Here is a 72089-nt window from a genome sequence, read left to right as displayed (position 1 = left end):
CTGAGCTCACTTACTACGTTGGAAGCCGAAAGGCCTGTGTGGTTTATTATGGGTTTGTGGTGTTTATTAATCCACAACGGTATTGTTTTTGATAGACAACCTAAGATTAAGGCTAATAAAAGTCTCTGGGAATGTGGACTCAATAATTTTGTTGGCTTGGGAACAAAGAAGAAAGTCAGTAAATAGTACCTGGATCCTCCAGTAATTACTCCATCTTATAAATTACTGTTTTCTCTTATTCCAGCTCATAGTCTGTCATTCTAGAAAGTATGATATATTAATTTTTAGCTAAGAAATATCCACAGGGAGTAATCAGAGTCGGCACTGTAGAGGTGTTTTTCCAATGAAAAAGATTACCATTGGAATTATTTATAAATGACATCAGAACACTGAATATTAACAAAGTGATTTTCATCTGCTTATTAAATATCCAGAGATACATATGCACCGAATCAGGTTGTTCTAGCTGACATTTGAAAGGTTATGTGTTATTCAAGAAAGAAACTTCCACCTTCAAGGTGCCATCATGGAAATTCCTTCCTATTCTTTTTCTTTTTTCCTTTTAAATTTTAATTATTATTAAATAGTTAAGTCCTACACAGTAAAAATATGAAATTGATCATGGCTGATCCCACCACTCAGCTTAAGAAGTGAAGTGAAGTTGTTCAGTCGTACCCGACTCTTTGAGACCCCATGGACTATAGCCCACTAGGCTCCTCTGTCCTTTGGAATTCTCCAGGCAAGAAGACTGGAGTTGGTTGCCATTTCCTTCTCCAGGGGATCTTCCCAACCCAGGGATCAAACCTGGGCCTCCCACATTGCAGGCAGACTCTTTACCCTCTGATCCACCAGGGCTACAGCTTAAGAAACACAATGTAATCAACACAGGGGAACCCTCTATGAGCCACCACTGTGTGCTCTTCCTTCCCACCACTTCACACTTTCCGTGAACCCCTGAATTTGGTGTTTGTCCTTCCCATTTGTCTCTTTATGCTTTGTATATATAGAGAGATATATAGTGTTTTCTATATATGTATATATACATACATAGTGTGTTTGCATGTTTTAAAAACTTTGTTTAAATGGCCTTTTTTCTGTAACTTGAATCTTTTTTCCTTCAATGTTATGATTTGTGAGATTCAGCCATTGCATTACTTTCCTAGGGCTACTGTAATAAGTTGCCGTAACCTTGATATCTTAAAACAAAAGAAATTTATTCTCTCACAGTTCTGGGAGCTAGAAGCTGTAAGCAAGGTATCCTCAGGGCTTTTCCTCCCTCGGGACACGAAGGAAGAATCTGTTCATTCCCTGCCTCTTCCAGCTTCTCGCAGCTTCAGACACTTCTTGGTTCGTGGCTGCATCACTGCAGTCTCTGTTTCCACCTTCACATTGCCTTCTGTCCTATGTCTGTGTCGTTGGATTTAGGACGAATCCTCATAATCCAGTCACCCTGCAAAGACTCCAGATATTATGTGGTGGAGGCAGGTTTCCAACCCACACATTTTGACTCACTTCTCTGATAGTTGGATTACACGTCTCTAAGCTCAGGTGACTGGGACTTCTGGTTATTTAAATAAAAGGCATTTTGTGTGGCATTGGTTCTAAAGCTCAGCCCGAATAGGTGAAAACTAGTCATACAAGGTTACAGGTGGAAGAAATGGCACTCTGGCTGGGGAGGCAAGAAATCTGAGTTCTGGAGTCAGTCCTCTGCATGTGTGCATGCTAGGTCGCTTCAGTCCCATTCGACTCTTTGCGACCCTATGGACAGCAGCCCACCAGGCTCCTCTGTCCATGGGATTCTCCAGGCAAGAATACTGCGGTGGGTTGCCATGCCCTCCTCCAGGGGATTTTCCTGACCCAGGGATTGAACCATGTCTCTTACATCTCCAGATGTAAGGCAGATTCTTTACCAAGTGCCACCTGGGAAGCCCCAGTCAGTCCTCCCTTGACCCCCAAATTCCAAGGGACAAGAAGCCATTTTCTTCCTGTTCCTCTTCCAAACCATTTACCTGATTTAACTGGCAGGGAGGTTGAGAAGAAATAACTACTGGCTCACTCCCTAAGTTTGGACTTGAAGTGCAGACTGGGATTTTAAAAAATACTTACTTTTTCCTTTTTTGTTACTAAAGTAAGTAATCTTATGGAAATTTGAAAATGTAAGGAAAAATTACTTTTAAGCCCACTACTCTAATCTAGTTCTCATATGCACAGTTTTACAGTTGTAATCATTTCAATCTAATTTTATAACTTATAATAATATATCATTTTCTTTGTTGCTATATAATATTCATAAATAATTTTTTAAGATGAGTATTTTCATCTCCATTTTACAGTTGCTGAAACCAAAGTTCAGGAAACTGACTTACTAAAGATCCCACAGTTAGTAAGCGATAAAGCTGAGGACCATGAAGAAATTGCAATTTATAGTGCCTAAAACCCAGTAATTGGTACAAAGTTATATTCACATATGCGGATATTTCTAGTAACCATCCAGTAAAATTATACAACAATTTCCACTTGTCTGTGGTCATATAACAAAGTACCTCAAAACTTAGTGCCTTAAAACAACGGTTGTTTTTATTTTCCTCGTGGATTTGTAATTTGGGTAGGGCTTGCAAGGACAGTTTGTCTTCGCTTCCCGTGGCATATCTGGGGGTGGCTAGACTGGTGGTGGGACGACCTGCCGACTTGCTTAGTCACAGTTGCCCGCTGCTGCTGGCTGGGAGCTGGGACCGCAGCTGGGCTGTGACCAGAACCCCTCCACACAGCCCTTCCCTGTGGCTGCCTGGCCGCCTCCCACAGTGGGAGCTGGATTCCAAAGGCAAACATGAAAAGGAACAAGGCATAACTGCCTCCCCTTTTGTGGTCTTGGAAAGTTACACAGGATCACTTCTGCCATGTTGGGTTAATATTTGTTAGAAGCAAGTCATAGAGGCCAGCCATTTTCAAGAGAAGGGGAATTAGGTTCTATCTTTGGTTGGGAAGGATATCAAGGAATTTGTAAACATGTTTTAAGACCTCACAATCTGCCCATTGGACAGAATTATTTACATTTCCCCCTATATGTAAGATATACTCCCTCTCCTCTTTCTAGATCCTTCAAACATTGTCCCTATGGTAGCATCAGGTTTTAGGTCCACGATCAGGTCCCAGGATGGTTGAGACTCTTTGGTTCTGTCCCCCGAGTGTAACTCCACCCAGTCTGAAGATCTGTGAACCAAGAGAAAAACTGTCTGCCCACCACACCCAATACACAGAGGTGGGTCAAGCTACAGACACTGATGTTCAAAATGGGATGCACACAGCGGTCCCTGGTCCACAGCCATCCTGAAATCACATGGGCCTGTGCTGCCAGTTTTCTCAGGCTTACTTCCTAGAGGTCCTTTACTATAGCTGAACTCAATTCCATCCTCTGAGTCATTAATTTAGTCCAGTAAAAGTAGTCCATCTTTGCAGTTAAGTTCTCTTAGACAGCGTCTTCATTTCTTTTAAAGTCTATTTATTTTATTTTGGTGTTCCTTTCTGCGAGCGGAGGCTGCTCTTCGATGCGGTGCACAGACTTCTCATTGCTGTGGCCTCTCTTGTTGAGCTGCGCCGGCTCTGGAGAGCTGGCCCAGCAGTTGTGCACAGGCTTAGTTTTCTGGTGACATCTAGGATCTTCCCAGACCAGGGATCCAACCTGTGTCCCCTGCCTCGGCAGGCGGAGTTTTCACCAGGACTACCAGGGAAGTCTCCTCATAGACTGCTTCTTGCCCTTTGAGGATTCGAAGGCCTGAATGTCTCTTTTGGCCTAAGCTGATTATAATTTTTTTTTAAATGTAGGCTTCTTATCAATCAATTTATAACTGACTCCATTTAGCAAAGGCCATACCCACAAATCTCATTTCACCTGTCTCTACCTTAGTGCATCCCAAACTGCTGTCTGAGAACATCCTTATGGTCTGCAGGTCTTTTGCACACTTGAAAGTATGTATGAAGCAACACCTTAAAGCTACCTGAGGTCTTTACCTGACTGCCTTTTTGGAGCAATCTCTCAGAGCTATCTGAGGTGCTGCCTCCTAGGCTGCAGTCCTCATTTTGCCCCAAATAAAACTTAACTCGCAAATCTCCGAAAAAAAAAGAGAAAACTGCTTGAAGTCTTAGCAAAGAGTTCCATAGTCACACCCCTGGCTTAACTCTGGGATGTGTTTCATGACTATGTTCTGGATTTGATCATCACAGGAAGCCACTTCTTTTGCTAAAAGGAGAGGTGATGAGGAAGAAACTGTTAACCTAGCAATTCTTGTTTGCTAGATATTTAACAGTTCTTTCTTTAGTTTCTCTCTCCTCTTGCATTTTATTGTAGTCAGTAAGAACAACCAGGAAGCACCTTCAATTCTCTTCCTGAAAATCTCCTTAAAAATTCAGGTAATTGGGTGTATTTTCTATCTTCCATGTTACCATAAGTGTCACCAAATTTTCAGTCACTATACAACATTTCCTCCCAGTAACATTTCCTCACTTTCTTGTCAGCCCCAACCAATAACATCTTCAAGAACCATGAGGTTCCCTTGAATGGTTTCTTGAAGACCCTCCTAAATCCCTGCCCAGTCTTGAAGACGTTGCCATATATTTTTACTTTTTTGTCATGATACCAAAACCTGTTCTAGTTATCTGTTGCTACAAAACAAACCACCCAATACTTTCATGGCTTAAAACAGCAATGACATTTATTTACTCATTAATCTACAATTTCGGAAGAAGATAGTTTCTTTCTGCTGTACTCAGCGTCAGCTGGGCCACCTCAAGAACTAGTGGCTAGGATCACCTGAAAACTCACTCACTGACATGTCTGGTGGCTAACGCTGGCTGTCTGCTGGGAGCTCATTGCTAACCAATGTTGAAATACCTACACTTGACAGCGTGTGACCTGCACATGAACTTTTCCTGCAACAGCTTGGCTTTGTCACTAAATGGTGAAGCTATCCAAGAACAAGCATTCCAAGAGAGGGAGGCAGAGGAAAACTCGTCTCCAAAGTCACTTAGTATTATTTCTGCCACATTCCATTCTTTAGACATGAGTCACTGAGTCTGGCCCATGTATAAGTGGAGGGGAATTGGACTTCACCTCTCCCTGGAAAAGTAGTGTTGCTCAGTCATGTCTGACTGTTTGCAACCCATGGACTGTAGCCCGTCAGGCTCCTCTGTCCACAGGATTTTCTAGGTAAGAATATTGGAGTGGTTAACTAGCCCCTTCTCCAAGAAATCTTCCCAACCCAGGGATCAAACCTGAGTCTTCTGCATTGCAGGCAGATTCTTCACTGTCTGAGCTAGCAGAGAAGCCAACCTACTGCTGTGTTGAAGAATTTGAGGACTTGTTTTAAAACCATCTATAAAATGGCATTCTTAGCACCATTTTGCAGATGCAAAAGAGACTTCAGAGACTGAAGTGATAAAGTTGAGAACTATAGCGTGTATTCGTCAGTTAATCACAAAATATGTCATGTATAATCTGTAAAGTGCTATAATGCTACGTTTCACCTAGGAAAGCAGAGCTGAAGATGTGTGAAAGAGAGGGAGGCCATGGCAGAAGCTTTCTAGTAGGACTTTGCACACATAAAATACTCCAATAATGTTAGAATATACACAGAGCACTAGTTCATGCATGTAATATCTGCGAAAATTCCCAAATGGTACATTTCTGGATTCATATGATTTCAGTTGTTAATTGAGTGAACATTAAGATGATTTCAATTGAACTTTTCTAGCTTCTTAACACAAGGACAATAACCCACCAGCCACATGGGTTATGAATCAAGGAACTTGATTATTTCTTGTGTGTAATGAAACAAGAATTTATTCTGCTTAGTGTTCTTTTTTTTTTTTTTGATTGAGAACACTTTCTTTTTTTTTTTTTTTAATTTTTTATTTTTCAGTGGGTTTTGTCATACATTGATGTGAATCAGCCATAGAGTTACACGAATTCCCCATCCCAGTCTCCCATCGCACCTCCCTGTCCACCCGATTCCTCTGGATCTTCCCAGCCCAACAGGCCCGAGCACTTGACTCATGCCTCCCACCTGGGCTGGTGGTCTGTTTCACCACAGATAATATACATGCTGTTCTTTCGAAACATCCCACCCTCACCTTCTCCCACAGAGTTCAAAAGTCTGTTCTGTACTTCTGTGTCTCTTTTTCTGTTTTGCATATAGGGTTATCGTTACCATCTTTCTAAATTCCGTATATATGTGTTAGTATGCTGTAATGTTCTTTATCTTTCTGACTCACCTCACTCTGTATAATGGGCTCCAAATACCTTCTTTTTTAATATAATTTTTCTTTATTTAGATAGTTATTTTTGGCTGTGCTGGGCCTTCATTGCTGCATGGACTTTTCTCTAGTTGTGGCAAGTGGAGGCTACTCTTTATTTGCGATGCTTGGGCTTCTCATTGTGGTGATTTCCCTTGTTGTGGGGCATGGACTTTGCGGTGCTGGGGTTTCAGTAGTTGCGGCTTCCAGGTTTCAGAGCACAGGCTCAATAGTTGTGAACAGTCTTAGCTGCTCCAAGGCATGTGGGATCTCCCTGGACCGGGGATCAAACCCATGTCTCCTGCACTGGTAGGCGAATTCTTTACCCCTGGTGGGCTTCTTTTAATGATGTGCTAAAATTGTTCTTTTAGAGAATCAAACTGTCATAATGGCCAAAAACATCTTCAGTCCTGACTTCAGAGCACCTGACTAAGTTCTACACTTCTATCAGCCTCTCTCTAGTTTGACATGCAATGCACTGGCTCCATATTTGGCTAAGTAACTGAACACAGGAGAGCCCTTTAATATAACATGATATTGGGCTTTTTTGGATTCTCGTAAAGAGGAGATATGCTCACCAACTTTTGCCCAAAGGTATTCTTGGTCTCAAAGTTAAATTTTGATGAGTGATCAGTTTTCCTTGTCAAATACCTCCTGTTTCTTTTTCTTAAATGGCATTTACCTTTGTCTGTGTGTTTGCATTTGAGCATAAACGCATGTCCTTATGTGAGAGTGTTCCAGCTAGTTTCTCAGTTGTTTATTGTTGATAGGCCTTTGAATTTTCTTGGCAAGCCTGTTGTTTTGCAATGAGGAAAAACAATCAAATGATGACATATTAAAAACAAAATAAAATGTTGTGTCCAGCAATGTAACTAAATATCTTCTGAGAAGTGTAAAAATAACTTTCCCTGACACTATTATGTCCTTTAATGATCATGTTTGGTCTGTGTAGTTTTTCCAGAACCAACACCAGTGCTTATTGATTTTGGCTCATAGTCTCTAAGTCGGTCAAAATCTACAATCTTAACCATTAGATACAGTATTAAATCTCCAAGGACAAAGATGTTTAGCTTAATCTCTCCCTCTCCCGCAGCAATAGCAAGCACAATCAACATTGCTTGGTTCAGATTGTGGTCGCCTTGAAAGAATAATGTATTGTATTTCGAGGAAAGTAAGGCATTTAGACAATCTTGCTTAGGAATTTATCACCAGGATCTGCTATTTTCCCCATTGCTTTGGCTCAGGGTTTCTCCCTTTTGCTCCCTTCCTCCAAGCTGTTCTGAGCCACATGGATTTGATTCTGGTCCATCTCCAACTCTTTCCTCCAATTATTCCTTACCCTAGTTTTATCTTGTCTGTCACCTTTACAAGGACCACTCACTTTGTCTCATTTCTAGAGTTCTCAATACCTAGATTACAAAGTTTAACTCCACCCTTAAGCCTTGAGAATTCTAGGTGATTCTGCCACAGAAAGATGGAAATGGCGGTGTAAATTGAGTACAGTTTGTAAAATAACAGAGACTCACAGCATTCTAGCTTGAGCCTCGGGCAGTGCCTGTGTACAGAGGAGGTCTTCAATGAGCAATCGGTGAGTGAATAAGAAGGACCTGTTTTGGGAGAGAATGGAGAGATCAAGTGACTTGTTTGAGGCTACACTCGTGGACAATGTTAGAGTTCTTACTGGAATCCAGATCATCCTGTTTTATCCAGTTCTCACGCTTCTACACTACCCAGCTTCCAGTAATTTGCATTACCTTGGCAAACTTATGAATGTTTATGCCCTGGGGATCTGGGGATCAACAGTGCTACAAAGCAAGAGAACCCACAGGCCAGTCTGATGTTTGACCAAGTTGGGCTCTTAGCGGATGCTTTGGTTCCTCTTTCCTGGGGTTAAGAAAGCATTTATTTTAATTTTAAAAATATTGTCTCTGATTTCTTGTTAAATAGATTAAACCAAGATTTGGATAATGTCAACCAGAAAGATGGATTTCTGATAATACATAATTTTAAGTACTTGTAAATGTTAATCTTAGTACAAAAGCAATGCATGTTAATTATAGAAAATACAGGTAAAATAAAAATAGGTAAATTTTAAATGCTCATGTGTGCCTGCATTCAGTCATGTTCGACTTTTTGCTACCCTTTGGACTGTAGCCGACCAAGCTCCTCTGTTCATGGGATTCTCCAGGTAAGAATACTGGAGTGGATTGCCATGCCCTCCTCCAGGGAATCTTCCTGACCCAGAGATCAAACCCGAGCCTCTTATGTCTCCTGCTTTGGCAGGCTGGTTCTTTACCATTAGAACCAACTGGGAAGCCCACCCATTATCCTACTCTGCCCCAAAGAGAACCATCATCAACTAATTAACTATTTGGTATAATATGCTTTTGGTTATGTACTAAAATATATGCATTTATACACACACACACACACACACACACACACATATATATGCACATTCACATTTACAATTGTTTTATATATTGTTTATTTTACTTCACAATATTTTTCCATATTAAGTACTCACCTACAACTTAATTTTTGAGGACACAATTTTTTATAGCATAACATTGTATTTGTCCAGCCTATTGGACATTGTTTCCAAAGACAAGAAAACTTTAAAGATGATTTGCATATAGACAGGGCAAGAATGAGTCTCAGTTCCCACTTGCCTGCAAGCCACTGCTCTGGAAATAAGAGCGCGCAGGGCGGCATGCACTGGATTGCCTAAGGAAGAGTCTAGCAGGTCGTCCGAGGAAACCAGCTCTTGACCATCCCTTCCTCTGGGCCCCTCTTTTCTTCCTCCCTGAAGGAAGATCAAAGATTTTCACAACCTGCAGATCCTATGGGTTTCCTTCTTGAAATCAGTCAAGTGTTTGTACTTGGGAAGGTCAGGGACCCAGAAGTTGAATGGGGAATGAGAAGAACAACTTCATACACTTAATATAATTATGGAGGGTGGAAATAGAATTTTTAAAGTCTTTTTAATGAAGCAAAGGAATATGTAGGCAGTTCTCCATGCTGATTTAAAATGACAAAGTGCAGGTTAGGAAGGACATGTGTGTGTGTGTGTGTGTGTGTGTGTGTGTGTGTGTGTGTGTATGTGTGTAAACACACACACAGAGACAGAAAATGGGAGCAGAAGGCTAGGTTAAAAAAGGAATGACTTTCTACCCCATGGGAACTGAACCATAATCACTACTCCACACTCATGCACACATTTGAGTTACATTTGTACTTTTGCTCCCCTGGGATAAAGTTACACTTGAAAGTTGTTACTACCAGGACTTCCCTGGCAGTCAGTGGTTAAGACTTTACATTCCCAGTGCAAGGGGCGTGGACTCAGTCCCTGGTTGGGGAACTAAGATCCCACATGCTGCATGGTGCAGCCAAGACAAACAGACAAACAGTTGGCCAGTGCAGGTGCATGAAAGAAAATGAAACCAAAAAAAAAAAAAAAAAAAAAAAGTTGTTACTCCCTTTACCTCAGCTCTCTTTTACTTTCCTTCTTCCATTTGAATGTTCTAGGTAAGTTCACCGGGCCCGGAATCTTCCAATCTGTCTGTTCAAAGGTCCCTTAGCTAGAGATTTGAGGGGAAATCTGAGCTCTGATAGAAGAGGGTTGGGCTGAGAAGGGCAGGGCTGCTTCCAGCTCTCTGCCTGCACCCTGGCTGGGCCCTGGTAGAGGATGGAAAACCATTCAGTGGGCCCTGGACACCAACTTGCCTGTGTTGCCAGGGCTAAGCTTAGGGCTGGCCCCCTGGAGTCAATCCAGTCCAGTTTCAAAGTCCTTCCAGTCCCTGAGCCACAGAACAGGGGACATCACCTTAGAATCTTAACATTAGGGAAATCTCAGACCTAATCCAGCACAATGTTCATCCAATGCTTATGTTTCTTTTTTTCACTTTCATTCTACATGAAGGATATTGGCGACAAGTCTCAGTTTAGCCTCAATGTGATAGGTTCATACAAATAGCTATATGCATATATTAGACACTGATTTGGACTAGGCTTCAGGCTAAATTTCAAACTTGTCGTTGTGTTTAGTCACTCAGTCTTGTCTGACTCTGCGACCCCATGGACTGTAGCCCCCAGCTCCTCTGTCCATGGGGATTAACCAGGTAAGAATACTGGAGTGGGTTGCCATGCCCTTCTTCAGGGGATCTTCCCAACTCAGGGATTGAAACCAGGTCCCCCACGTAGAGGGCAGGTTCCTTACCATCTGAGTCACCAGGGAAGCCCAAGAATACTGGATTGGGTAGCCTATCCCTTCTCCAGGAGTTCTTCCCAACCCAGGAATCAAATCAGGGTCTCCTGCATTGCAGCTTGGTTCTTTACCAGCTGAGCTACCAGGGAAGCCCAAATTTCAATCTTAATATTTACCAAATGGAGGAAATTGTTGTTCAAGAGTCTGATCCTGAAGCTGAGGACCATATATCTTTCTAGTTGAAATAGGAAAACCTATGACCCCACTCAGACTGGAAAACTCCCAGCTATGTACCAGCTCCCAGCTATGAACGAATCACTATCTACTTGAAAGTCGACCAAAAAACCTCTCCCATTTCCAAAAATCCACCCCAATGACACACTCACCGATCAAATCCATCATAAAATGTCCTTCTTTTACTCTATATACCTCACTCCCTTTTCACACATCCTTGAGTCCTGACTAGGAGGAAACGATGGTAGCTGACTCCCCTCCTATTGTAAGATCTGAATAAACAGACTTGGAAGGAAAGCTATGACAAACCTAGACAGCATATTAAAAAGCAAAGACATTAATTTGCTGACAAAGGTCTGTATACTCAAATTTAGGGTTTTTTCAGTGGTCATGTACAGATGTGAGAGTTGGACCATAAAGAAAGCTGAGTGCCGAAGAATTGATGTTTTTGACCTGTGGTGCTGGAGAAGACTCTTGAGAGTACCTTGGACTGCCAGGAGATCAAACAAAAGGAAATCAGTCCTGAATATTCATTGTAAGGACCAATGCTGAAGCTCCAATGCTTTGGCCACCTGATGCGAAGAACTGACTCCTTAGAAAAGACCCTGATGCTGGGAAAGATTGAAAGTAAAAGGAGAAGAGGGTGGCAGAGATGAAATTTTTGGATGGCATCACCGGCTCTATGGGCATGAATTTTAGCAAACTCCAGGAGCCGGTGAAGCCTGCTGTAGTCCATGGGGTCGCAGAGTCGAACACGATTTAATTACTGAACAGCAATAACAAGGTAATTTTATAGATGTTCTTTGTCTTTCTGACAAAACACAAGTATACTCTTATCAAGATTTGCAATATAAATTAGCATGCTAGGCTCCCTCCAACATGAATAGACGTGGGCAGATTGTGGGATCCAAGACCTTTCATTTATCCAGCACTCTCTCCACCCAAATTTGCCTTCCTTCAAGTGGGTGATCTTATGCGTCATGCTTCTGTGCTAAGTGAAGGGAGCCCTTTTTCAGCATGCTCTCTCTCCTCTTCTTTCCTAGCTGCCTAAAGTCTAACGTTCTGTAGTTAAAGATTTATTCCCTGGGCTCCAGGATTGCCCTTTATGACGTTGATAATCATGGAAGAAAGTCCGCATCTCACTAAGAAGAAATATGGACCCGAGGAGGTACGCAGAGAGAGTCATCTTAGGTCTTGTCTGGGAGGGCTACCAAAAAGGGTGTAAACGCTGTAGGTGTCACCAGATTTCAAGGTGCTGGGTAAGAACAGAGGAAGTGCCTGGCTGACTGGAGATGTGTGTGTGTGTGTGTGTATGTGTGTTTTTGCTCAACAGCCTCTGGAGTAGCAGGCCTCCTAGCTCAGTGTAGCCCTGCCTCTCCTTTACTTCCACCATCTGATTCATCTCTCCACTTTTTACATTTGCAAAGACAAGACACCTTTGTGCTCCCCAAGGTCCAGGGGCACATGTCAAGTTCTCTAAGTGGTCCGAGAATCTTCTTTCAGATTGAAGTGCCCTCCTCTGTTCCCATCTTGCCACAAGTTAGCGAGAATGGCTTTTGATGGGAGAAAAATAGAAACGGGAGGTCACTAAGAAATGAGAAAGGCAAGACACGGAGAAAAAAGGCCAGTAAAACAGGAAGGGAGGTTTAATTCAGCCCAACTCCCACTGTCCAGGCACAGAGGGGAGCAACTCTTGGCAGTCCTGCTCCCACGCCGGCTTCTCTTCCCCACCACCAGCTGTCTCTCTCACTATCTGCTGTCTTTGTGATTAAACTTTCATAAACATTCAACATCTATCTACCTATTTAGCCCTACCATAAGCCTGGGGGGCGGGGTGCAAATTCCAACTCCCCAGCACTTAAAGAAATCAGGAAAAGTGAAAGTCGCTCAGTCCTGTCTAACTCTTTGTGACCCCATGGTCTTAGCTTGCCAGGCTCCTTTGTCCATGGGATTATCCAGGCAAGAATACTGGAGTGGGTTGCCATTTCCTCCTCCAGGGGATCTTCCTGACCCAGGGGTTGAACTGGGGTCTCCTGCATTGCAGGGGGATTCTTTAGAGAACTAAAAAGTGACAGATACGATTTGATAAGCTGGGTTTGTGGCAGGAGCAGGAGAAATGCTCCACCCAGACCAAAGGGTGGTAGGAGCAGGGGTGTAGGAGAGGAGCTGGAGCCAGAGTGGGGTTTCCCTGGGTGATGCCTGACTCGGGTTTTAGAGGAGATGCTGAATTTAGTGAGGCACAGAAGGTGGGGTGATGTTTGGTCTCTTTTACCAGATCTTGACCATCTTATAAGCTATTTCAGGGAGGTGGTTGGTCCTAAGCCTAGAAACGAACCACTACTTAAAGCAGTTAATCTGCTATATCAGTGTAGTATTGTAAACCAGAATAATAGAGTTGCAGAAGCTATTATGCCATACAGTAGGACTTTAGGTACTATGTGTATTTTATAAATTAGTAACCAGTATTATCTTCACAAGATTTTCCCATCTGTTTTCCCCTCTTCTTCTTCACAATCTTTTTATTCTAAAAAGAGATAAGATTTCTGTACTAATGGGGAAAATTAACTTATGCCAAAGATATCACCTGGGAAAAGATCAATTTAAAATTGAAAAATAAAAAGTTGGGTTGCTCACTTGGAACAAAGTACTGAATTGGTCAGTAGCAGACTCCTTTCAGAATCCAAGTAAAAAATGCCTTTGCTTTCACATGGTGCATACCCCCTCGAGTAACCTACCCTTGCATGTATAATTTGTTTTGTCTGTATTCCCGTCTCAAAGTGTCAAGCTGTAAGAATAAGCTCTCATATTCAGAAAATTTCTCTTATCCAGTGACACAAACCTAGATGCTCAGACATTTTTAAGTGGAGATCACAATCACTTAATATTCCCTTACAGTTCTTACCTTGTAACAAAGGTCAAACTCTCACCTTAATTGCAGGCTATTTAAAACAGGTGTGTTTTCTACAGCATTTAGTTAAGTGAGAATTAAATCTAAGTGGATAATAAGCAAGGTCTGGTTTTGGCAAGAAGTTGTAAGGACACCTTGAATAAGGTCGTCCTCTGATCAGCTTTTCCCAAAGCGAAGTAGTCATTCTGCAGCTATTCCATTAAAACAAACAAAAAAGATCTTTCTGGTCAAAGTCAGTTAGTAAAATACTACATATTACATACTCTGCCTTGTAGATTCACATCATATTCACATCATAGCATGTTATAATGATATGCTAATTCATATCATTAGCAATGAAAGGGCTTCCCTGGTAGCTCAGCTGGTAAAGAATCTGTCTGCAATGCAGGAGACCCTGGTTAGATCCCTGGATCGAGAAGATCCCATGGAGAAGGAATAGGCCACCCATTCCAGTATTCTTGCCTGGAGAATCCCCATGGACAGAGGAGCCTGGCGGGCTACAGTCCATGAGGTCGCAAAGAGTCAGACACAACGGAGTGACTATGCACCCACACAGCACAGCAATGAAAAGTGTTGCAAAGTTCTGGTTTCCAGTAATGGAGGAGTAACTTCTATCAGACAAGCCCTTCCACAGATAACAACTAAAAATTCTGGGGGAAAAAAATTTTTTTTAACTACCTGAAGACACTAGAAAGCAATGAAAAGCAGGCATAAATTGGAGTACAGCCTACATTTGGAAGAAGGGATTGGCACTAGGTAAGTTTCCATTTTTAGTTTTCTGCTGAAGAGAGGCTCTGATCTCTGTAAAGTAAGGAGGCTGAAATTCAATAGAAAACTCTAGGCTTTATCTGCTTGAAGAACCAAAGGACAAAGTTCAGAGTGACCACGGCAGCTTGAAAGAATGGAGAGAATCCTGGGCAGAAGAGAGGCTGTAAGGAAGAGCTTTAAATTCCGCACATAAACTCTAATCACATCTTTGGCTGCCCTTGAATTATATATGCATAAGCAGATGCTAAAAGAACTGAGCAGAAACTTCAGCGGCTGCTTGCTTATCAGTCTGACCAAGTTTACTGCCTACTAAAACAAAAGGTCAATACTCCTTCAAGTAGCAGTCCCCAACCTTTCTGGCACCAGAGACCAGTTTCATGCAAGACAAATTTTCCATGAAGTGAAGAGTGGGAGGGCGTGGCTGCAGGATGACTCAAGCACGTTACATTTGTTGTGCACTTTATTTCTGTTATTATTACATCAGCTCCACCTCAGATCATTAGGCATTAGATCCCAAGTTTGGGGACCCCTGCTTTAGAGGAATATAACCCAGAGTCTCTTCAACCATTAACAGTGTCTAGGATACAGTAAAAATTGGTAGACATACTAAGAAATACAAATGCAATCCACATTCAAGAGAAAAGGCAATCAATGGGAACTCATCTCAGAATGATCAAGACATCGGTATCAGTAGGCAAAAATTATAGAGCAGCTATGCTCAGGGATAGAAATGGAAACATGCTTGAAATGAATGGACACAGAAATCCATGCCCATACAGATCAAACCAAATTCCCAAAAACAAAAAACAAAGGAAAAGTCTTGAAAACAACAAGAAAGAAAGCTACCTTACCTATAAGGGAAAAACTATTTAAATGACCACAGATTTCTCATCAGAAAACATAGAGGCCAGAAAGGAATGGGATAACATTCTCCAAGTGCTGAAAGAAAAAACTGTGAACCCAGAATTCAATATTCACTGAGAATATCCTTCAAGAATGAAGAGAAAATAAGGTCATTCTAAGATAAAAACTAAGAATGTGTTGTGAGAAGACCTGCCCTAAAGGAATGGAGATAGAGTGTTTGCTAAAAAAGAAAGAAATCTCGGAACATTGGAAAGAAAGGAATAACAAAGGAGAGAGTAAATATTAATATATATGGAAAATGCAATAGATTTCTTCCTGATCTTGAGTCTTCTAAACTTTGTTTGATGGTTGAATCAAAAGTTATATACTGTCTGATGTGATTCTCAATAGGTAGAGGAAATACTTAAGACAACCATAATAAAATTTGGTGGGTGGGGGAAGAGAATATAAATGGTGTGGGGAAGAGGAAGTAAATGTGAAAATAAGAGTTTTGTGAGAGAATTTTGTGGTGATGCAGTACTTCTGGATCTTGATTGTGGTGGTGGTATCATGAATATATACATGATAAAGAGGCACAGAACTATAAACTCGCATTGCACCGTTGCCAGATTTATATTATACTATACTTATGCAAGGGCTTTCCCGCTGGCTCAGTGGTAAAGAATCTGCCTGCAATGCAGGAGTCGCAGGAGACCCGGGTATGATCCCTGGGTTGCGGAGATCCCCTGGAGGAGGGCATGGCAACCCACTCAGGTATTCTTGCCTGGAGAATCCCATGGGCAGAGGAACCTGGTGGACTGCAGTCCAGAGGGCTGCAAAGAGTTGGGCATGACTGAAGCGACTTAGCACGCATGCACGCACACATATTTATGCATGATATAATCATTGGGGCATATTGGGTCAAAAGTCCATGATAACTCTGTACCATCTTTGCAACTTCCTATGAGCCTATATCATTTCAAAACTATAAGTTTTTTTTTAAGTAGAAGAAGAGGGAATATAAAATACAGAAACATTCGCTGACTTGAATTCTTACTTACTAAAAATATATATAATTTAAAAAAATGAACAGAGCCTCAGTGACCTGGGAGCAATATCAAAAGCTCAAACACATTGTAAATGGAGTTCCAGAAAAAGAAGAGAGAATGGGGCAGAAAAATATTCGGAGACACAATGGCTAAAAATGCCCCAAGTTTGGTAGAGACATAAATTTATAGATTCAAGAGGCTCAGTAAGCCTAAAGTACAACTTTTTAAAAAAGCATACACTTGAGTATATCATAATTAAACTGCCAAAACCAAAGGTAAAGAGAAAATCTTGAAAATGGCCAGAAACTAAAAAACACATTACATACAAGCAAATAATAATACAACTGACTACTGCTTACTACTATCTTTTTTATTTGGCTCTATTATACAACGTGCAGGATCTGAGTTCCCAGGGCTGAAACCCACCTCCAGCAGCAAGAGGGCCGAGTCCTAACCACTGGACCACCAGGGAACTCCCCTACCTACTGTCTAAACATCATGAGTTACTGAGGCCAAAACACAGTAGAATAACATCTTTAGGGTGTCAAAATGAAAAAATCTGTCAACCCAGAATTCTACACCCAGGGAATATATCTTTCAAAAATGAAAATTATATAGACTAATTTTAGAAAAATGAAAACAAGAATTTATCATCAGCAGACCCGCACTAAAGAATTACTAGAGGAAGTTCTTCAGGATGAGGTAAATGATGCCGGATGGAAACTTAAGACTTCAGGAGAGGATGACAAACACTGGAAAACTACTTCTGCATTTCTTTCTTTCTTCCATAAGATTTTTAATTTGAAATATGGTCTAAGCAACATGAATGTAGTACATCTTCATTTCTTTAAAATACTTATGATTATATAAAACAAAACTGTTAACATTATATTGTGGACTTATAATAATATGTATAATTAATTGTGACAGAGGAAATTCAGGTTGTGTGTGGTCAGTAAAATGGAGCTGCCTGGAAGGGCCAGGGCATGGTGGGCACTGTGACATGTCTAGACCACTTGCAAATTAAACTGAATGAGCTAATATATATAAAATTACATGACAATGTGCTTGAGTCATATATTTTAAAAAATGTCAAAAGTACTTGCCAATTAAGATCAATCTGAAATGAAATATGGTATGCCTGAAATTGATAATGTAAATCGGTGACAAAATATATAACTTATACAAATTCAATTCACACAATATCATGGTTCTATTGCATAATAGGACATTCACAATTACAGTGTTATTACACCTACGCAACATAATATACCATTAACATTTCTCAGGAGACAAGAAGTAGGTGAAAAAACTAAATGAGCAGTTAAATTAAGATTCAATGAATATTGACACTGCTCAGATGCTAATTATCTTTTTTGGTGTGGAAAAAAAAATCCAACTTTTCACCCATAATGAATTATGTGTTTTCTCAAAGATTGTGCGTGTGTGCTCAGTTGGTCAGTCATGTCCGAACTCTGCGACCCCATGGATTATAGCCCACCTGGCTCCTTTGTTCATGGGATCCTCTGGGCAAGAATACTGGAGTAGATTGCCATTTCCTCCTCCAGGGAATCTTCCCAACCCAGGGATCAAACCTGTGTCTCTTGTGTCTCCTGTATCAGGAGGCAGGGTCTTTACCACTAGCACCACCTGGGAAGGCTCGAGAAAAAGTTACTATAAACACAGAGTTCTGTAATAACTGGCAGTTTTATTATTTCTTAAAATATTTATTTATTTGGCTGAGCCAGGGGTCTTAGTAGGGATAAGCAGAATCTGTAGCTGTGAAATGTGAGATCTAGTTCCCTGATTAAGGATTGAACCCAGGCTCCCCCACACTGGGAGCGTGGAGTCTTAGCCACTGGACCAACAAAGGAAGTCTCTTAACCCAGTTCTTTTTCTAACTTACACTGCATCTGCTTTGATTGCCTACCGATGGCACCCCACTCCAGCACTCTTGCCTGGGAAATCCCATGGTCGGAGGAGCCTGGTAGGCTGCAGTCCATGGGGTCGAGAAGAGTTGGACACGACTGAATGACTTCACTTTCGATATTACAGAGTATGGTGCCAGCTCAGATCCTACATGGAGGAAAACACCATGACAGTTTTGAAACAGTCTCTGATCCTTCTGGCACTATATACCGTGTACTCAGAGTACACGGTATAGAGAAATCTGACAGCATTTTCAATAATAAACAAACTGTCGACTAAAAAATTAGTTTACAACCTGAAAGCAGAGAGTGTTTTATTCGGTGGGAAAATCTTAGAACTTCAAGTCCGGGAGGCAGGATCTCAGGTAGACCTGAGGGACTGCTCCGAGGAGGAGGGAGTCAGGCTACATACAAGTTTGTAACAAAGGGGACAGGCGGTTTGAACATCAAAGATTATTGTTAAGTAAGGAAAACCAGATAGCAAGGTAAGCAATTTAGCATTCTTCAATGTATGTGAAGAAGCAAGAGTCTGGGATTTTTGAAGTCATTCCTTTCATATGCATCTCAGCTATCTGGGTCAGCATCTGTTATCTGTTTTTTGACTTCTCCCTGCCCCCTCTCCCGACTCCCACCTAGCTCCTCGGCAATCACCATAGGGGGCATGGAGGCATGTATGGGATTGTTTTCCCCCTTGGGAGACTTCATTCACATTTGGAGGCCCGAAATCGCTGATGGCTGTTACATCCTTGTTTACTGATATTCCATTTCACAAAACTTAAAAAAAAAATTCTTCCCTATTGAAAAACTAACAAAAAGACCTGGGAAAGACTTTCTGAACAATGTCTACAACTTCTTATCTAGATAAATCATAATATTCTAGATAAATCATAATATACACAAATAGCTTCCAAAATAACTTTTATTACTATATAAAAAGAAAAAAATAGATGCATATTTTTTCTACAAAATTATAAAATATCCAGGCTATTTAACATTTTTGCATAAATGTATTGAGATTAAAAAGGTAGATTTAAACAGAGAAATCTTTTCCACTTAAAGTTTTCAGGTACTTTGTGGGAGATAAAGAAATTTTCATTCTTCTATACTTTCCTATGTGTAGCTCGAAGACAGCAAGCAGTTACAGTTTTCTGTCTGAGTTATCTAAAAAAGGACATACAAAGATAAAAATTCCATCATGCTTCAATAAAATTAGCAAAAAGCTTTACTTCAGGCTTTCAGATTTGGCAGTTTCGGTCAATCAGTTTTGCACTGGAATTTCCAACTCAGCAGGGAAAGAGCCTAATTAAAAGCAAGACATCCTCTTTATTTTGTCCTTCAGAAAACAAAAATCACTTGTCAGTATTCCTTATAAAGTGCAATTACCTCCTTTGTCATTTGATCATAAGGTCTGAGCTGCTGTTTCTAACCTACACAGCTTAAATGAAACCAGGAGAGGAAAGGGAGGGAGGGACCTTGAGGGTGGATTCAGTTTGACATAATGAGCACAGGAAGCTGTACACTTTTGATAACATAAATTCAAAAAGCATAATCGTCTGAGTTTCTCAATAAACCCTTCGAGACAAAAGCCTTTAGTGTTGATTTAGATGCGTGTTAAAATAAAGCTTTTTTTCCTGAAATTAGATTATGGGGTAAGGCAAGCCAGACCATCTCTGTAGATGATATAAGCTATAATTATTTGGTAAGATTTCAATCACTGTTTTGGAATTGATACCTAAGGCTTTCTTCTCCCATATTCTTTTTGTGGACTTTTTAATGAGATATTTTGGGGGGAGATGCTTTAGGTAGGAAATACCAGCTTTTGAAAGATAAAGGTATAATTATCATTAGAATAAAAGGTCCATTAAAATAATCTCAAATAGAAAGGTTTTCTACATATATTTTACTATGCATTGTTTTCACAAAGGTTGAAAAAGAAAGAAAAGAAGTTCCTATAATATCTGTAAGATGAACCTCACATTAGCCCACAAGAGGGATAAAATAAAGGGCTGAGATGAGGAGTGCTCCAATACTTCTCAAGGGAGCAACACAGTCTAGTGCCATAATTAGCTTTTCATTTTCTCTTTCCTGGCCTGTATGAAATGGAATGGCAGCTTCAATCCTTGGGGTGGTCATTAAGCCCTTGCCCCCCACCAAATACCTGGAATTTTGTGCACCTCTATGTAATGAAACATCCAATTACCAAAATATGTTTCTGTGTGACAATTCAATACCTCCTTCCACTTAGGACCCAAATTGCAGCAGGCTCTACTTCTATTGAATTTATGTGCATATCGCATACGCATATGCCAGGCACTGGGCTGGGCACTGGTGATCCCTATGACTATTGCCAAAATTTTGGAAACAGAATGAAGAAGACAACAGTGTTTTGGCGAGCAACTCAAATGATGATCATCAAACTTCAGGGATGTGATGGAGACTAGCTCGTACTCATTCTATGGGCATAATTAAAAGTTACCCTAAAAGGAAATTTGCTAAACACCAAAAACATTGTTTATTTGGTAGAAACAGTTTAAAATTGCAGGGAAACCAAAAAGCAACCCTCAGATAAAATGCATTGCTTCAGCATAGGCACCACTCTAGGTTTTAAGTCAGCTCAGAGCCTAGATAGAGATCTCATGCATGAAAACTGTCATCTCTTGAGTCTCAATTCACTACTGAGAACCCAAAACACGAGATACCCCCGGCTAGAATTCCACCCAAATCAGGAAGGACTCTAGCTTTTGCCCCTGGGGAAGGGCAGACCATGAAGTTAATCTCTCCGTGAAGTTCATCTCTCCTACCTCCAAACCCAAAGCTATTTAGCAGCTAAGATTCTCAAGAACCAAAATTATAATTGATGAACTTTGAAAGCTATAGATGTTCTTGCCTAAACCTCTCTTTATTACCAAGACACAATTTTAACATCAAAGGGGCATCAAGGTAAGCCACGGCGTGTTGGCAGTGGCAGGGTGCCTATGGTGAATCTCCAGGTAAGGGTAGGCCCTTTTCCTTGGACTTCCCTGGTGGCTTAGAGGTTAAAGTGTCTGCCTCCAAGGCGGGAGACCCAGGTTCAATCCCTGGGTTGGGAAGATCCCCTGGAGAAGGAAATGGTAACCCACTCCAGTATTCTTGCCTGGAGAATCCCATGGACAGAGGAGCCTGCTAGGCTACAGTCCACTGGGTCCCAAAGAGTTGGACACGACTGAGCGACTTCACTTTCACTTCACTCTTCCTTGTTTATTTGAGAAATCTGCCTTGTAAACAGAGCCAGAAGGTAAATTTTGAAAACTCTACTGCATCCCACCAAATGAGGTTTACCCAAGGGGGGTCAAAACAGGTGTAAATTAGCATGGGCTTCCCTAGTGGCTCAGACAGTAAGAATCCACCTGCAATGCAGAAGATCTGGGTTTACTCCCTGGGTTGGGAAGAACCCCTGGAGAAAGAAACGGCAACCCACTCCAGGATTCTTATCTGGAGAACCCCATGCGCAGAGAAGCCAGGCAGGCTACAGTCTATAGGGTCGCAAAGACACGACTGAGCGACTTAGGATGCACGCATGAAGACAACAACATAGTGAATCATGGACTGACCTGAGGTGCCAAAATGCCAGTTTTGGAGTCTCAGTTTCACTACTCATTAGCTCTGTGACCTTCAGGCAGGTTACTAACCTCTCTCAGATCTCTCATCTGTAAAATGGAGATTTTAATGGTGCCTACTGCAAAAGTGATATCTGAGGATTGAATGAGCTAAGATTTATAAAGTGCTTAGGATAGTACTGGCACTTAGTGAGTTCCATGTTTAAAATGCCAGAAACTGGGGGAAAGTGTTTTTTGAGGATCATAGAGCAGTTTATACTGCCTATGTATTCAGGTATATTCTCATCATAATTAGGTTTGGAATCTGGATCATAAAGTACACCAAATCCAAGGAAGCCTTGGGATTAAGTCAATTTGGAAAACCTTCTAAGTCCTACCAGAGGAGACCTTCAGCTACCTACAGTCCTGTCACTGCTCCAAAGTGCCCTAAAATAAACCCTGGTCTCCAGGGCCAATCTAAGGACAAACCAGCTGGGGAGGGAGCAAAGGGCAGATACAGGGGAAAGGGAGCCAGTTCCTTTCCTACATTTTTTTCTGGGCTCTAGTCATGATACCGGTGTAGCATTAACTCTATGCCAGATATTCATGATCTGATTCTAAAACTTTATAACTGGATTCCCAGAATAAACAGAAAATGACTACATGATTAGAGGCCAGGGAAGCTGCCAGTTTATCAGATTTACCCACTGTAGACACATTTTGATCATTTGTTCTATGCAAGGCACTGTGCTAAATGCTTTGGTCCTCAACGAGAAAGAGGTAATATAAGCACAATTTATATCTACTGTTATTAATATTTACATTGATCATCTCCCTTTCAATTTGGGTAAGTTCATAAGCCTCAATATAAACACTTTGAAGACATCCTATTTTCTGATTAGAATAAATATTGACTCTGTGAACCTCAATCATCTCATGGGTAAAGAGGAGAAGCTAAACTGGAAAGCTAGTTTTTTAAACTGGAGTTATATAGCTACATTGCTACCCCATTTTACATGGTGGATCTCTGTCCAGCCTCATCAAGGGTGATGTTTCTTTTCCTTGCTGCTGCTTCATTGTTTAACTCCGAATCTGATTTGTCCACGTTGCCAAAGTTCATGGCCACGGAACTTTCCACTCCCTCTGGAGCACCTCCATTTGGCTGAAAAAGGACAGAATTTGGTTCTTTAGGACGTTTCCACTGCGGTCTGGTGACTATCCAAAAGATGAGAGCCCCAAACACCAGAATCAGAAGGCCAAGGGTGTTTGTGAAAACACCTTCTGGTGGCAATGAACTGTATGCAGGACTTTTCCTATAGAAAAAGAGAGAGTATGTCCAGTTACAAACAGGGTGATACAGCAACATGCCAAACAGTCTTGAATTTATTTGCTCAAAAGGCACACTGGTACAGTGTGTAAATTCAACATAAATTCCCTTAAAGCTTGATATTAAGAAATTCATATAATTCATTCAGTGGATTAGTATGAAACTTAAAAATTTCATAAAGTATGAAAATAATATAGCATCTAAAACACCTGTACCACTTAAAATTTAAAAAAAGGATGATACAAAAATGTAGGTATATCATAATTACAGTTAATATAAAAACATGTATATCAAAACAATTGAAAGAGCATGCAGAACTTCAAAGGTAGTTTTGTAAGAGTGGTACAATTTGTTGGACTGTTTGGTTTTTCTTTCAAGCATTTTTAATGCTGTATTACATGTAAAACACATTTTAAAAAATAAATATTTAAATTTTTTACTTTCATCATTTAAAAAATGTTGTCCCATTTATATTTATCCAATGAACAAGTATTTAATATTTTGTAGCTGAAGAATTGCAGTTAGGAAAACTATGAAACTTACAATGCAAAAATCAGCTTCTCAGTCAATCCCATAAGTACAGTTGCAATCACTGTTCCAAAGATGAAAAGTCCGGAATAAACGTGTATGGGCATGAGAAGTGCTCGGAGAGAAAGTGGAGCCCAAGGAAGCAGAAAGACAAAAAAACCTAGGAGAAGCTGAACATCAAAAAATTCAGAGGTTATCAATTAATTCAGAGGTTATCAATTAATTAAGTTTTAACTGTTTTAAAATTATTATTAGAGAAGCAATATGTGCACAATGACAAAACATTTCATTTAGAACCAAGGGCATAAAATGAAAAGTTTCCCCATTCTAGTTCTACTCAAAAGTAACACCTACTATCAGTTTCTCAAGCAGTTTTTCACAAAATTTCTATGACTAAACAAGCATATGTGTGTGTGTGTTTAAAGAGAAAGTGAGTCAGACGTAGAAAACAAACTTATGGTTCAGTTCAGTTCAGTTCAGTCGCTCAGTTGTGTCCGACTCTTTGTGACCCCATGAATCGCAGCACTCCAGGCCTCCCTGTCCATCACCAACTCCCAGAGTTTACTCAAACTCATGTCCATCGAGTCAGTGACGCCATCCAACCATCTCATCCCCTGTCGTCCCCTTCTCCTCCTGCCCCCAATCCCTCCCAGCATCAGGGTCTTTTCCAATGAGTCAACTCTTCTCATGAGGTGGCCAAAGTATTGGAGTTTCAGCTTTAACATCAGTCCTTCCAATGAACATGCAGGACTGATCTCCTTTAGGATGGACTGGCTGGATCTCCTTGCAGCCCAAGGGACTCTCAAGAGTCTTCTCCAACACCACAGTTCAAAGCATCAATTTTTTGGCACTCAGCTTTCTTCACAGTCCAACTCTCACATCCATATATGACCACTGGAAAAACCATAGCCTTGACCAGATGAACCTTTGTTGGCAAAGTAATGTCTCTGCTTTTTAATATGTTATCTAGGTTGGTCATAACTTTCCTCCCAAGGAGTAAGCGCCTTTTAATTTCAAGGCTGCAATCACCATCTGCAGTGATGGTACCCAAAAAAATTAATCTGGAGCCCAAAAAAATAAAGTCCGACACCGCTTCCACTGTTTCCCCATCTATTTCCCATGAAGTGATGGGACCAGATACCATGATCTTAGTTTTCTGAATGTTGAGCTTTAAGCCAACTTTTTCACTCTCCTCCTTCACTTTCTAGGAGTTTTTTTAGTTCCTCTTCACTTTCTGCCATAAGGGTGGTGTCATCTGCAGATTTGAGGTTATTGATATTTCTCCCAGCAATCTTGATTCCAGCTTGTGCTTCTTTCAGCCCAGCGTTTCTCATGATGTACTCTGCATATAAGTTAAATAAGCAGGGTGACAATATATAGCCTTGACATACTCTTTTTCCTATTTGGAACCAGTCTGTTGTTCCATGTCCAGTTCTAACTGTTGCTTCCTGACCTGAATACAGGTTTCTCAAGAGGTGGGTCAGGTGGTCTGGTATTCCCATCTCTTTCAGATTTTTCCACAGTTTATTGTGATCCACACAGTCAAAGGCTTTGTCATAGTCAATAAAGCAGAAATAGATGTTCTTCTGGAACTTTCTTGCTTTTTCAATGATCCAGTGGATGTTGGCAATTTGATCTCTGGTTCCTCTGCCTTTTCTAAAACCAGCTTGAACATCTGGAAGTTCATGGTTCATGTATTGCTGAAGCCTGGCTTGGAGAATTTTGAGCATTACTTTACTAGCGAGTGAGATGAGTGCAACTGTGTGGTAGTTTGAGCATTCTTAGGGATTGCCTTTCTTTGGGACCGGAATGAAAACTGACCTTTTCCAGTCCTGTGGCCACTGCTGAGTTTTCCAAATTTGCTGGCATATTGAGTGCAGCACTTTCACAGCATTATCTTTCAGGATTTGAAATAGGTCAACTGGAATTCCATCACCTCCACTAGCTTTGTTCACAGTGATGCTTTCTAAGGCCCACCTGACTTCACATTCCAGGATGTCTGGCTCTAGGTGAGTGTGAGTCACACCATCATGATTATCTGGGTCATGAAGATATTTTTTGTACAGTTCTTCTGTGTATTTTGCCACCTCTTCTTAATATCTACTCCTGTTAGGTCCATACCATTTCTGTCCTTTATTGAACCCATCTTTGCATGAAATGTTCCCTTGGTATCTCTAATTTTCTTGAAGAGATCTCTAGTCTTTCCCATTCTGTTGTTTTCCTCTATTTCTTTGGATTGATCGCTGAGGAAGTCTTTCTTATCTCTCCTTTCTATTCTTTGGAACTCTGCATTCAAATGGGAATATCTTTCCTTTTCTCCTTTGCTTTTCGCTTTTCCTCTTTTCACAGCTATCTGTAAGGCTCCTCAGACAACCATTTTGCCTTTTTGCATTTCTTTTCCATGGGGATGGTCTTGCTCCCTGTCTCCTGTACAATGTCACAAACCTCTGTTCATAGTTCATCAGGCACTCTATCAGATCTAGTCCCTTAAATCTATTTCTCACTTCCACTGTATAGTCATAAGGGATTTGATTTAGGTCATACCTGAATGGTCTAGTGATTTTCCCTACTTTCTTCAATTTCAGTCTGAATTTGGCAATAAGGAGTTCATGACCTGAACTACAGTCAGCTCCTGGTCTTGCTTTTGCTGACTGTATAGAGCTTCTCCATCTTTGGCTGCAAAGGATATAATCAATCTGATTTGGGTATTGGCCATCTGGTGATGTCCATGTGTAGAGTCTTCTCTTGTGTTGTTGGAAGAGGGTGTTTGCTATGACCAGTGTGTTCTCTTGGCAAAACTCTATTAGCCTTTGCCCTGCTTCATTCTGTACTCCAAGGCCACATTTGCCTGTTACTCCAGGTGTTTCTTGACTTCCTACTTTTGCATTCCAGTCCCCCATAATGAAAAGGACATCTTTTGGGGGTGTTAGTTCTAGAAGGTCTTGTATGTCTTCCTAGAACCATTCAACTTCAGCTTGTTCAGTGTTTCTGGTTGGGGCATAGGCTTGGATTACCATGATATTGAATGGTTTGCCTTGGAAACAAACAGAGATCATTCTGTCATTTTTGAGGTTGCATCCAAGTACAGCACTTCAGACTCTTTTGTTGACCATGATGGCTACTCCATTTTCCTAAGGGATTCCTGCCCACAGTAGTAGATATAATGGTCATCTGAGTTAAATTCACCCATTCCAGTCCATTTTAGTTTGTTGATTCCTAGAATGTCGACGTTCACTCTTGCCATCTCCTGTTTAACCACTTCCAATTTGCCTTGATTCATGGACCTAACATTCCAGGTTCCTATGCAATATTGCTCTTTACAGCATCAGACCTTGCTTCCATCACCAGTCACATCCACAACTGGGTATTGTTTTTGCTTTGGCTCCATCCCTTCATTCTTCTGGAATTATTTCTCGACTGATCTCCAGTAGCATATTGGGCACCTACTGACCTGGGGAGTTCATCTTTCCGTGTCCTATCTTTTTGCCTTTTCTTACTGTTCATGGGGATCTCAAGGCAAGAATACTGAAATGGTTTGTCATTCCCTTCTCCAGGGGACCACATTCTGTCAAACCTCTCCACCATGACCTGACTGTCTTGAGTGGCCCCACATGGCATGGCCTAGTTTCCTTGAGTTAGGCAAGGGGCGGCGAATGAGAGCGCCAGGCTGCGACGGTGCAGGAGGGCCGAAGAGGAGCGACCCCACGTCTGAGGTCAGGGGCGGCCGCGGAGAGGAGCTAGCCCAGTCCAAGGAGTGGCGGCTGCACGGGAGGGCCGAGAGGAGCTACTCCACGTTCAAGGTCAGGAGGGGCGCCGTGAGGAGATACCCCTCGTCCAAGGTAAGAGAAACCCATGTAAGACGGTAGGTGTTGCGAGAGGGCATCAAAGGGCAGGCACACTCAAACCATACTCACAGAAAACTAGCCAATTGATCACAAGGACCACAGCCTTGTCTAACTTATGGTTACCAACGGTTAAAGGGTGGGGAGGAGTAAATTAAGAGGATGGGATTCAAACATACTCCCTACTATACATAAGATAGATAACCAACAAGGACCTATTGTATAGCACAGGGAATTATACTCATTATTTTGTAATAACCTAAAATGGAAAGAATCTAAAAAAAGAATGTGTGTGTGTGTGCATGCGCGTGCATCTCCCCAGGTGGCGCTAGTGGTAAAAAAAAAAATCCCCTTGCCAATACAGGAGATGTAAGAGATGTGGGTTTGATCCCTGGGTCAGGAAGATCCCCTGGAGAAGGGCATGGCAACCCACTTCAGTATTCTTGCCTGGAGAATCCCATGGACAAAGGAGCCTAGCGGGCTACAGTCCATGGGATCGCAGAGAGTAGGACACGAATGAAGTGACTTAGCACAGCACAGCACGTGTGTGTGTGTGTGTGTGTGTGTGTGTGTGTGTGTGTACACACACACACATATACTTACATATAACTGAATCATCTTGCTGTATACCTGAAATTAACACAACATTGTAAATCAACTATATTTTGATAAAATTTTTTTTAGAGAGAGTGAGAAAGAGGGAGTTTTTTAAAATATAAGTGGGGTTTTATTGTACATATTTGTTCTGTATATTGCTTTTTTATCTTAACAGTATATCTTGGAGATCTTTTCATATCAGTTCATGTTTATCTAGTTTATTCTTTTTAATGGCTAATATTTTAAGACTAACAAATTATTCAGTTCCCTATTAATGGACATTTCTGTTTTCAGTTTTTTGCTGCCATTAATAAGGCTACAGTGAACATTCTGATACTTAATTGTTCTTATCAGTTTCCGTAAGATTGTCAAGTAGGAAAGGAAGTAAAAGATTTTTTTAAGTCACTAAATCTAAGTACAATAGGACACATTTTGTCAGTACAACCTAAAGAAAGCTATGTGGAAAAAACATGACAATTTTTTTTTAATGAGGAAGAAATGAGTTCTGCAGAAAATTCTCTCCATCTCCTCAATAATTAAATCCTTATTGGGATATTTCTCTGCAGTGAAGACAATAAGATTCTTACAGAAACTGAAGTCTGTTAATGCTTTCACAGCTTGTTTTGTTGTCCCACACCCCTGCCCATTAAGTAATCACTTCTCCTCCAGAAAATAAAGATGACTTAATGACCACTGAGTTTAGAGGGATTTTTTTTTTTTCAGCTATCTCTTTGGGATCTACCACCCAACAAAACAACTATGAGAAGAGAGAAGAATGAGAAGAAACACTAGCATCACTGTTCCTTTTTCCTGATTGATATCAAAGGACTAATGGGGGATACAGAGGAATGAAAACAGAAGGGGTTTGACGCCCTGAAACACATGTAGAATCAGCATAAAGGCAATAGTAATGAATGGAAAGTAACTGAAAATGCATTTTATAGGCTGGTTTGCATATGTTATTTTTCATTAATGCCACAAATGCCTGAATACATTAGAAATGGTTCAGAGAGTCCTCCTTGGTGGTTCAGAGTGTTCCTAATCCTCCTGCAGTGCTCTTTAGTGATTTTTTCAGTATTAATATCAAAGGGGAAGCATCCTCATGTATAGGTTGTACTTTCTATACAAAAATGGGGCTCAGGTGAGTGACTGCCAAGGATTTAGGACAAATATATTTCTATGAGTAAGTCACACTATCTTTTCTGTGACTAATTCACGGAAATATATATTTTTCCATAGTCCTATTCTCCTGTCTCTTCTGAAATTCCTAAGATTCTTATTGTTTTAAATGATTCTTACTGTTTTCTCTTTTTTCTTTCAGGATTTATATTGTGTATCCTCTTATAATCCCATAAAGCTCAATGATCTAAGTAGATGGGACATCAGACTTACAGGACTCCAGGGTGATTTTGCTCTCCTAAGTCTTACTTTTGCTATGAAAACATTTTTTTTCCAACATCAAGTTATTTTTAAAAGGAAAGGAACAAAAATTACAGGATGCTTATCTTTGATTAAAAGTGTTCCAAATTATGCAAATTTATAAGATAAAGACTTATAGTTTATATTAATCACTATTTCCTTTGATTTCTAAGCATGTCTCTTTGGGTCCATGCTTGTCTTGTGAAATAATGTATCCCCCACAAGTTAGACAGGTAGCCAATGCATAATAGGTATTTAATTCTGTTGAAAAATGGATAAGTATTTTTCAACAGAGTTAAATGGGGTCCTGAAGCAAATTTCTGATGTCCCACCTACTTATATCATTGAGCTTTACGGGATTATAAGAGACACACCAGATAAACCCTGAAAGAAATAAGAGAAAACAGTAAGAATCATTCAAAACAATAAGAATCTTAGGAATCTCAGATGAGGCAGGAGAATAGGAATATGGAAAAAATATATTTCCATGGGTAAGTCATGAATAAAATTTCAATGACATTAAATGATATTCTCAACCATGAAGTTGTTAATGATCTATAGCTGAAATGAAAAATGTCATCTTCAGGTTGTAAAGGAGCCTACCACAAGGCTTTCACTTTAACAAGACTTGACTTGGGTCATTCTAGTATGCTAAGCCCGAGGCTGAGCCTTTCGATGCATTATTCGTCCTTGGTTCCTATGATGTTGTAAAGGATATATGAAAGTCTTAATTTCTAAGTGAGCAAACTAAGCCCAGAAAAGCTCAATAACAAGTCCAAAGGTCACAAATTACAAATGAATGAAACTGATTCAAACTGAAGTCTTCTGGATTCCAAGTCCTGTGTTTATAAATACTACCAGCTCTTTGGATGTAAGCAAGGAAAAAGTCAGGGACCACATTTTCTCCTGCTAAACAAAAAAGTTATAAAGTTGTGATGTTGCTGGAGAGGGTGTGGAGAAAAGGGAACCCTCTTACACTGTGGGTGGGAATGCAAACTAGTACAGCCACTATGGAGAACAGTGTGGAGATTCCTTAAAAACTGGAAATAGAACTGCCATATGACCCAGCGATCCCACTCCTGGGCATACACACCAAGGAAACCAGATCTGAAAGAGACACATGGACCCCAATGTTCATCGCAGCACTGTTTATAATAGCCAGAACATGGAAGCAATCTAGATGCCCATCAGCAGACGAATGGATAAGGAAGCTATGGTACATGTACACAATGGAATATTACTCAGCCATTAAAAAGAATTCATTTGAATAAGTTCTAATGAGATGGATGAAACTGGAGTCTATTATACAGAGTGAAGTAAGCCAGAAAGATAAACACCAATATAGTATACTAACGCATATATATGGAATTTAAAAAGATGGTATCGATAACCCTATATGCAAAACAGAATAAGAGACACATATGTACAGAACAGACTTTTGGACTCTGTGGGAGAAGGCGAGGGTGGGATGTTCTGAGAGAATAGCATTGAAACAAGTATACTATCAAGTGTGAAACAGATCACCAGCCCAGGTTGAATGCATGAGACAAGTGCTCAGGGCTGGTGCACTGGGAAGACCCAGAGGGATGGGATGGGGAGGGAGGTGGGAGGAGGGATCGGGATGGGGAAGACATGTAAATCCATGGCTGATTCATGTCACTGTATGGCAAAAACCACTACAATACTGTAAAGTAATTAGCCTCCAACTAATAAAAATAAATGAAAAAAGAAAAAAAAAGTTGTGATGTGACATTTATGAGAAGCCTAGTTAGTATACAGATTAAACAATAAAGAGATAAGAACCTGAATACTTCAGAGAGCAAAGGAGAATCTTGAAACTATTAAAAATGTTTTCAATTTACCCAAGTTTAATATTAGAAGGTCCACTGATGTAATTGACTATATTAACAGATTAAAGAGGAAAAACTGAAGTCACATCTCAACATACACAAAAGATATACAATAAAATTCTACATTCATTTATGATTTCAGGTCTTCCCTGGTGACTCAGATTATAAAGAATCTGCCTGCAATGTGGGAGACTCAGTCCCTGGGTTGGGAAGATGCCCTGGAGAAGTGATCCGGTACCCACTCCAGCATTCTGGCCTGGAGAATTCCATAGACTGTGTAGTCCATGGGGTCGCCAAGACTCAGACATGACTGAGCGACTTTCACTTTCATGATTTCAAAAGAAAAACAAAACCAATTCACAAACTGGAATAAAAGAAAATGTGAAGCATCTGTACTGAATAGTGAAATGTTAGAAGTATCCTCTTCAAAAAAAGAACAGTTCAAAGATTCTTATCTCTACCTCTATTTTATACCCTGTAAATAATTCTATATACTTCTGTGTCCTTAACAGGCTTCCCTGGCGGCTCAGTTGTAAAGAATCTGCCTGCCAATGCAGGAAGTGTGAGTTTGATCCCTGGGTCAGGAAGATCCCCTGAAGAAGGAAATGGAAATCCACGCCAGTATTCTTACCTGAAAAATCCCATGGACTACAGTCCATAGGGTCACAAAAGAGTTGGACACAACTTAATGACCAAACGACAACAAAAATATACTTTAATACTTCTACACTCTTCAATTCCACTGGCTTGGATACAGAGAAAAAGAAACAAAACTGGCAGTGCAGATAAATGGCAAAGATAGGGATAGTTAAATAAATGGTGCTGGGGAAAGAGTTTATCAATATGGAGAAAAAATGAAGTTAGATAACAATATCTCATCATGAACTAAGTTAATTCTAGATGAATTAAGTACTTCATATCAAAGACAAAACTTTAATACTCTTAATAGAAAACATAAAAGAAATTAATATTTCCAATAATATTATTGTAATGTAACCTCTTGGCTATTCATAGGTTTTTCTCTTCAACCAACTGTTCTCAGATATTATTGTGTATCTGAGTCACTTGCAGGGACAATGAAAGCACCTATTGCTGGGCCCACCCACCTTCCCCCTCCTCCACTGTCCATCCTGAGTTTCTGATCTAGGAGGTCTGGAGTAGAACCTGAGAACTGGTTTGTTGTGACGTCAGGGTACAGAAGGATTTCATAAACAAGTCATCAAAACAAAACAAAAAATGATGACCTTAAAGGAAAAGATGATCAATTTGTTTCATTAAAATTAAGAATTTCTATTCGTCAAAAAATGCTAAGAAAAGAGAAAATACAAGTCTCAATGTTTGAAGATATATATATAATACATACAAATGAAAAAGAATCTGACACAGAATACCTACAAGTCTTTAAGAAAAAGGAAAACAAACTCATTGTTTAAATGCACAAAAGACATGAACAGGTATTTTTTTTTAGAGGTGAACCATGAGTAATCAGTGAAATAAGAAAATCACAAGACATCATTTTATATCCACCAGTTTGGCAATATTTAAAAAGTTTGAAGAGGATGCATGTTGGCAACAATGTGCCATATGTGAACTCTTATTTGCTGCCTGACAGGAACATAATTGGAAACACTTTGGAAAACAAGTTGACACTATTTTAGACTGAGTATACAACTGCTATTGTAAGAATACCACCAGAGAAACCTTTGCATATGGGGGCCAAGAGATGTGTATGTGAATGTTCAATTCGGCACTGTCAGAAATAGAAAACAACTCAAAACTGTCTAAATGTGTGATAGCAGGAGAATAGATAAGTAAATGTGTGGCCTATTTATGCAGCAGAATACAAAAGTAGGAATGATTAAACTACAGCTAGAGGAAACAATATAGTTGAATCGACAGAATGAAAAAAATTGTAATCGAATACTTATGATACTGTTTTTTAAAAAGTAAAAAATACAAACTAAACAACATATTGTTTGGGAATTTACAGCATGTGGTAAAATTACAAAGAAAAACAGGAATGAGAAAAAACTTCTGGAGAATGGTTACCTGCAGGAGTTGGGATATTTAGAAAGATGTGGGATCTAGTTTGGGGGAGGAGGAGTTCTATGTTTTCTAAATTAAGGTGGATAGTGGAATTATGAGAGTTAATTTTATTATGATTCATAACTTCTACACACACAAGCTTGTTTTTTAAATCCCCCAGAGGCTAGATGTCACAAGTAGAAAAAAATGCCTACAACTTGAAATGCTTTGCAATTCAGAGACAAACACAGGAAGCGTGAAGACTTTTCAGCTTGTTTTGGTTGTATTGCTTTGTTGCTAGTCCCCTTTCTTTCCTCCTTTCATTTGTTGAAACAGCCTGTACCCTGGCTTCTTGGGCCGGTAAATCCTGACTTTATAAAGTGGTTAAATCAAAGTCCAAGATCGCTAAGGTAATCTCTTGACAATCTCTCCCATGTTCTTCCTACTCTCTGGTAGGTTTGTTTCTTGAGTTGGTCTTGGGAAGAATGCAGACTGACCTCACAAACTCGGATGGATGGCCTGCACACAATTACATTTGCAACTGAAGTGCACAACAGTTGGCGGCTGGGCAAGCGAGCAGCAGGCAGACTGCTGCAGCTGCCCCAAGAGGGTGGGACTTCCTGTTCTCCACCTACACGTGGCAGCTCCAAGAACCCCCACTGACGGAGCCTGCGTCCTGATTCACGGAGAAATGCTTCCCCTTTTTACTTCTAACTTAATCTGACAGAGGCACATCTCTGTCAAAGCATGTTTCCATGGTTCATGAATTTTTACAACTAAGAATAGGGAGGAATCTTTGTAAATCTTAATAAGAAAGAGGCTTGAAAGTGAAGTCGCTCAGTCGTGTCTGACTCTTTGCGACCCCATGGACTGCAGCCTACCAGGCTCCTCCATCCATGGGATTTTCCAGGCAAGGGTACTGGAGTCGGCTGCCATTTCCTTCTTCAGGGGGTCTTCCCAACCCCAGGGATTGAACCCAGGTCTCCTGCATTGCAGACAGACGCTTTACCACCTGAACCACCAGGGAAGCCTGGGAAAGAGGGTTAGCTCCTACCAAAAGTGAAGAAAGCAAGCTTAGAATTGATTTCTTTCCATGGTGAAAGGAAATATTCTTTTGTTCAATTTCTTCCTGAGAACATCTGGGTGATCACTTCTGTCACTTCTTCAGGGAAGCAATGCAAGTAACTTAAAAACAGCTTGGATGCAATAACTGAATAAAGTTGGAATGTAGTCATCTTTCTCAGAAAAGGAATAGGAAGGAAATGGTTCATCTGGTTTCAAAACAAACAACCAGAAGTTACCACACGTGATATGAATATTCACAACCTGACTTGAGGGGACACTGCTTGCTTATTTAGTTTTGAAAATTGTGTATATGTGATCTTTTGTGACATGTCATTTACTTATATTTAAGACAAAAGAGTCACAATTCAAGCAAGAAAAACAAGATGCATTTAAAAATTTAATATCCTCCCCCAGAACAAATAATTCCCCAACAAACAACTCCACAATGGTATTCTGGTATATTCTCCCATAACTTTCTTTACCCATCTACACATAAATGCTTTTTTTCCCTTTCTTTCTTTCCTCCCCCCTTCTCAAATAACACTTTACTATACACATTATTCTTCAGTAATTTTTCACACTGAAGAACATATAATTCTACTCAGTAGACATAGGGGCTTCGTAGGGAGTTCACTGGTAAAGAATCTGCCTGCCAATGCAGGAGATGCAAGAGATGCTGGGTTCAATCCTAGGGTCAGGAAGATCCCCTGGAGAAGGAAACGGCAACCCACTCTTGAATTCTTGCCTGGAGAATCCCATGGACAGAGAGAGTCTGCCAGGCTATATAGTCCATAGGGTCACAAAGAGATACAATTGAGCATGCACACGTACCACACAGTAGACAGAACTACGTTCTTTGTAATAGCTGTGTCATATTCAACAAATTTACCACAAGTTCTTATTGATGGTCATTTAGTTTGCTTCCCATTTCCTGCAGGCGCTGCTGCACTAAAAATCCTTTTTAGAGTTCCTTTTGTGACAGCGTTTTACTTCTGCTCTCCCCAAATGTGGGACTGCTAGGTTAAAGAGCAAGTGTATATGTTACAATGTTGTATAAGAGTAAGTATATATATATATATATATTAGAAAATAATACATATTAACAAACTACTTCCCTAATTTGGTGGCAATTCACTTTTCCATGAGCAGTGTAGGAGTACCCTTACCTCACCTCTATGCCAGCAATGGATATCATTATTGTTCTATTTCATGGGGGGAAAATGATATTTTATTGTTACTTTAACTTACATTTCCCTAATTTCTTAGTGAGGTTGGACATTTTCTCATGTGCTCATTGGTGACTTAATTCTTTCTTATCTGAACTGTCCGTTCAAATCTTTTGTTCATAGTTCTATTAGGTTGACTTTTTAATTATTAATTTTTAGGAGTTATTTTGTATATTAAACACATTAACCCTTAACACATGACAGGATTATGCCCCATGTCTCCTTGTGCAGTTCCTGCCGACTTTATTATCTTTTGTCACATATACAGTCAGTCCTCTACAGCCCCAGGTTCAGAATCTATAAATTCCACCAACCACAGATTTTAAAAAATGTTCAGAAAAATTAACTGCAGAAAGTTCCGAAAAGCAAAACTTGAATTTGCCATAGACCAGGAACTATTTATACAGGATTTACATTGTATTCACCTAGCATTTACACTGTATTAGGTATTGTAAGTAATCTACAGACGATTTAAAGTATATGGGAGGATGCATATAGGTTATATGCAAATGTGTGCTTAGTCACTCAGTCAAGTCCAACTCTGCACCCCATGGACTGTAGCCTGCCAGGCTCCTCTGTCCACAGGGATTCTCCAGGCAAGAATACTGGAGTGGGTTGCCATGCCCTCCTGCAAGGGATCTTCCCAACCTAGGGACTGAACCCAGATCTCCCTCATTGCAGGCTGATTCTTCACCATCTGAGCCACCAGGGAAGCCCTATGTGCAAATACCACACCAATTTATATAAGAAGCTTGGACATCTTTGGAATTTGGTATCTGAGAGGGTCCTGGAACCAATCCCCCAAAGATACTAAGAGATGAAAATAATTTAAAAAAAATTATGTAGTCATATATGTCTTTCTTTTCCTTCATGGTTTCTAGATTTCTTGTCAACCTTATGGGGCTTCCCTGGTAGCTCAGAGGTTAAAGCATCTGCCTCCAATGTGGGAGACCCAGGTTCGATCCCTGGGTCGGGAAGATCCCTTGGAGAAGGAAATGGCAACCCACTCCAGTATTCTTGCCTGGAGAACCCCATGGATGGAGGAGCCTGGTAGGCTACAATCCACGGGGTCGGAAAGAGTCGGACACGACTGAGCAACTTCACTTCACTTCACTTCACCTCAGTATTATACAGATTACATGCTTTGTAATTTTCTTTTTCTCTTTTGTCTGATTTTGGATTTTTTTATATCCATATCTTTAATCTATTGTATCTGGAATCTTTTTTTTTCTTTTGTGTAATGTACATAGTCTTTTTGTTTGGTTTCCTTCAAATGGACAGCCAGTTATGATGGTAACATTGATTAAATAATCATTCTTTCCCTGGTAAATTAAAATACTATAATGTCATAGAAAAAGAATTATTATATATACTGTCTGTCCTCTGTGCTCTTGCCATGAATATATTTTGTTTATTCTTGTGGGAATACCTTGTTTTAAATAAAGCAGGTCTACCTCCACTTCTTCAAAATTTCCTTGGTTATCCTTGGGTACTTATTCTTTTGCATAAAGTTTAAAACTCCCATTGAGTTTAAAATTAAATAAAAATACAGTTGAAGAGGGAAGAATGTTTCTATATTATTTTCCTCTCTCAGTAGCATGGTATTCCTCTCTTCATACCATATTTTCTGTTTTTCAGTAAAATTTTATAGTACTGCACTGTAAGATTTATAGGATTCTACTTCCTGTTCTAAGTGGTTATTTCTAGTACAAGGAAAAGTCATTGGATTCTGTTGGCTGTCTTTTATCCAGATACCTTTCCAAATTCTTTCATAATTTAGTCATCTCTTGGATTTCTAGATATTCATGTGATCTGCAAACAGGAAAAAAAGTCACAAATTTTCTATTATTTATATGTATTTTTTTCATTAGCTGTACATTAGCTTAAACCTCTAAAATGAAATTGAATACAAAGGTTGCAAACATCAGTGTTTTATTTATTTAATGGAAATGTCTTCAGTATTTCAGAGTTTAAGCTTATGTTTGCTGTTAGATGTTGGTAAAGGTGTTTATTATTAAAGCTGCCTCCTTAGATATGAAGTATGCAGTATGCAATGGGACCACATCTAAGAGGAGCTTGTTTTCTCCCAGTGTACTAGATCAGCTTAAAGTATTAGTTCCTTGTAGGTCAAAGTATAAAACAATATGGGACTAATGTCTTTTTTAATGACAGATTTCAAATGACCTTACCAACTGCTTATGTTATTGGTCTGCTTAGGTTTTCTAATTCCTTTTGGGTCAAATTGTTAGTTTATACTTGGCAAGAATATAACCATTTTTTTCTTTAAGATTTTTAAGAATATTACCATATTATTAAAATTTAATAAACTGTCCTAATTTTAAAATATTATTTGTATCTGTGATTATATTTTTAAAATTCTGAACGATGTGTATGTTATGCTTTTTCTCAGTCAGATTTGCAGTGGTTTATCTGTTTTTATCCTGGGCTTCCCAGGTGGTGCTAGTAGTAAAGAACACACTTACCAATGCAGTAGACATAGGAGATATGGGTTCAATCCCTGGGTTGGGAAGATCCCCTGGAGGAGGACATGGCAACCCACTCCAGTATTCCTGCCTGGAGAACGCGATGGACAGAGAAGCCTGGTGGGCTACAGTCCATAGTCGTGAAGAGTTGGACACAGCTGAAGCAACTTGCATGCATGCACATTTATTCTACTTGTTTTAAAGAACCAGCTTTTCATTTTAGCTATAATTTCTTCTATTTTTTAAAAATTTATTGTTCTGATAGGCTAAATCACATTCCCCATCCCAAAGATGTCTACAACTTAATCCCTGCAAGCTGTGAATACATTATGCTACAAGGCAAAAGACACTTTCCTGATGTAATGAAGGTTATGGATTCTTTTGATTGGGGGAAAACCCTGGATGATATGGGCATCCCAATCTAATCACATAAACCCTTTCAAAAGCAGAGAACTTTGCCTGGAGGAAGAAGAGATGAAGAGGAGAAAGAGGGAGAAGTCAGAGAGATTCCAAGCCAGTGAGATGGAGGGGGGCCATGTGCAAGGCACAGAGTGAGAAGCTAAGGACAACCCTGAGCTAATAGCCAGTGAGAGACTGGGGCCGCAGGCTCACAAGCACAAGGAACTAGACTCTGTCAACAACCTGGACTATTTTGCAAGTTGATTCTACCCTAGAGTCTTTCTATAAAAGCCCAGGCCAGCTAACACCTTGATTTTGGCCTTGTGAGACCCTGAACAGAGAAACCAGCCAAGCCAACATGGATTTCTGATGTACAGAAACTGTGAGGTAATATATTTGTGTTGTTTTAAGCCCCCATGTTTGCAGTAAATTGTTATGGCCACAACAGAAAATAATATAATTGTTCACAGATTTTTTTTGGATGGGAGGGAGGGGGTCTTTACTATTCCTTGCATATTTTGCTGTTCTTTTTTATTTTCTTTTTTCCCTTCTTATTTTACTGAGATATAATCAATCTTTAATTTTCTTAAGTGAATACTTCATTTATATATTTTAAGTTTTTCTTTCCAATAAACAAACACATTTAAGCCTATATTCCTCTGAGAACCATTTTATCTAAGGCCCATAAACTTTAGAATAAATATTCTCTTTTTTTGCTAATTCCTATATATTTCTTAATCTTACATATTAAGGTACAGAGCACAGCATAAAATTGGTTTTCAGAAATTCCAGCTTAAAGGATCTAGTATAAGAAACTTTGTTTTCACTTTAAAAGCTTTTTATTGTTATACAAGAAATGCATGTATATTTAGAAGATACAGAAAGTGAAAAGAAAAATAATCAACTAGAATTTAAAGTGTAGCATAATGTATTCACAGCTTGCAAGGATTAAGTTGTAGACATCTTTGGGAAGGGGCATGATTTAGCCTATCAGAACCATAAATTTTAAAAGAAAAATAGAAGAAATTATAGATAAAATGAAAAGCTGGTTCTTTAAAACAAGTAGAATAAAATAAATGTGCATGTATGCAAATTGCTTCAGTTATTTTACAAACTCACTTCCTTTTCATCTCCTATATCCATAGGAAAGTAAGTTCACAATGATGTCCCAATCAGGAGTTGGATATATGTACTAAGGAAGGGAAATGAATTGACATAGTTTACAAAGATTTTTCAACAAAATGGTTAACACCAAAAACTTTAAAAATTAACCTTTACTTTTGTGACCTTGAACAGCCAAATTCCTATCTCACTCCATTAACATGTTTAAAAATAGTGCTCTCAAGAGTATGTGTTTTTAATAAATAAAGACATTTAATAAGTGAAATGAAAATAAAACAATCACTGAGCCTTCAAAATCTAACAAAGATGTAAAAATTCATCTCTTTACTCATAAAGTTAGAAAATAGAAATGACAGGGAATGTGGGAAAGAAATATAGAGCTCTTGCCTGTGCTAGTTCATCCAGCACATGGAATTTAAAGTGCAAATGATGGCAGCCTAGAAAGGAAGAGATGGCACTTTCTCAACGTACATATGTCCATATTTAAAACCTCACTATCATGCTCATAACTGAATTCTGCATTCTGGTGCCCCCTCAAGGGAAAATACTTACAATGGAAACAAACTGAATGATGACTAGTGGAAATGAAATGATTTCCGAGAAACTATGAATGAACAGAAACATCAAGAGTATCTGAACTGCTTTATCTTGTTTAGAAGTACACTGAGATACTGACCTGTAAGATGTAGAGAATGACAGCTGTCAGTCCAACCCAGCTGTGCAGACTGTACATATTGGGGATCTTCTTGGCATTGTGGAAATCAAAAACAGCCACCAGAGAAATAATTGCAAGAATGGCAGCAACAGTGTTTAGCCCCGCATGGATGGATTTCATCAGGAGTTTGCTGCATTTCCAGGTCCATGGCAGTCTGTATACAATGATGGCTGAAGAGAGAAAAAAGGGGACAGAATGTAGTGTTGCTGTTCTTTTAACCAACACGTGATGAACATTTTGAAACAGTGAACACTCCCTTCTCTGAAACCCTTTTCTGCTTCTCTTCTCTTCCCTGCCTCTCAGTGGTTCCTTCTTGAGCTCTTTGCTGGCGTCTTCTTTACTCCCAACTTACAAATGAACCTTGATGCCTCTCAGGCTCAGTCTTAGGATTTTTTCCTCTCTCTGTGGGTGATCTCATTCAGTCTCTCACTAAAATGCTACCTCCATGGTTGGGACTCCAAAATTCTCATCTCCAGCCCAGAACTTTCTTCTGAACTCCAGAGCTACATAATTCCAATGGCTTCTTGACATCTCCACATAGATGCCTCTCAAATATCTCAAACTCAACGTGTTCAAAACTAAATTCTTAATCTTAGGGTCTGGTTTTTTTCATATAAGTACCTTAATTTGACAAGAAAAAGACAGGCTAAAGAATAGAAAAAAATAAGCGCAAAGATTTAAATAGACGAAAGAGTATATCTAGGTATTTCATAAAAGAGTATATCCAAGTGACTAGTAAACATAATAAAGATATCAACTTCATTGGTCAACAGAGAAAGGAGAGTACCTCTATCACATGTCTGAATGGCTAAACACGGGAAACACTGAGTAGTGGAGAGGCTATGAAACAACAAGAACTCTCATGCTCTGCTGCTAAGAGTTTAAATGAGAACAAACACTGTGGAAAACTAGCAATATCTACTTAAGCTAAATTTACATGTACCTTTTGCTGTTATTTGGTTGTTAAGTCATGTCTAACTCTTTTGCAACCCCAAGGATGGTAGCCCACCAGGCTCCCCTGTCCATAGGATTTTCCAGGCAACAATACTGGAGTACGTTGCCATTTCTTTCTCCAGGGAATCTTCCCAACCCAGGAATCAAACCCATGTCTCCTGCATTGACAGGTGGATTCTTACCACTGAGCCATTATGATTTATTAATTCTACTCCTGGGCATACGCCCCAAAGAAACATATACATATGTTCACCAAAAGACAAGTATTAAGAGTAGTATTATAGCACTATTTGTTGTGGCCAAAACCTGGGAAATTCCCAAATGTTCATCATTAAGAGACTGAAAAAATAAATTGTGATATATTCATACCATGGCATGAATGATCTAAAACTAGAACTTCACCCAATGATATGGATCAATCTATAATGTCAATGCCAAGAAACTAGACGTAAGCAAATATACACTGTATGATTCAATTGATATGAAATATAAAAATAGGCAACACTCATCTTTGCAATAAGAAAAATCAAGACAGGAACTTCCTTGGCAATCCAGTGGTTAAGACTCCATGCTTCCAATGCAAGGGACATAGGTTTGATTCCTGGTCAGGGAACTAAGACCCAGGTGGCCAAAACCTAATTAATTAATTGCCAGATACTTTAAAAAAATAAATAAATAAATAAAAGACTAAAAAAATAGAAAAGTCACTATAATGGTTGCCCTTGTGAAGAAGGGGTATAGCAACTGGAAAGGAATGCATGAGCGATTTCTGGGTTCCTGCTAATAATCTGATTTTCAACCTAGGTGCTGGTTACACAGATAATCAATCACTGAGGGAAGATGCATTAAGCTATACATTTATACATATGCTTTTCTGCATGTAGAGTAAACTTCAGCAAAAAGATTCCTGAAAAACTTTTTCTTAGTGTCCTGGCTTAATCAATAGATTATATGGCCACCCTATCCAGCATGCAATTAATTTTGTTCGGAAGACAATATCCTGCCCCAACCTACCCTCATCCCACTCCTTATGCTGATTTCAGGGAAAATTTAAATATCTGGAAATGTATGGCAAGTTGAAAAAGTTTAAAGAATACTCTCTTGGAAAATGGGTTCTATTATATTAGCAATGGGTCACATAAATTTCTTAATTCCAGAAAAGAAGTAGAAGCAGGAGCTGCTGCCTTTTCCCTTCAAAGACATTTATATTTTGAGGACAAGAAACTTAATTGGATCATAAAACGTAAAAGATTATCTTGTCCATTTTCAGACAGAAACACAAAAAACCTACAAAGATATTAATAGATGTGAATTCAGCCACTTTAAAGCTTTCAGCACAAGATGTCAATCTTCCTATTCTTTGGTTCCAGTCTAACACTTGAGAGGCAGGCATCACAGTTATGACAGTATTCCTTTTATCTAATCCAAATTCTGAAGGTTGACTACTTACTCATTTTAGTGCATATATGGCTATCTTATAAATGTTGATTGATTATATCAATATTTCCTTGAGGACATAGAAACTTTGCAGGTAATAATTTCTATAGTCAATAAATCTTTTCAAACCATTTAATACAACACCTTATATGTTTGCCCTGTAGCTTCCAGGATCCTAGTTCCCCAAAGTGAAAGTGAAATCGTTCAGTCATGTCCGACTCTTTGCGACCCCATGGACTGACTATAGTCTAACAGGCTCCTCCATCCATGGGATTTTCCAGGCAAGAATACTGAAGTGGGCTGCCATTTCCTTTTTCAGGAGATCTTCCCAACGCAGGGATTGAACCCGGGTCTCCCGCATTGTAGGCAGATGCTTTACTGTCTGAGCTACCAGGGAAGTCACTCAACCAGGGATTAAACTCAGGCCTGACAGTGAAAGCACCAAGTCCTGGCCACTGGTCCACCAGGGAATTCCCAAAAGGTATGCTTTTAAAAGCTAGTTCGGGAAGTTCCCTGGTTGCCTAGTGGTTAGGATTTCCAGGCTTTCACTGTTGTGGCCAAGATTAACTGAGATCCCACAAGCTGTATGGCAGGGCTAAAAAAAATAAATGAAATTTAAAAAATAAAAGCTAGTTCAACATCCTTTCTCATCCCTACTTCAATGTCTTTGAGGGCAGAAATATGAGGGCACACAGACACACACACACAGAAACACACACAAAACCCAGAGCCCTTGCAAGGTAGTAGGCATCATACTAAGGGCTTTACTTGTCTACATTATAATGATCAACTCAACTCTGTGAGGAAGGCATAGTGATTATTACCACTACACAGAGGAGGAAGTGGAGGTACAGAGAGGTGAAGTGGTTTGCTCAATATCAATGTATTTTTAAATTAATATTATTGTTATCACCATCATCATCGTCACCATCATCATAACCTCCAGGTACCACCCAGGGGGAAGGACTCTTAGATTGCAGAACTTGAATGGATGCATCCACATGCATAAAGGAAATACTCAGGATGTTTCCCTGAAAAGCAAATTATGAGCCATGAATCACGACAGCTTTTCCTCCCTAATCTGGGTCATATTATACCCCAAATTCCCAAAATCAAAACTAAGCTCAGGTGTTAGAAATCAGGAATAGTTATCAAGGCTGAGGAGAGTTCAAAGGTTACTGGGGGGATTCTGGGGTGCCTGGAATGTTGTTTCATGATGCGAGCATGAGTGTGCTCATGCAATGAAAACACATCCCTTATGATTTAGGTACTTTTCTGCATGTATGTGGTTCTTAAGCAAAAAAACACCTTAAAAATGTCCAAAATTCAAAGACAACTATGTTCCCAGTAAAGAACTTTCACTCAACACAAGAACCCCAGAAAAATGTGTCAAATTTTCACAAAACTGAAAGTCTACCCTCTTTGAGTGTCAAAACTTGATTTTTAAACTTTTCACATTCACTCCAATGTTTTTCAAGTTGGCTGCCCACTGGCTTCCCTTCTCTAGCAATAGCGTGAGTGGAGTATAATCTCATCTTTTATTGATGGTTTGGGGTTATCAGTAAAACATGCTGTCCTATTACTATGAAGCAGGAGAGGTACTACCTCTGATCCAAGGGCCCAGACAATTATGTTTTTGTTTTCTCTAGTCCTTGAGTCTAGTTTTAGAATTTTCTATCTCCTCTTGTAGTTTCTTACCCAGGCTAGGGTGCCTGCCTCCAACCTCTCCTCTCATCAGCCTGCACTGTTATTCCTACCAGCTTTAAGTTCTAGTTGATAAATTTTTAGGATGGCAAAACTCTTTTAACATCTGTTAAATATGGATGGTGAGTACACGGGGGTCTGTTATATTATTTTCTGTATGGTTGAAATAGTTCATGAATAAAATTTCTGTAAGCCTGCAAACCTAATAGGCAATTAGTCTCACCTTCTAAGTAGGAAGCTTGTGGAAACCTCAGTGGCTCTCTCACAGGAGGGAGGCACGGAGTTCTCAGCACCTGTCCTGGTGATAGAGAAATTCTGCAGGGTAGCTGACTAAGTTTCAAATACTCTCTGGATAAATGGAGGATAACTCCAAAGTGATGCATTTGCATAATGTGTTTACGTGCCTTTAAAAAGGCATAAATAACCCAAATGCGGTGGACTTCAGGAGAAAGGGCAACCTTAACAAATCGACCACATTTCTTCAACAAGAAGCTTTTCTCAACAGCAGTAAAAAGTGCCTGTAGAGTGGAATTCAAATATTTCTTGCTTCTCTGGCTTGGCACTTACCTAGACACCATTCCTGAGGTTCAGTGAGAAGGAAGAAAAAGGTCTCAGAAGCCCATGAGGAGGGGAAACGCTATCAAACAGCTACTTGTGACTGAAACAAGGGTTTTCTGTTACAGGCCCGAGATGGCAAAACCATTTGGGGCAAGAAAATGAGGGGAAACACGAACACATGTATGTGAAAAATACGTTTAAAATTTTTTTTTACTTTAAACTTTTTATTTTGTATTGGCATATAGCTGATTAACAATGCTGTGGTAGCTTCAGGTGAACAATGAAGGGACTCAGTGGTACAGATACATGTATCCATTCTCCCCCAAACACCCCTCCCATCCAGGCTGGCTGATGGTGGAACACGCTGTTGTGATAAACTTGAGAAGGAAGGAGGGAAGGAAGGAAGGCAAGAAGGGAGGGAGGAAGGAGACCTGTGTACAATTATTCTTTCAACAATGACGAGGGAAACACAGTAACTTGAATCGTATTTACTTATTAGAAATTTTCTCAGTTCCTAAGCAGCATAATCAACTCAGGGATATGTGAAATACATATTCTCCAAGATGTAATCTCTGGTTTGACACCAGCTTTCCATCCGTATACCATTACAAAACTATCCACACACACAAATCTGTCTTATAGCAGACAATGCAAATGTAGAATTTGTCAAAGTGAACGTGGGGAGAAGAGCACTTGGAGGGAGAGAGATGTCCCCATACATAGAAAACAATTTGACTCCAGTTCTTCTGTGTTTAAATCTTGTGATTCACGAAGATAGGAGCACATCTGTCTAGGTCACGGTCAGATCCCAGCATTTAGCACAGAGCTCACAGAGCCTAGCACATAGCAGAAATTCAGTAAGTATGTGTTGAATAGATAAATCTTAATGAAGTACAGTAATATATTATTTCTCAGAAAATGAGCAGATTCTCTTTTAAAATGCACAAATCAAAACTTCAACTGCTGACCCAAGTGTTGTGTGTACATGCTCAGTTGTGTTTGACTCTTTGAGACCCCATGGACTGGACCCTGCCAGGCTTCTTTGTCCGTGGGATTTTCCAGACCAAGAATACTAGAGTGGGTTGCCATTTCCTTCTCCAGGAAAGGCAGTCAGACCTAACTGCTGACCCAAGTGTTAGCTCATATAAAACCAAATGGTCCTTTCAAATCAGTAAAAAGTATTCTGCCCTTGGACCCACTTAATAGCTTTAGGTAAGTTTTAAGTGAACCGCAAAATAAGACAAGTTATTGAAAGTGAAGTACACTGGAATTTGAAGACCTTTATAAATTCTGCTTAAATATGGTGTGCCCATCACACTTTTCTTAACTCTTTGAATAAAATATTATTTTGACCTCCTTGGTAGAATGTTCCAAACAGGACTATCAAGATTTATAACTTATTTCCCTGTGTAGCCCAGAATGTACCAGACTCAATCCAAAGGACCTCAAGTTTAAATGTACAAGCAGAGAACCCCCTTTAAATACACTTCCTAAAAAGATTCCTACAGCGACTATCAAAGAGAATCTGAGGTCTGAAAAATGCCTGTGTACTCAGTCTCACAGCATGAATATCATGAAACTAAAAACCTCTGGAGAATCAAAATGAAAGAAGTGATCTGGGTAATTTGGAAGATTTGTTTTAGCATCTTGGCACTAGAAGCATCTCTTTGAAGTGACTAAAATCCTCATAAAGGCCCTTCTTGGTACCAAATAGTGTATGAAAAGAGAAAAATTTAATTAATTGGCTAGACATTTACAAATATCCAGAAATTTTGCATTGTTAAAAACACCAGCTATATTTTCTTGTGCCTCATATCAATATTATGACAGATTAGAAATAGTATTGGCTCTGATATCACTGGTGATAAGTTTAACCCTGGTCAAGCATTTGAGCTCTAAAATTAGGAGTTGAACTTCAAGTCCTAGACAGTTCTAAATATTTAGGGCTCAGGTTTTCTAAAAGAAAACGATAGCTCAGCTCTAACAAACTCAAATAATGTTTAAATAATGTATGCTAATTAAATAAATAGGATAATATGTGAAGAAATTGAATGAATCAATAAACAGAAAAGTACAGCTGAAGTCTAACCATTTCGAGGCCTGTTTTGACTTTTTAAGAAAGTTTCTATAGGAAAAAAAAATAGTTATAACAAAGATTTCTGGTCTATTTTTCTTAAAATGGAAGATTGTTTTACTTTTTAAGGGAAAAGTTGAAAAGCCCACTAAGTCAAGACAGAAAACTCTAGAGGCCAGATAGAAACTGGATTTGGTCCACAGAAACATTTTGTTTGATCAGCATGATGATGTGGGGGCTTTGGTTTTGTGTCTGGTTTACTTTTAGACTGAACCAGTTTTTTTAAAAAAAATCTGGATTCTCTTGGATAATGAGAAGCTCTGACCTCTGAGAGGATCCCCATATTGCCCCAACCTGCTGGAGCCAAGAGCTTTCTATTTTGCCAGGAGGCGGCCCTCTCTAGTTCCCTACAGTTCCCACCCCTCACACAAAGCCCATATCTATACCCTGTTGCACAAAGGTCTGAACTTTGGTTAACTGTGCTAGTAAACAGAGTGGCTTCTCCCAATGTTATTAGGCAACACTGCTTATAATAAAGTGGACCACTGATTGGTAAACTGCATCTGTACTGAGAAGAACAATGAAAAAGTCTACAAATAGATGAAGAAAACGCTATACTTTGGGCTTCCTGGAGTGCACTCTGTCATATCCTGTATTGGTTTCCTAGGGCTGCCATAACAAAGTACCAAAAGCTGAGTGACTTCAAACAACAGAAATGTATTCCCTCACAATTCTGGAGGCCAGAAGTCTAAGATCAAGTTGCTGGCAAGACTGGTTCCTTCAGGAGGCTCTGAGAATCCATTCCATTCCTCTCTCGTAGCTTCCGGTAGCTGCTGGCAATTCTTGGTGTCTCCTGACTTGTACACAGATGACTCCAATCTCTGCCTCCATTTTCACAAGGCCTTCCCCTCTGTGTGTCTGTGCCTCAAATTTCCTTCTCTTTTCTCTTAAAAGGACACCAGTTATTGGGTTTAGGGCCCATCCTAAACCCAGGCTGATCTAATCTTGAGATCTTTAATTACATCTGCAAAGGGCTTCCCTGGTGGCTCAGTGGTAAAGAAGCTCCTGTCAGTGCAGGGAACACAGCTTTGATCCCTGATCCGAGAAGATCCCACATGCCATGGAGCAACTAAGTCCATGTGCCACAGTGATTGAGCCTGGGCCCTGCAGCCCCTGCTCCGCAAGAAGAGAAGCCACGGCAGTGAGAAGCCCACCAACCGCAACTAGAGCATAGACCCCCACTTGCCACAACTAGAGAAAAACCTACATAGTAACGAAGACCCAGCACAGCAAAGATAAGTGAAAAAAAACAAAATTATACACATGTTATAAAATTAAAACAATTATAAAAATGTTACATCTGCAAAGATGTTAAGCCCCATTCAGAGGTCATTGGGATTAGGACTTGAACATATTTTTTTGAAGTCACTGTTCAACTTACCATGTATTGTTTTCAGGGGCACTAGAAACCAGGTCCATAGAGTATTTACAAGAGATTTTGGTTCCTGCGGGCCATGGAGACCTTAAGCCCCGATCCCATCAATGGAGATCTCATCTCCTGATGTCTGGACAGTCACCTGGGGACAGGAGAGCTGATGGAGGGATTTAGCTGCAAGGATAGCCACTAAGGAGCACCTGTCACTGTCCTGACAGCAAACTCCGGTTCCTGTCCTACATTCCTCCTGCATAGACTGGTGTCCAGTGAGGACCAGGAATTTGTGTGTTTGAACGTTTAGTTAAAGCCAGGAAGACACTCTGGTGGGTGCTACACACCCAACCCACTTCACATATTCACTTTATATGCCATCCTTGTATGTATGGCCCCCAGTTCAAAGGACTAGCCAAATTTTCATTAATTTAGTGAATATTTATTGAATGCCAATTACATGTTAGGTAATTTTCTGCCCACCGTGGATACAGCAGTGAAGAAAATAGACAAGAGAGCTTACATTCAAATAGAAGGTAAGAAAGAAAGAAAGGGAGGAACAGAAGTAGGGAGGGAGGGAGAAGATAGTCAGTGGTCAGAATTTGGTTAATATTATATTTTGAATTTGGAATTGATATGATTTTATGATGGGTTGGATGAGAAGTATAGAAGAAGCAGAGGCATCAAGGATGACTATATAGTTCTGACATGAACATACATCTAGAAGGATAAAGTTGCCATTTAATGAGATGGGGAAGCCTATAGAAGGGGAGGTTTGGGGGTTGAGGAAGATGGAGAATTGAGATTTGGACATGTCTATTTGACATACAAGTTGAGAGTTTGAGTAGATGGATATTTGAGTCTGGAGTTCAGGGGAGAGGTCCAGGTGGAACATAAATATAGGAGGATTCAGGGGGATACATGGTGTTTAAAGCCACAGGACTAGATGAGATGACCAAGATTATGAGTGGATCAGGAAAGGAGAAGTGGTCAGAAGACTGAAGCTCAGGCTCGTTAACCTCAATGGATCAGGGAGATGAGGAGGAGCCAGCAAAAGACACTGAAAGGAGTGGGCAGTGAGCAGAGAAGAGCCAAGAGAGTCGGGTATCTTGAAAGCCCAAGTGAAGAAGTGCCCCAAGGAGGAATAATGGGTCAGTTGTGCCAAATGTTGCTTTTTGGTCAAGCAAGATGAAAACTGAGAATTGATGACGGCTGGAATTAGCAATCTGGAGGCAACTGGTTATGTTAAGAGCAATTTTGGTGCAGCAGTAGAGAGGAAGCTTGATTGGAGTGGGATCAAGAGACAATAGGAGAGGAACTGGAGACTGCAGGTATTGACAAATATTTCTAAAAGTCCTGTGATAAGGCAAGCAGAGATTTGAGGCAGTAGCTGAAAGGGGAATATGGGGTCAAGAGTGTGGTTGTTTTTAAGACAACAGACATTATAACACATTGGAAATAATCCAATGGGGTGGGAACTTGATGCGCAAGGAAAAAGGGAGAACTGCTGGAGTGAGGAGGTGCAGGCAGTAACACTCCGATAAGCTCAAGGCCTTTACAGTAGAGATGCAATTCCAGTATACCATCATGCCAATTCTCCCCTGAGGCTGACTTAATCAGTGCTTCCAAACCAGCTATAAACAGCAGAATCACTGAGAAGAAGGGAGTAGCACCTCCTTTAGATGCTCCTATTACTATCCCTGACTTCCCAGGTGGTGCAGTGGTAAAGAACCTGCCTACCAACGCAGGAGACACAAGACTGTGTCGAGGGTTCGATCCCTGGGCTGGGAAGATCCCCTGGAGTAGAAAATGGCACCCTGCTCCAGTATTCTTGCCTGGAAAATCCCATGAACAGAGGAGTCTGGCAGGTTACAGTCCACGGGGTCTCAAAGAGTCAAACATGACTGAACACACACACCCAACAACGCATTACTGTCTCCACAAATGAGTGGCTATAAAACTGCATTGTTACAATTAACAATGGTACTGAGACCCATCATTCAACAACTATTTATTGGCCTACCTTATGCCAGTTCTTGGTGTTATTCTAGACACTGGGGACACAACAGTGAGTGAAATATTCATGTCTGAAACATTTTTATTAGTTACATTACAAAGAGATCTGTATGTACTTATTTTTAACAAAAAAGAAAAATGTGATTGGGGTTGTCTTGAATTGAGTCTCCATGCTTTGTAAAAAGCCCCGTTTCTTTATGAGGCTTTATTATCTACGGTGTCCCAAAGGCTGGTTTTGGAATAGGTATCCGAGGCACTTTCTCCACTCTCTGCCAGGTTTTACCCCGAGAGCCTTTCCGAATATATTCAAGTGGTCTTGGAATTTGGTCACTTATAAGTACGTTAATAGGATATTGCACTTGCCTTTTAAGAACGACTCAATTTCGTCTTGTGAGTCTTTTAAATGTGCCTTAAATGAAGTTATATTCTCTCACAAAACCAACTTGAGATCATTACACTATTGAATTTCTCTTCCCTCAGTTTATATAGTCAAAAGAGTTCTACACATGGAAAACTAAGGAGTATAGGATTGCTGAGACTTTTCACTAAATTTATATACCTGAATTTTCTGCCTTTTTCTAAAAAACACATTCCACCTTGCTGAACCTTTTAAAAGGTCAGCAGCCACTTTGAGAGCATTTTTGTTTCAGTCTTTTCTGTGGCCTTTTCAAGTTTTGTTTCTCTGATTTCCTGGCAGTATACTTATTTCATGGGAAACATTCCTTTCAGAGAAGCACAAAGCTCTTGTAAAGGTCTCTTTGAAACTTCCTCTTCATGTTTGCTAGATTTCCTACTAGTTTAAAATTTTATTTCAGCTTTAAATATCCTATAGTCTGTTATACTTTATTTTGGAACACGTATATTTTCCAAAAGACACACACAGATATATATTTTGTAACTTTTGTATCACCCTTGCTTTCTTCAGAGCTTACTTCTTACAAGTATTTCAAAGGACATATACCAGTTCTCATACAGTTTTAAATATTGTTGGCTGTTTGCATTTGTGAAGCATTTTATGTTTAGAGTAATAATTCTACTTTGGCTTTCCTTTCTCATCTCTAATCTCTTGGGCCTCCCTTGTGACTCAGCTGGTAAAGAATGTGCCTGCAATGTGGGAGACCTGGGTTCGATCCCTGGGTTGGGAAGATCCCCTGGAGAAGGGAAAGGCTACCCACTCCAGTATTCTGGTCTGGAGAATTCCATGAGCTGTATAGGGGTTGCACAGAGTCGGACATGACTGAGCAACTTTCAGTTTTCTCATCTTTAAACATATGTGTATCACAGAACTCAATTACATCACGTTCACTATTAGAGATCTGAAATAACATAAGCCTAAAAATTTGCTCCTTGAAGCAATTACACACAGTACGAAAGGCTTTTATAACACAGATGGTCTATAACATGTGTGTCCCCCTCCCACCCTCCTGGTCTATAAAGTCAACTCTTTACTCCTCATTCTACTGGAGGCTTTCTACTGCTGGATGTGAGAAAGTGCAGGTGGGCCAAAACTTGCAAGAATTCATGAGGTCTATGCATGTACCTATATGTATGAGAAAGTTTACATTCATGTTAGTTAAATGTGTCATCTACATAGAGACCAGACTTGTGGTTGCCAAGGGGCAGGAGGTGGGGAGGGATGGATTGGGAGTTTGGGATTAGCAAATGCAAACTATTACACATAGAATGGATAAACAATAAGGTCCTACTGTATAGCACAGGGAACTGTATTCAACATCCTGTGATAAAAACAAACAAATCCTGTGATAAACCATGGAAAAGAATGTGAAAAATAATGTATATATGTATTCCTGAGTCATTTTGCTGTAGAGTAGAAATTAACACAACATTTTAAGTCAACTATACTTCAATAGAATAAATTTTAAAAATAATAAATGTGTCATATGATTAAAGTGCTTTGCATGCCTGGAATCCAAATAATAAACAGGATGGGTTATGTTAACAGGACAAACATTCCAAAACTAATACAAATACAGGAGTTATGCTTAAATGAAGGCAGCAGATGAAAATTGCCAAAATATCCATGCTCTATTTTTGCTGCAAAGTGAATATAAACAGACTTTTAAAAGCCCAAAGTTTAGACAAACTATAAATTCTTTTAGGAAAACTGTAATGGACTCTATCATGAACAAAGAGTTTCCAAGTGTTTTTTAGATGAAGCTTTTTTGCTTCTCTAAAAGGGATATTTTACAGAAAATAAGCATATTGTCATAAGAGTAGAGAAACGAACCTTGAAAATAAAACCAGTGAAAACATGTATACTACTTCTACGGGCAAATTACTTACCTGCTCCGTGCCTCAGTTTATGCTTCTATATATCTGTGAATTAATCCCCTGAGTGGGTGCACAGAGGCACTCAATAAATGATGGGACATCTCCTTTTTAGAAGTCAAGAAACAAGTATTATCATCTGTGTTGTTTCCATTACCTTAAATTATGAGAAGATATTGTAGCCCCCCCGGGAAAGTTTCTTAGTATTAGGCACTTCTCAGAGGACTGGGTTGGAAGAGATGAAGACAGTGTTTCTACTGCTTTGAGCAAACAGAAGGTTTTGACAGCTCCAGCCAAACTTGACGGCTCCACCAGGAAGGAAATAGTGCTTCTGCCAACAGTGACTTTGGAACTCGAGCATGTTTTTCTCATTTTAGTTTAGTGGCAAAATAACTGAGACTTACGCAACGAACGACTCAGCCGTCCAGTGGTATGCACACCCGGGTGGATGCCCATCCACACCAGGGACGTCTCCACAGCTGGACACTGGCAGCAGCCTCCTCTACCTTCCAGAGCGGGAGGATGCCACTTACCCAGCCACACCGGCCAAGGCTGCTGCCCAAGTTTTAAACGGAAACAAAAATCTTTTCTTTAGGAATGAGGTCGGTGCTTTTTTGTTCTCTTGTTTGTTTGGGGAAAGTTAAACACTGGTGGAGAAAAGGCAGCCTGCTCGGAGGCAAGGCTAGTGGTTTCATCTGAGAGGCCTCTGTTTCCCAGTCCTTTCCTCTCCTCTCCTCTCTTCTCTGTGACATAACCCCAGTGCACTACTCCTGCCTTTTTCTAAATGCTTTGTCTGCCAAGGCCTGGACTTCACTTTTTGGAAAGTGGCTACAAATAAATGGCGCTTGCACCACTAGCTAGAGGTTCCTCCAGCCTGACAGCAGCTGGAAGAAAAGAAAGCTGTCAGGACATTGTGAGTAGCACTAAAGAAAGACAAGATCTGCCACTGATGGGGAGAGAGGAGGTAGGCGGGGAAGGTGGTCACGAGGTACAACCCTCTGGTTCTAAAGGGATGCCATGTGGCAGAACGGTGGTGACAAGTAATAATATATTGTAGATCTGAACAATGCTAAAGAGGATTCTTTAGCAATGTTCTAAACGCTAAATGAGATGAGATCTAGTTCTCATCCCATCTCAAAGGGGAAAAAACTAACTATGTGAGGTGATGGATGTTAATTAGTAATAGGTATTTCCATATATAATCACGTTATACACCTGAAACGAATATGTCAATTATAGCTCAAAACAAAAAACAACCATCCACTGAGCCCTCCCTCCGTGCCAGCCGCATCCCAGAGAATGCAGGCCGAGGCAGCAAACCCCAAAGAAGTCCCACGCATAAGCATCTCTCTCACGCAGCCAGGCAGCCACGGGCCCCCTGCGGGCATCTCTGGCCCCACAATCCGGGCCAGTGTCCGACAGGAAGTCCCGCAGGGGAACTTTCGCCAGCCTGCAGTCACAAAAAACAAGTCGGGCTCAAGACTGTCCAGTAACCCGGAGAGGCAGCGAAGCACCGTTTTGAATCCTGGCAGCTTCTTGGGCTCGACTGAGTTTAACGCTCTAGAAGTGAAACCAGAGTTGATGCTTCCTGCACTCACCCGTGAGGCCACCCGCAGACGGGCCCCTTCGCTCAGGGCTTTCGAGAAAATTAGTGATGAGACAAGAAGAGGCCAGTTCTCCCCCACTCCATCCCCCCCCCCGCCCCACCACCATTGCCTTCCTCTCCTAACCCGCAGCCTCAAAGCAAGTTCAACGGCAGGCCTTGCCTAAAGAGATCTCCGCGCCCCTGACTGCGCAGGCTTGGTCCCACAGGGGGCGATTTTCGGGGGGCTCGCGGGCTGCCTGGCCGCACCGCACTCCTGCATCTCCCCATCTGCTCCCAAGCTTGGTGTAGTCTGGGGTAGCGTCCCAGCCACTCGCAGCAAACAGTTAACCTAGCCGGGTCGGTCGACCCAGCTACGCGTCTTCCAGCGAACCCGCCCCACCGCCGCGGCTCCCGCGCTCGCCCAAGTCCGCCCGGCCCGCGGGCCCCGGGCGCCGGACCAGCCACCTCCCTCCGCGCTGCCGGCTCGGCTCCCGGGCCCCGGCTACTCCTTCACCCCTTCCCTCGCCCAGCCTCAATCGGCTGGAGCTCTGCCGGGAACCCCGGGCCCTCCTCCCCGCCGCCTCCCAGGAGGTGCCAGTACCGATGCCCAGGATGAAGACGAAGCCGGTGACCACGAGCACCGGGTGCCAGTTGAACTCGAGCGCGGTCCCGTCCCAGCCGAGCCCCTCTCGGTAGTGGAGGACCCAGATGAGGGTGAAGATCACAGACAGGAAGCCGACGAGCAGCGCCGACACCAGCAGCGCCAAGAAGCCCCTGTAGCCCTCCATGGCCATCAGCGGCCCATACTCCGCGCGGTGGCGGCCCCGGGGTACTGGCCGGCGGCGGGACGCGGCGTCGACTTTTAGGAGCTGTCTCCGCCCCGGGGAGGGGCTCTGTCGCGGGCCTGCCTGGGATGCGGGGCCGCGGGGCGGGGGCAGCTGGCCCTCAGCTCGAAGACTAGCCCCACCCTGGGGATCTCGTGGTCGGCGTCTGCGCTTGCCGAGAGCTCGAGTAACCGATCTGGTTAGTTGTTGAGAGCAAGAGTCCAGAAGGTCCCACACCCACCACTTTCTTTTAACTTTCCCCGTGTCTCTTCTTTCTCTGAGAGGAGGCTGAGTTAGGCAGTGGTGTGCACAATCGGTTAACAGAAGAGAGGGGCCCGTCGGGTGGCTTTGTGTGTGTGATTTTGACTTACGAAGCCTCTAAGCTTCAGACCTAAAGGACTGGTTGTCTTTGCTGCTAAGGAGGAACCTGTGAGACAGGGTGTACCTGATCTCATCTAGCAAGGAGACTACTGGCCGTGTGCACCTAACAGAGAGAAAGCAGACACCTCTTGGACCCTCGACTTCCCCATTTGTGATAAAAATGGATGTTAAAAGTGCCACCTATTCAAACGTATTTGGACTAAAGCCTCACCTTGATGGCGTGAGCTTACTCACTCCCTGCCCTCTTTCCAACATTCATTTCACCCTTCTCCACTGGACAAGAAAAGTGACAGAATTATCATTTTGTTAAAGAAAGCAGGGCTGTGACTGCAAGGTCTCCTAGAATGCATTTGGGAACCTTCACTTCTAGCTCCTCCTGGGGCTCATCTCCAAAGACTATTAATTGTTTACCATACTGTCTCGTTGCCATTGTGAAAGCCCTTAGAATGTGTAGGAGGTGTATGGGCGTGATTTTCAATGGAAAGGACAGGTTTTAGGCAAGGAAGTAGGAGTGTCACGCACTGGTGGTGGTCCAAGATTGAGGTCTAAGAGTTAGAGGTTACAGACTTCAGTGCTGTCACTAGTTTTCCCTTGATGGTAAAAAGAAAGGAAGAAAATGACAGCAAACAAATGGGGAAAAAAGGACCCCTAACTCCAGTATGGGGCTTCACCCATGGCTCAGTGGTAAAGAATCTGCCAGCCAATGTAGGAGACACAGGTTTGATCCCTGGGTGTGCTGGAGAAGGAAATGGCAACCCACTCCAGTATTCTTGCCTGGAGAACCCATGGACAGAGGAGCCTGGCAGGCTAAGGTCCATGGGGACGCAAAGAGTCAGACACGACTGAGCAATGAACGCACACCTTGACATAGAGTAGCTGCACAGTAAATGTTGGGGGAAGAATGGGACTGACTGTGGCAGTCAAGGTGCTGGCAGGAAGAAAACGGATCATTCCTGTTGGGCAATTTAATAATGAACAGGGCTGTTTACAAAGTTGTGGGCAGGGTGTGGGAAACCACAAGGGGGTTGCAGTGCCCAGACCTGAATGGGAGAGGGTTACTGAAATCCAGAGAGAGACAAAGACAGAAAAGACACACACAAGAAGAGTGTAAAAAGGGCAACCAGACTGGGGCCATGGTCTTGAGTTGAGGGATGCTGCCAGCCTGCAGGGACCTCACAGGGAGGAAGAATGAGAGGAGGCATGAATATTCCAGCCTTATTTTCTTCCCCTCCAGTCTCCTGCCTGGTCCCAAATGACAGAAGCTAATCTGAAACCCAGAAGAAAGATGATGTAGCACATATAGGTCAGTCTTCAGGACACAGCAGAGTGGAGAAACGTGAGAGTAGATGCCTAGGAATAAACAGAAACCATCCCGCATCTTCTGGTTTTATTGTTTCAATCATTTGGGTTCCTGAGTGCTACAAAGATTCCCTGTTTAATTTTATACGGTTTCTCTTCCTCTTTGACCTTTAACTAGTACTTCTTTAACAACAATATCACTGTGTCCCTATTCTTCTCCCTAAAAGTATCTAGTTCTTGTCCCCAGGTAACTTCTTCACACCCTGAGCCCAGCACCTTCACTCCACTCTTGATTTGATTTTACTCTGCAGGAGCAGCAAAGAAGAATTCCAGGCTCCATTTAACAAAACACCTCAGGAGAATGAAAACATGGCCAAAAAATATGGATGATGTTGAATCACATTGAAGTTACCAGCTAAACTGAGAAAACTTTCAACTTTTAAGTTGTCCTTTGAAGATCTAACTTTGATAAAACTTGTCCCTTTGAAGAGGAAACTTTTAAATAAGAAGATTGTTTGTGGCTTGGTATGAATGACTTTAAAAACAGAGTTGTTGTATAAGTTTCGCTCGGGGGTGAGTAAACAGTTTGCCACCAAAGTACTTATTCAAATATTTTATGAAGTACTTTATAAAGTTATTTTGTGTGCTCAGACACGTGGTGTCCAACTCTTAGTGACCCTGTGGACTGTAGCCTGCCAGGCTCCTCTGTCCATGAGATTTTCCTTGCAAGAATACTGGAGTGGGGTACCATTTCCTCCTCCAGGAGATCTTCCCAGGCATCAAGCCCACACCTCTTACATCTCCTGCATTGGCAGACAGATTGTTCTTTTTTTTAACCTTTAAAAAAATTATTTATTTCAATTGGAGGATAATTACTTTATGATATTGTGATGGTTTTTGCTATACCTTGACATGAATCAGTCATGGGTGCACGTGTGTGCCCCCATCCTGAACCCCCCCACCTCCCTCTGGGTTGTCCCAGGGCACCGGCTTTGAGTGCCCTGCTTCATGCATCGAGCTTGCACTGGTCATCTGTCTTACATATGGTAGTATACATGTTTCAATGCTATTCTCTCAAGTCATCCCACCCTCACCTTCTCCCACAGAGTCCAAAGTCTGTTCTTTACATCTGTGTCTCTTTTGCTGCCTTGCATATAGGATTGTCATTACCATCTTTCTAAATTCCATATATATGCATTAATATATATTGTGTATATATTATTATACACATAGTCATATATATTGATAGTATGTATTGGTGTTTCTCTTTCTGGCTTACTTCACTCTGTTTAATAGGCTCCAGTTTCATCCATCTCATTAGAACTGACTCAAATGCATTCCTTTTTATAACTGAGTAATATTCCATTGTGTATATGTACCACAGTTTCATTATCCAGTCATCTGGCAGATGGATTCTTTACCACCAGCGCCACCAAAGATACTTTACTCAAGTACTTTTACACCAGTGCTATGAAAGGGCTTCCTGATGTGTGGGAGATGGGGTGGGGCATAAACAAGACAGGCTTCCAAAAAACCTGTGATTCTAGAAACGTGTATATATTGGCACAGATTTTTATTGTCGCTGACAGAGTGTGGAGAGGTGTGGAGGGTCAGGGAGAGAAAACCTAATCCCCACTCAACAAAGAGATCAGGAACCAGCGCCCTGTTTGCCGTTTATGTGCTGATCTTCTGGGAGGCAGGGTTGCAGTTTGGTGGTGTGTACGGAAGTCCGGTGTTCCAATGTAAATTATAATAAGCTGTTTGCTTACTACAAGCAGTAGCTTGCTTTGTGGAATGAGTGGACCATTTTTTTAAACTTCCAAATGTTGAGTGTGTGTTGGTTACTCTCTGTTTACCCCTCTACCCGCCCCCCACCTTTCTTGGCCTTGCCCTGGGCCCCAAGAGGCTCCTGGCCCTCTGGCTTCCAGCTGACTTTGGTGGTGCTGGAAGGTCAGAGGGCAGGAAGAAAGAGGGGTCACCAACCCATTTATCCCACCATGCCCCCTTGCCAGACCATGGATTTTACAGTGGTTGTGTTCCTTTTCGCTGCCTTCCCCGACTACAGCTCTCCCGGGACCAGGAACGCCACGTCCCCTTGCTTCTGCAGGTCTGCATGTGCTTGAGTATGTTCCTGGGCTTCACCGTTCCTTGTGGGGTTCTTAACCTCAACAAACTGAAGAGTCTGCTTGCTATTTACCCCCTGTCAGTAGTGCCTGTGTTAATTCAAGTCCCTCTCTGGAATGAAAGAGTGCAAACCAGCTGTTTCCTGCAGGATCTTGACAGAGACAAGTGGAAAAACACTCTTGCCTAATACTCCTGTTTCCCCAGCCATCCTGCCTGTGGCTCCTTAGGAAATGTTAAGAAAGGAGAACTATGAGAAGCAAGAAGAAAAATCACAAGCAGGAGAAGTGAACTCCCACATCTTCTTCTCTCCTCTCCTTCTAGGCGAGAGATTTGGGAATCACAAAGCTGTCTCAGATGACTAAAACAGGGTGACTCGCAGCTGACACAGTGACTCATGGTATAACCCAAGCCCAGGGCACAAGCCAAAGGTCTGCTTTTCTGAGGCATTTCTGAGGGAACTGCTGAGGAGATTGGCCCCGGCTCTGGCAGGGGAGCCGGCCCCTGTCACCTCCCTCAGCCGAAGCTCCCAGAGTCCCCCTGCGCTCAGAGGGCAGCAAGGAAGGACTTCATCTGTGTCTGGCACAGCCGAAGGAGCCCCAGTGGGGGAGGAGGCAGAAAGGAACTCCTCCTGAGGAAGCAGACCCAGGAGAAGAGGAGGATGTGTGGGGAGAGCAGAGGGAGTGAGGAGGGCACCTTGAGAGGTGCCCAAGGAAAGGCTCAGCTCCAAAGAGCTCCTTCCCCATGTCAGGGGAGGGGATGCAGGTTAGACCAAGGCATTGCTTCCACTCGCCACTGCTTTGTAAGATCTACCTTACAAAGTGTGTGTGTTCAGCTCCTCAGTCGTGTCTGACTCTTTGCAACTCCATGTACTGTAGCCTGCCAAGCTCCTCTGTCCGTGGGATTTTCCAGGCAAGAATATTAGAGTGTGTTGCTATTTCCTTCTCCAGGGGATCTTCCTGACTCAGGGATCGAACCTGCATCTCTTACTTTCCTGTATTGGCAGGCAAATTCTATACCACTAGTAAAAAATCTACCTGCTACTGCTACTGCTAAGTCACTTCAGTCGTGTCCGACTCTGTGCAACCCCATCCCTGGGATTCTCCAGGCAAGAACACTGGAGTGGGTTGCCATTTCCTTCTCCAATGCGTAAAAGTGAAAAGTGAAAGTGAAGTTGCTCAGTCATGTCCGACTCTTCATGACCCCATGGACTGCAGCCTACCAGGCTCCTCCGTCCATGGGATTTTACCTAGGAAGCCCCAAATTTGCCTGACCCTTCACTTAATTTTTGAATTTGATAAAAGGAGCTGGGGGCTGGGGGATGGACTTCAAAGTAATCAGTCTGCACAAAAGGGCATGCTGGCGGGCAAATTATCTCCAGGAATTAGTTAACCTTGGGAGGGGTGGTTTCCAGTCTGCAAGGACACATATGCCAGTGCATTAAGAATACAGAGAAGAAAAGATGCTCAACATGGCTAATTATTAGAGAAATGCAAATCAAAACCACAGTGAGGTACTATCTCACACTGATCAGAATGGCCATCCTTAAAAAGTCAACAAGAAGCAAATGCTGGAGAGAACGTGGCAAAAAGGGAACCCTCCAACACTGTTGGTAGAAATGTAAGTTGGTGCAGCCACTATGGAAAACAGTGTGGCAGTTCCTGAGAAAACTAAAAACAGTAAGACAAAACTATAATTCCCAAAGATACATGCACCCCTATGTTCATAGTAGCACTGTTCACAAAAGCCAAGACTTAGAAACAACCTAAATGTTCATCAACGGATGAATGGATAAAGAAGATGTGGTGTCTATAGATACAATGAATACTACTCAGCCTACTCAGCCATAAAAAAATGAAATAATGAAAAAAAAAAAAAAGAAAAAAAAATGAAATAATGCCATTTGCAGCAACATGGATGCATCTAGAAATTATCATACTAAATGAAGTAAGTCAGAAAGAGAGAGACAAATACTATATTATCACTTATATGTGGAAGCTAAAATATGACACAAATGAAACAGACTCATAGACTTAGAGAACAAACTTGTGGTTGCCAAGGGGGAGGGGGAGAACAGAGGAATGGACTGGAAGTTTAGGGTAAATAGATGCAAACTATTACCTATAGAATGGATAAACAACAGAGTCTTAATGTACAGCACAGGGAACTAAATTTAATATCGTTGGATAAACCATAATAGAGAAAAAGAATGTATATAGGTGTGAAACTGAGTTACTTGGCTGTACAGTGGAAATTAACACAGCATCATAAATGAACTATACTTCAACAAAAAAGACTATAAACTTCCAGTTACAAGATGAAAGTACTAGGGCTGTAAGGTACAACATGATAAATATAATTAACACTGCTGTATATCATATATGAAAGTTTTAAGAGAGCAAATCCTGAGTTCTCATCACAAGAAAAAAAAATTTCTGTTTATTTAATTTTAGATCTATACGCGATGATGGACATAATCATTTCATGATGTATGGAAGTCAAATCCTTATGCTGTACACCTTGAACTTATGCAGTGCTATGTATCAATTATATCTCAATAAAACTGGAAGAAAAAAAGAATATGGAAAAGAAGAAAATATAGTTAATACAGAGAAAAGGTGTTTAAAAACACACTGCTGGACAGACTGACAAGGTTAGAGCAGAGAGCTTAAAATCAAGTCAGAGAATTAGCAAAGGAAAGAATGCTCTGGAACACTTATGACCAAGCTTTCTTCCACATAAATCAAATTTTATAAGCACTTTGGACTATTTGGATGGGACTTTATAGTATGTGAAGAACCAGGTTATATTATTATTAACGAGGAGCTAAAAACATTGTTTACTTTTGGGAAAATTTATGGGACGCTTCGTTGTTTGACTTTGTAATAACAGGAATAAGTGCTCTAATTATAGTCCTCTCTCTCACTGATGCATTTTTTAAAGGGTGTTCACAGATGGAGTGTCTCAGAAATATATTTTCAGAATTTTGGCTCACAGATGTCAAGATTTTATTAAAGTACGAAGGGATCATACTTGTCCAAAACAAAACTCTGAAAGTAGACCAGACAGATTTTTTTTAATTGGCCAAATATTTGACTAAATAAATGTTATCTACAAATAGCTTAGACCTCACTGAATCATGGAAAGCCTTGATTACAATTTCTCGAAGCAGGTAAAGCTCTATTTTAGAGAGACAAACCAAATGGTGTAAATCCAAATTTTACTTTTGTTCCAGAATAGTTTAGTATGGCTTTAGTCATTTATATATTGCTCCAAGTCTCGATCCTTTAAATTCCAAACAACATGAAGCATTTTGGAATGAGGAAGCATACACTGTTCCAGGACTTCAATCTGCTGTGTAATCAGACAATTTACATGGGTCAAAAGCTGGGAGAGAGTTTGCTCATCTGTGACAGGATGGTTTCAGACTAGATCAGGATTCTTAACCTAATGTCTATGGCTAAAACCTGAATGGGAGAAAAATTGTACCTTTATTTTCATTTGTTTCTAAGTGAAATTCAGCAATTTATTTCATTATGAATGCAGACAGCAAGCTCCACTAGCATTCACAGTGACTGTGATTTTGTCATCAATAGAAACCACTGTTAGTCTCCCATCCCATGGAGTGCTGTTGCAGGTTTCTCAGCTCATCATTTGTGCTCATCACAAAATGAGCTAACTGTTTAATAACAACAGTTAGTAAACCCGTGGCTAGATCTTATAATGCATTATTAATGAAGCACCTATGGTGTTGTATCACAAATAGTTTCCTTTTTAATTTTGATAACCCCACTTCAATGTGACTGGTTTCCTTTGCAATCCCATGTTTAAAAATATTTATGCATTTTAAAACAATATTTGGAGGAGAGGTCCACAGACCTTATCAGGCGTTTTAAAGGAGTCCATGGCGCACAGAGGTCAGAATCGCTAAGGTAAATGACGTCTAAGGCTTATGCCTACCCTTAAATCTGTATTTTGAATAGTTGGATTCAGAAAGTCAGGGGAAGGCTAACAATTAAATCAACCTTACATCATACAAAGTGCTGTCACCATCTTTCCATGATAGGAATACAAAAAACAACGCTTGGAAAACTTGATGTATCTCTTGGAAAACAAACCTAGAAAAACTTTATATCTTCTTAATCTACAGCTATTGTTAAATGCCAAGTTGTCCTCAAGAATAAAAGTCTGTCTCTTGATTAATTTACATATTGATGGCCTGGTAAATATGTTCTATAAGCATAGCCAAGTCAGGCAAAAGCGTCAGGCAGGCCCTGTTTGTTATGAGTATCCTGTTGTTGTTGTTTAGTCGATAAGTCATGTCTGACTCTTCTGCGACCCACTAGGCTCCTCTGTCCATGGGATTTTCCAGGCAAGAATACTGGGGTGGCTTACCATTTCCTTCTCCAGGGGATCTTCCAAACCCAGGAGTCAAACCTACGTCTCCTGCATTGGCAGGTGGGTTCTTTACCACTGAGCCACTTGGGAAGCCCAGGAGTACCCTGTTGCCTCTCTATACCTTTCTCCCCTACTTTGGCTGTCCTCCTTCCTAGCAGCTACATTTTGAACAAGAACGCCTAGTACTCAGACCTGCCTACCACTGTTAAGTGCCAGATGAAGACTTGACCTTTTTTTTTTTTAACTCCCTTTCAATATGGGGTCTTCCCTTGTGGCTCAGCTGGTAAAGAATCTGCCTGCAATGTAGGAGACCTGGGTTCGATCCCTGGGTTGGGAAGATCCCCTGGAGAACAGAAAAACGTTTTTGTAAAAAATGACAGAATGATCTCTGTTCATTTCCAAGGCAAACCATTCAATATCATGGTAATCCAAGTCTATGCCCCGACAGTAATGCTGAAGAAGCTGAAGTTGAATGGTTCTATGAAGACCTACAAGACCTTCTAGAACTAACACCCTAAAAAGATGTCCTTTTCATTATAGGGATCTGGAATGCAAAAGTAGGAAGTCAAGGAACACCTGGAGTAACAGGCAAATTTGGCCTTGGAGTACAGAAGGAAGCAGGGCAAAGGTTAATAGAGTTCTGCCAAGAGAACACACTGGTCATAGCAAACACCCTCTTCCAACAACACAAGAGAAGACTCTACACATGGACATCATCAGATGGTCAACACCAAAATCAGATTGATTATATTCTTTGCAGTCAAAGATGGAGAAGCTCTATACAGTCAGCAAAAGCAAGACCAGGAGCTGACTGTAGCTCAGGTCATGAACTCCTTATTGCCAAATTCAGACTGAAATTGAAGAAAGTGGGGAAAATCACTAGACCATTCAGGTATGACCCAAATCAAATCCCTTATGACTATACAGTGGAAGTGAGAAATAGATTAAGGGACTAGATCTGATAGACAGAGTGCCTATGAACTATGGATGGAGGTTTATGACACTGTATAGGAGTCAGGGAGCAAGACCATCCCCAAGAAAAATAAATGCAAAGAAGCAAAATGGCTGGCTGAGGAGGCCTTACAAATAGCTGTGAAAAGAAGGGAGGCGAAAGGCAAAGGAGAAAAGGAAAGATAGTCCCATTTGAATGCAGAGTTCCAAAGAATGGCAAGGAGAGATAAGAAGGCCTTCCTCAGAGATCAATGTAAAGAGATAGAGGAAAACAACAGAATGGGAAAGACTAGAGATCTCTTCAAGAAAATTAGAGATACCAAGGGAATATTTCATGCAAAGATGGGCTCAATAAAGGACAGAAATGGTATGGACCTAATGGAAGCAGAAGATATTAAGAAGAGGTGGTAAGGATATACAGAAGAACTGTACAAAAAGATCTTCATGACCGAGATAATCATGATGGTGTGATCACACACACCTAGAGCCGGACATCCTGGAATGTGAAGTCAGGTGGGCCTTAGGAAGCATCACTATGAACAAAGCTAGTGGAGGTGATGGAATTCCAGTTGAGCTATTTCAAATCCTGAAAGATGATGCTGTGAAAGTGCTACACTCAATATGTCAGCAAATTTGGAAAACTCAGCAGCGGTCACAGGACTGGAAAAGGTCAGTTTTCATTCCAGGCCCAAAGAAAGGCAATCCCAAAGAATGCTCAAACTACTGCACAATTGCACTTGTTTCACACGCTAGTAAAGTAATGCTCAAAATTCTCCAAGCCAGGCTTCAGCAATACATGAACCGTGAACTTCCAGATGTTCAAGCTGATTTTAGAAAAGGCAGAGGAACCAGAGATCAAATTGCCAACATCCGCTGGATCATCGAAAAAGCAAGAGAATTCCAGAAAAACGTCTATTTCTGCTTTATTGACTATGCCAAAGCCTTTGACTGTGTGGATCACAACAGACTGTGGAAAATTCTGAAAGAGGTGGGAATACCAGACTACCTGAGCTGCCTCATGAGAAATCTGTATGCGGATCAGGATGCAACAGTTAGAACTGGACATGGAGCAACAGACTGGTTCCAAATAGGAAAAGGAGTACGTCAAGGCTATATATTGTCATCCTGCTTGTTTAACTTATATGCAGAGTACATCATGAGAAACGCTGGGCTGGAGGAAGCACAAGCTGGAATCAAGATTGCTAGGAGAAATATCAATAACCTCAGATATGCAGTTGACAGCACCTTTATGGCAGAAATTGAAGAAGTAAAGAGCCTCTTGATAAAATTGAAAGAGGAGAGTGAAAAAGTTGGCTTAAAGCTCAACATTCAGAAAACTAAGATCATGGCATCTGGTCCCATCACTTCATGGCAAATAGATGAGGAAAGAGTGGAAACAGTGGCTGACTTTATTTTTCTGGGCTCCAAAATCACTGCAGATGGTGATTGCAGTCATGAAATTAAAAGTCTCTTACTCCTTTGAAGGAAAGTTATGACTAACCTAGAGAGCATATTAAAAAGCAGAGACATTATTTTGTCAACAAAGGTCTGTCTAGTCAAGGCTATGGTTTTTCCAGTGGTCATGTATGGATGTGAGAGTTGGACTATAAATAAAGCTGAGCGCCAAAGAATTGATGCTTTTGAACTGTGGTGTTGGAGAAGACTCTTGAGAGTCCCTTGGACTGCAAGGAGATGCAACCAGTCCATCCTAAAGGAGATCAGTCCTGGGTGTTCATTGGAAGGACTGATGTTGAAGCTGAAACTCCAGTTGGCCACCTAATGTGAAGAACTGACTCATTGAAAAAGACCCTGATGCTGGGAGGGATTAAGGGCAGGAGGAGAAGGTGACGACAGAGGATGGGATGGTTGGATGTCATCACCGACTCAATGGACATGGGTTTGGGTGGACTCCAGGAGTTGGTGATGGACAGGGAGGCCTGGCATGCTGCAGTTCATGGAGTCACAAAGAGTCGGACATGACTGAGCAACTGAACTGAACTGAACCTCAATATGGAGTGAGTACAGGTCTCTTCCATGCTAAATAGTGATGGCTGATGATCATACTAACCATGAAATTATTAATTCTATGATCACTTAGTATGGGCCAGACACAGTTCTGTGACCTTTCCAGATACTTATAATTTTTACAACAGCCCTATTTTATAGATGGGAAAACAGCAACACAGAATGTAAGCTACCTGCACAAGTATCCATGGCATGGAAGGAGAGGTTTGGGTTTCAAACTCAAGTAATCTGATGCTACAGCCCTCACTCAGAGACACTGTGCTAAACTGCCATAATTTATTTAACAAATTCTCCATTTGTTGATATTAACATTTATGTTGCTTATAGTTTTTCACTACTAGAAAATGAATGAATGTCTTTATACATAAATAATTTTATACATTTCTGATTGTTTCTTTAGGGCAAATTTCTAACCGTTAAACTGCTAAGTTAATTAAAAAAACCAAATTGCTAACATACTTCATAAAAGATTATACTAACTTGATCAGAACTAATGATGATCATGCATTTGCCTATGAGGCTTCCCATGTGGCTCAGCAGTAAAGAATCCACCTGCAGTGTAGGAGATGCAGGAGACTTGGGTTCTATCCCTGAGTTGGAAAGATGCCCTGGAGAAAGAAATGGCAACCCAGGCCAGTATTCTTGCCTAGGAAATCCCATGGAGAGAGGAACCTGGCAAACTACAGTCCATGGGGTCGCAAAGAGTTGGATGCAACTGACTAACACTTTGCCTTGACTTAAGTCTGTAAAAATATTGAATCACTATGTTGTACACCTGAAATTAATATGGCATTGAACACTTGAAACTAATGATATTGTAAATCAACTAAACTTCAATTTAAATATACATGTACAGAATACACGCATACATGAATGGGGGAGAAAAAGAATGTTAGTTCTTCACTGAGCATAAGAAAACTGAGATTCTGCAACATCTGACAATGTTTTAGTGTGGTGAGACCTAGGGGATTATCTGGGATACTTTAAGTCATCAGCAGCATTCTCAGCTCTTTCTGAGTACCTCCTGGTTTGAGCAGGGAAACTCCATTCCTCTATCTTGTCCTTGAGATTCTCAAGCTCCTTTCTTCTGATTGCAATCTTGGATTGAAGAAAACAGGAAAGATAATTTCCTGCTAAGCACATTTCTGTCCTCCATTTCCTTATATGTTGTAACTTTTTAGCACACATACGATTTTGAGAATCATGTATGTCTCTTGAGAGTCCCTTGGACTGCAAGGAGATCCAACCGGTCAATCCTAAAGGAAATCAACCCTGAATATTCATTGAAAGGACTGATGCTGAAACTGAAGCTCCAATACTTTGGCCACCTGATGTGAAGACATGACTCATTGGTAAAGACCCCGATGCTGGGAAAGATTGAGGGCAGGAAGAGAAGGGGGCGACAGAGGACGAGATGGTTGAATGATATCACCGACTCAATGGACATGAGTTAGAGCAAATTCCAGGATATGGTTAAGGACAGGGAAGCCTGGTGTGCCTCAGTCCATGGGGTTGCAAAGAGTCTGACACAACTCAGTGAACAACAAAAAATGATTACTATTCCCCATGCTACCTAAAATTACACTTTGCCACAACACCTCAAATTTGCATACTATAAAGATCTATTTTCCATATGCTTCAGAAATCACTGGGGTGAGGATTACTTACCTGTCTTTTGAGGTTCTCTCCCCTTGTTAGATCCTACATCCAATTAATGGGTCTATTCTACCCCCTTAGAAATCCATTCATTTCTCTCCGTTTCACTGTTATTCTAGTTTCAGTCACATTCATATTAAGCCTAGATCAGCAAACAACCATCCAATTGGTTTTCTTGTTTCTGTCTCTTCCACGCAGTGCATTTCTCACATTTTGTCTAAAGATAATCCAAAAATGCCTGTCTCAGCACGTTCCCCTGATTAAAAGTCTTCCAGCGGCTCCAGTTTTGGCAGTTTGGCATGACATGCAAGGTCCTTCTGACCCAGCCCCTGCTTGTCAATCCCCCCACTCTCACCTCTCTCCACTCTCCTCCAGGAATCTCTGCTGCCATCATCCTAAATTATTTGGCACCCCACAAATGCCGTTTTCTCCCTTACTTTCTGATCTTGCCTTTGCACGCACTGCTGCTTCATACTAGGATTTGGTGGCCACATGAGCCCCTCTTCTGCATGATGACTCAGTCCAGCCTAGGCAGTTGCAAATCATAAAAAGCCATTAATATTAACTCAGGAATCTTTTGCAAATATAATCATGTTTGTTGCCACTCTAAAGTTATACAGTTCTCAGGCCTATAGTAAAATAATCAAGGAAAAAACTGAGATGAATTGTCAGATTTTTTTTGGTCAAAAAAATCAATTTGACAAACAAAAAAAGATTATAAGAATGATGAAATAATATTGAAAAGAAAAGAGGAATGAGAAGCATGATAAAAATAGTGCTGAGAGAAAAGAATCCTTTAATCTCAGATCAGATTCCTTGCTTAATATGCGTGGTGCTCACTCCAAACTCAGAAACAAAGAAATAACATTCCAGCTTCTCACAGGTTTGGGTTTATATTATGTTTATGATGGAAACTTGGGATAATTAAGTAGATTAAGATTTCAAAACCATGAAAAGACAGCCCTCAGATTGGGAGAAAATAATAGCAAATGAAGAAACAGACAAAGGATTAATCTCAAAAATATACAAGCAACTCCTGAAGCTCAATTCCAGAAAAATAAATTACCCAATCAAAAAATGGGCCAAAGAACTAAATAGACATTTCTCCAAAGAAGACATACAGATGGCTAACAAACACATGAAAAGATGCTCAACATCACTCATTATTAGAGAAATGCAAATCAAAACCACAATGAGGTACCATTACACGCCAGTCAGGATGGCTGCTATCCAAAAGTCTACAAGCAGCAAATGCTGGAGAGGGTGTGGAGAAAAGGGAACCCTCTTACACTGTTGGTGGGAATGCAAACTAGTACAGCCACTATGGAAAACAGTGTGGAGATTTCTTAAAAAACTGGAAATAGAACTGCCATATGACCCAGCAATACCACTTCTGGGCATACACACCGAGGAAACCAGATCTGAAAGAGACACGTGCACCCCAATGTTCATCGCAGCACTGTTTATAATAGCCAGGATATGGAAGCAGCCTAGATGCCCATCAGCAGATGAATGGATAAGGAAGCTGTGGTACATATACACCATGGAATATTACTCAGCTGTTAAAAAGAATGCATTTGAATCAGTTCTAATGAGATGGATGAAACTGGAGCCCATTATACAGAGTGAAGTAAGCCAGAAAGATAAAGAACATTACAGCATACTAACACATATATATGGAATTTAGAAAGATGGTAATGATAACCCTATATGCAAAACAGAAAAAGAGACACAGAAGTACAGAACAGACTTTTGAACTCTGTGGGAGAAGGTGAGGGTGGGATGTTTCAAAAGAACAGCATGTATATTATCTATGGTGAAACAGATCACTAGCCCAGGTGAGATGCATGAGACGAGTGCTCGGGCCTGGTGCACTGGGAGGACCCAGAGGAGTCGGGTGGAGTTGGGGGTGGGAGGGGGGATCGGGATGGGGAATATGTGTAACTCTATGGCTGATTCATGTCAATGTATGACAAAACCCACTGAAATGTTGTGAAGTAATTGGCCTCCAACTAATAAAATAAAATTAAAAAAAAAAAAAAGATTTCAAAACCAGGTATCTTCAGAAGAAGCAATTTATATATATATATATATATATATATATATATATATATATATATATAAATCACTCTGCTCCTGGGTGGTTGCATAATATATATTGAGCTGACATTTCTGAGTTTGATTTTTTGGTCATATTTTGGTCAGTTAACTGCATCCTACATATTTTCAGATTCATAGAGGGGAAATATAAATCTAGAAAAAGTGACTTCTTCACCATCTGGTGATTATTTTGCTTAAAAATCTTTTTGTGCACACGGCTGTGGAGCCTGGTGGTAGAGGAGAAAGCCTTAGCTGTCAGGAGGGATCCTGGGTAGCAAAATCTCTCTGTGTAGATTAGTTTCCAGGCCCCAGAAGCCTTCTGTCTGAGCTCTGTGGAGAGCATGGAGTGTGGGGATACAAAGTGAATAAGACCTGTCTTCCCAGGACACTTAGCAGCCACCTGAACAACTCAGCTCTGAGGGTAGATTTGGCACAGTCCAGACTCCAGGCACTGGTATCACCTCAGTGGAAGACTGCAGTACCCCAGAGGGCTGCTGCTAAAGCATTTGGTGAGAGATAAACTGCCTGGGAACCCCTAGAATTTGGGAGCTAGGTAATTTAAAGGGGCTTCCCAGGTGGCGCTGGTGGTGAAGAATCCAGCTGCCAGTGCAGGAGACGCAAAAGACGCAGGTTCAATGCCTGGGTCAGGAAGATCCCCTGGAGGAGGACATGGCAACCCACTCCAGTATTCTTGCCTGGAAAATTCCACAGACAGAGGTACCTGGTGGGCTATAGCCTGTGGGGCCGTAAAGAGTAAGACACGACTGAGCGACTGAGCACGCAGGCACGCATACAACCTCTGCTTGAAACGGGCTCCAGGCAACAAAACTGAGCTGTTACTCAAAAGTAGATTGAGAAGGCCAGTAGTGGCTATAAATACTATAAGGAAGACTCTTCAACTTATATTAGGTATAAACCTCATCTTTCTCCACTATCATGAGGCAAAAGCACCTCCTGCACGTGGAATGAAGAGATGACCAGTATCCTAGGTCCTTGCGACTCAAAATGTGGTCCTTGGATCAACTTGTGAGAAATGTAGAACTTCAGGCTCCAATGCAATCTTCCTGAATCATAATCTGCATTTTAATAAGCTTCTCAGGTGATTAGCAAGCAATTTAAGTTTGAGAAGCGCTACCTTAGGAGAAAAGCACCACTTTGAGGAGTTTAACACCTGATAATCACAACCTAATGACCACAGTCTGGTCAGCTGTGGCCCTCCCAGATGCTCCTCTAGTGCTAGGGGTCTGTGTTTCTCCGAGGATCTGTATCTCAAATCAATGAGATTTTTGGAAGGCTAGCAGTTATCCTGATAGGCTTCCTCTAAGAAGCCTCTGTATAATTCTTATATAAATACTATCAGTTTAGTTCAGTTTCTCATTCACGTCCGGCTCTTTGCGACCCCATGGACAGCAGCACACCAGGCCTCCCTGTCCATCACCAGCTCCCGGAGTTTACTCAAACTCATGTCCATTGAGTCGGTGATGCCATCCAACCATCCCATCCTCTGTCGTCACCTTCTCCTCCTGCCCTCAATCCCTCCCAGCATCAGGGTCTTTTCCAATGAGTCAGCTCTTCACATCAGGTGGCCAACTGGTGTTTCAGCTTCAACATCAGTCCTTCCAATGAACACCCAGGACTGATCTCCTTTAAGGTGAACTGGTTGCATCTCCTTGCAGTCCAAGGGACTCTGAAGAGTATTCTCCAACACCACAGTTCAAAATTATCAATTCTTCGGCACTCAGCTTTCTTTATAGTCCAACTCTCACATCCATACGTGACCACTGGAAAAACCATAGCCTTGACTAGACAGACCTTTGTTGATAAAGTAATGTCTCTGCTTTTTAATATGCTCTCTAGGTTGGTCATAACTTTTCTTCCAAGGGGTAAGCATCT

General features: G+C 40.9%; 1 protein-coding gene across 1 annotated transcript; it reads right to left on the bottom strand.

The window, feature by feature from the left end:
- Nucleotides 1-19126: 19126 nt before the first annotated feature.
- On the bottom strand, nucleotides 19127-55289 carry CYBRD1 (cytochrome b reductase 1). Its single transcript, XM_065931755.1, has 4 exons — nucleotides 55043-55289; nucleotides 40360-40568; nucleotides 23671-23825; nucleotides 19127-23113 (listed from the first exon to the last, which is right to left on the bottom strand). Exons 1-4 carry the CDS (start codon nucleotides 55233-55235, stop codon nucleotides 22813-22815), a joined length of 858 nt encoding a protein of 285 aa, XP_065787827.1. The 5' UTR covers nucleotides 55236-55289; the 3' UTR covers nucleotides 19127-22812.
- Nucleotides 55290-72089: the final 16800 nt, after the last annotated feature.

Source organism: Muntiacus reevesi, chromosome 3 (genome assembly GCF_963930625.1).
Source record: "Muntiacus reevesi chromosome 3, mMunRee1.1, whole genome shotgun sequence".
Lineage (NCBI taxonomy): Eukaryota > Metazoa > Chordata > Mammalia > Artiodactyla > Cervidae > Muntiacus > Muntiacus reevesi.
Note: the sequence above shows the minus strand (reverse complement) of the source record. Positions and strands in the feature narration are given on the sequence as shown.

Coding starts and splice junctions, on each gene's coding strand:
- CYBRD1 (XM_065931755.1), bottom strand. CDS start 55,235: ATGGCCATGGAGGGCTACAGGGGCTTCTTGGCGCTGCTGGTGTCGGCG. Junction 40,569..55,042: donor CGTCTTCATCCTGGGCATCG/GTACTGGCACCT, acceptor TTCTCTCTTCAG/CCATCATTGTATACAGACTG. Junction 23,114..23,670: donor GAGAAGCTGATTTTTGCATT/GTAAGTTTCATA, acceptor CTTTTTCTATAG/GAAAAGTCCTGCATACAGTT.